Raw genomic sequence first — 68,264 nt, forward strand, 5'->3', positions numbered from 1 at the left:
ATCTTCCTAGGGAGGTCGTTTTTCCTCTCATTCAGTATATGATTCTTTCAGTATTGGTTTCTGTTGTACAACAAAGTGAATCAGCCATATGCATACATATATCCCCATATCCCCTCCCTGTTGAGCCTCCCTCCCACCCCTCTAGGTGGTCACAAAGCACCGAGCTGATCTCCCTGTGCTGTGCTGCTGCTTCCCACTAGCTGTTTTACATTCGGTGGTGGATATATATCGACGCCACTCTCACTTTGTCCCGGCGTCCCACTCCCCCGCCACGTCCTCAAGTCCGTTCTCTGTGGCAGGGCAGGAGTATATGACTCTTGACTGCCTACTACTGTGCGTCAGGTGCTGTTCTAGGTCCAGCAGTTACAGCTCTGGGCCTCAGCTTGTTCCTCTGAATGTGGGGAGTTGACCTCTTCAACTTGAGAGGGCATCAGACTCAACAGGAGGGCTCATTAAAACACAGACTGCTGGTCCCCACCCCCCAGATTCAGTGGGTTTAGGTGCGCCTCAAGAGTCAGCATTTGCAACAAGTTCCCAGGTGATGTTATATGCTGCTGGCCTGGGAACCACACTTTGGGAGCTCCCCTCTGACTTCCTAGGGTTCCCTACTTTCTAGGGTTCTTTATAAATAAACTACATTCCCAGTTCAGAAAATATGAACAAATAAAGAATAGATTCCTGTAACTCAGAACACAAAGGAATCTCTCTTACCCTGCAGTTTGGGAACACAACAAAGCAGACAGGTCAACAGAAGTAAAGTTATCTAGCTTCCATTCCCCCCACAGGGGCATGATGGAGGAACGCAGAATCAGATCATCATCAGGGTTTGATGAGTTTCAACAAGTAATTCTTCCTGGGGGAAGTGACTTGGTGCAAAGCTTTCGAGGAAGGTTAAGTGGCGAGGTTTAAGCCAGGCAGCCTGGCCTCATACCCACAGGATAACACTACTGGACATCATTTTAAGGCCTCACAATTATCCCTGACCATACAAATTCAGCCTGATCATCAGTGAGTTCCTGACAAGGACATGGTCCCCAGCATGGACCCCTGCACCTGACTCCATGCCTTAGTGCATGCTGTTCCCTCAGCCGAAATACCCTTCCTGGTCCCCTCACCTCTGTAAACCCTATTTGTCCATCAGGATCCAGGTAAAATCAAACTATTCTTCATGAGAATTTAATATCTGCTCAGCCTACACTTAATATCTTTTTCTGTATATCAGTTCATTGGGACGCTTGATCATTATTTTTTTTTTCATTTATTGATTCATTCATTCAACAATATTACCATTCCACCAACAAATTCTTATCAAAGGGCCTATCATATACTGGGAATTATGGTAGATTTGGAGAATTACGGTAGATTTGGAGAATAGAATCATAGGTCAAAACAGACTTGGTCCCTGCCCTAATGAGAGAAAGATCATTAATCAAATAATTGCACTGGTGGAAGTACAATTACAGGCTGAGAAGAGTGGTCTGAAGGAAAGAAATATGGTTTTATGAGAACATAAAAGAAATGACCCTGATGTAGCCTTGGGGGTGGGTGTCAGGATAGACTTTCCAAGAAAGTATAGTTTGGCCCAAGAGCTGAAGGTTGCCCAAGACTTGGCTGGATGAGTAATTGGAGTGGGGAAGGGGAACGCTCTCCAAATTGGGGGACCAGCATGTGCAAAGGTCCTGTTGTAGGAGGCAGCTTGGCAGGTTCAAGGAACTGAGAGACCACAGTGGCTGGGGGGTGGGGATGGGGAGGTGTTGGAGAACAAGGAGAAGAGGGGTACATCGTGACGCTGGGAACAAACCCCGCGGAGCCCTGTCGGCCTTGTTAATGATTTTGGTCTTTAACCTAAGGTTGCTAAGATGCCATGGAAGGGTTTTAAACAGTGGGTTGATGGAGGCAGAGTTATGTTTGGAAAAGTTTATTCTGCTGCTGCTGTCTCGAGAATGAACACGACTGAAATCAGGGAGACCAATCAGAAGGCTGTTGGAAGAGTGCAGAAGGTAGATATGGTGTCTTGGACTAGGGTTATAGTAGTGGAACCAGAGAAAAATGGGTGCAGTTAACATTAGGAAGTAAATTGCTGGGTTGTGGTGGTTGGTTAAGAGAGAAGGAAGAGTCAAGGGCAAGACTTTGGAGGAGCATCCATTTGGGGGGATGTGATAATGAGTTTGCTTTGAACCTGAAAGTGGAATTGTGGAGTAGGCAGCTGACCAGGAGCTCAGACCCTCTGAGCTGGGAGTGGTCACTGGGAGTCCTCAAGGCTCACCGCATCACCTCACCTTCAGGATCTGCTCCAGCCATCTTTGGCCAACCTTTGTCCCATACCACTGCTTCCCTTGTTCCAGCATTCATTCCACCAAACCAAACCCCCCGTCTTGAACGTCCATCTCCTTTTCTTGTCATTCCGAAAGGGACAGAGACCAACTCAGGCTTGCTCCCAGTTGGAGGAGGCCTACTGCAGTGGTCTTCAAACTTTCTGCTTAAAATCCCCCGTAAAAGGATTTTGTAAAACCATTTACCCTCTCACACATTTTTAAGTTTACATCTACATTTTTTATTATACGTCTGCCAAAGATGCAATTTCCAGTATATTGTAAACACTGAGATTTTTAAGTAAAACGATTGCATCACTGTTTTAAATGTATCCAGTGGAATCTAAACACCATAGGAATTTGACACCCACCATCATCCATTTTAAAAATGCATGAACACGCTCTTCGTTAATAGTCAGTGTTCCCTTTTCTCCTTGAAATTTTACTTCTGTTTCACTTCCCCTGTGGAATTTTACCCTAATGTAATATATGTAATATGTTTTTGTGCTTAAAACTCTGTCGTTTGTTTCCCGGTCACATTTCGCTGTAACAATTTCATATGAAGTTAAAACTTTTTAAATTTCCTGAAATCAGGAAGTTCTAAATACTAAAATTTTCTTTGTGTTTGAGGTATAATTATGATTATTAATACTGTGCAGGCAATCAAAACAACATAAAATATATTCTAATTTGGATAAATAATAAACATAAAAACTAAAATTACATTGCAAATGTACGTTAGGTGGTGATGCTGGAGACTTTTCAAAGTAATTTTTTTTCATGTAAATACATTGTTCTTTTGTTTGCTTTTGGGAGTTTTTTGGGTTGTTTGTTTGTTTGTTTGAAGTATAGTTGATTCAATTACAGTGTTTTGCCAATCTCTGCTGTACAGCAGTGACTGTTTTAAACACATATACATTCTTTTAAAAATATTCTTTTCCATTATGGTTTATCCCAGGAGATTGGATATAGTTCCCTGGGCTATACAGTAGGACCTTGCTGTTTATCCACTCTCAATGTAATAGTTTGCATCTACCAACCCCAAATTCCCAGTCCATCCCTCTCTCTCCCCACCTCCCCCCTTGGCAACCACAAGTCTGATCTCTATGTCTGTGAGTCTGTTTCTGTTTTGTAGATAGGTTCATTTGTGCCATATTTTAGATTCCACATATAATGGATATCGTATGGTGTTTGTCTTTCTCTTTCTGACTTCCTTCACTAAGTATGATAATCTCTAGTTGTATCCATGTTGCTGCAAATGGCATTATGGTGTGCTTTTTTATGGCTGAGTAGTATTCCATTGTATATATGTACCACATCTTCTTTATCCATTCATCTGTTGATGGGCATTTAGGCTGTTTCCATGTTTTGGCTAAGTAATTTTTTTATTGACGTATAACATACATGCATGTATGTGACGAGGTCTGAGTGTACAGCCCAGTTTATTACAGAGTGAGCACACCATGCAGTTAGCACACAGGTCCAGAGATAAAATCTTGCTTGTGCCAGGTTATCTCTTCTGTTTTTTAATTTATCCATCGAAGAATACTATCTGTTGCATGAGATATGAGACAAGGATCAGTGTCGATTGTATTTCCATTTTTCATTTATATAGATGTAAACACTGAAAAACCCTCATTCACATAAGCTAATAGATAAAAATACAAGTTTTATTAAAGCAGGGTCAACTCAGTTCTTCATCTGCTTCTGAGTTATGTACCAAAAATCACATAGTGATCTATGGCTAACAATTATATTTTAATTACTTCTATTAGGCCTTCCTAATGAAAAAAAGAATTGGAAACCACCCAGCTTGCAAAGAAGATTTACTACTTATTTATTAGTGTTGCTCACTTTCAATGTTCTGTGCCCTCTCGTGTGGCGGCTGGGGGAGTTATCCCTGGGGCATAAGCCCAGTTAAGATTTGGGATGGAATGAGTAAGTTTGTCTTTCTTTTGTAAAGGAGGAGGGCTGTTGTGAAAGAGCAGGTGTAAAAGGACAACTTGCACCTCTGTCACTGGTTAGCAGACATCTGGTCCTGTCCAAAACCATTTGACATGGACCAAATATGCTTTATGGACATTTTGGATAAGACCAAATTTCAGGGACCTTTTGACGTGGACCAAATATCTTACAGACCCAATGTCTCTTGGATGTTTTGGACAGGACCAAATGTCCTGCAATTCTGTCACCCATCAGTTCTAGAAAAGGGTTATTATGGAAGTTGAGGATCTGGAAATTGATTCTCTTAAAGCTTTGAATGTGTGTGTATAGTGCTTGGAAAGTCTTCGTGTACTCCCTGGGGTTGACATACCCCAGTTTGAAGTTCACAGAGGAACCTGTATGGCTTCAGATCAGACTAGACCAGTCACTCAAAATTTCCTAGTTCATGTTTCTAAGAGAGGGGATCTGATCGGCCCAGCCTATTTTTTTGAGTCAGGCCACATCATAGGCTTCCGACCAGGTGGTTAGCACTGTGCACAGATGTTTCCCTGAGCAGGGACCCCAAGGAGGCAGGTAGCTGTGTACTGACACATGTACTGCTTTTCCTTGAAACTGTCTCCGGTTCTGTTCTTCTGCTAGAAATACGCTCTCCAGACTATGAGTTCCTTATCTGTTATTTTTTACCTTTTTATTACATGCATCTCTTTCCTCCTTGTACTGTAGTTATTCATGTGGCCAATTGCCTTTTCTAGCTGTAAGCTCCTTGAGAGATGGCCCATGTCTTAATGACTTCCTAGCATTGTGTCTTGCACTTAGTAGATGTCTATGTCTAGTAAGTATTTTTTGACCAGATGAATTGATTCATGAATGTCTTAAGCTTCTTTATATCCCCTACAGGACCTAGAATAGTGCTGGGCTTTCAATAGCAGGGTTCCAGAAGAATGGATGAATTAATCAGTGAGCAAAACAATGAATTAACGAATCAATGAACTAATGAGCCATGGAGCGATGGCTTGGAAGTAAGAGAGTTCATATCTCACGTGGGGGGTCAGGATCTGCAGAATCAGTGTAAAGGAGTGACATGTATGAAACTGGCTATTTCTAACCCAGGCTCCTGTTTTGTGTTTATTTCCATAATGGGTTGTGGTAGATACAGTAGCTCATTGCAAAACATCCAAGTAAATCCTTTCCTGTCCTTTGCATCTTGTCTTGCAGTTGTGAGCAGCATCTCTTCACCACCGTGGTGTTTGGTCCGTACCTCAGCCCGGGTGAGGATGTAAATCCCCCGGCCCTGCACATGCGTGGTAGAGGCCAACAGGAACACCTGGCTCCAGCCACAGTCATGGACATGTCAGCCGTGGAGTAGTGTGGACGCTTTCTCTCTGCTTCTCAGGGTTTCAGTCCTTTCGGGTTTGTGTCATTGATCATTTTTTATGGTTTTGTGGCTGGACGTTCACGATCAAGGCAGGCACCATGGGGGATCAGCAACTGTACAAGACCAATCACGTGGCCCACGGTGGTGAGAACCTTTTCTACCAACAGCCACCACTTGGCGTCCACGGTGGGCTGAACCACAACTATGGGAATACAGTCCCCGGGGCTGGAATGGATGCCCCTCAGGCATCACCCATCTCCCCCCACTTCCCTCAAGACACTCGGGATGGTCTGGGCTTGCCTGTTGGCTCCAAAACGCTTGGCCAAGTGGACACCTCAAGGCAGGGAGGGTGGGCAGGCCATGCAGGGCCTGGAAACCATGTCCAGCTACGTGGCAACCTGACCAACTCGAACATGATGTGGGGATCTCCAGCCCAGGCGGAGCCCACCGATGGCTACCAGTACACCTACTCCCAGGCCAGCGAGATCCGGACCCAGAAGCTCACCAGCGGTGTCCTGCACAAGCTAGACTCTTTCACCCAGGTGTTTGCCAACCAGAACCTGCGAATTCAGGTCAACAATATGGCCCAGGTGCTGCACACCCAGTCAGCGGTGATGGACGGAGCCCCTGAAAGCGCCCTCCGCCAGTTGCTGTCCCAGAAGCCCATGGAGCCCCCAGCACCGGCTCTCCCTTCCCGCTACCAGCAGGTGCCCCAGCAGCCTCACCCTGGTTTCACTGGCGGGCTGTCCAAACCAGCCCTTCAGGTTGGGCCGCACCCAGGCCAAGGGCACCCGTATTATGACTACCAGCAGCCACTGGCCCAGATGCCAGTGCAGGGAGGACAGTCACTGCAGGCCCCCCAGATGCTGTCCCAGCACATGCAGCAGCTGCAGCAGCACCAGTATTACCCGCAGCAGCAGCAGCAGCAAGCCGGGCAGCCGCGGATGTCAGCGCAAGAAATGCAGCCGCCGCCGCAGCAGATTTGCCCAGCGCAGCCCCAGCAGCTGCAGCAGCGGCAGGGTTCGATGCAGATACCTCAGTATTACCAGTCCTCACCCATGATGCAGCATTTGCCAGAGTCGCGGCAGCCACAGATGCACCTGCAGCCCCCTTCTTATCACAGGGACCCCCACCAGTACACCCCGGAGCAGGCGCACGCTGTCCAGCTGATTCAGCTGGGCTCCGTGCCCCAGTACTACTACCAGGAGCCCCAGCAGCCCTACGGCCACCCCATGTACCAGCAGAGCCACCTGCCCCAGCACCAGCAGCCTGAGGACGGTCAGCCCAAGACTTATCCAAGCGACAGGCAGGCCCAGGCCATGCTGAGCTCCCATGGGGACCTGGGGCCTCCAGATACAGGATTGGGTGACCCGGCAAGCTCGGACCTGAACCGGGTCAGCAGTGTGCTCCCCCACCGGCCGCTCCTGTCCCCCAGCGGCATCCACCTCAACAACATGGGGCCTCAGCACCAGCAGCCGTCTCCCAGTGCCGTGTGGCCCCAGGTATTCTCACAGTGGCTGTTTCTCCTGGTGTCTCAGTGTGCCCATGGGCCAGCCAGAGCTGCGTCTATGCAGTGCCCAGTCCGCTCTCCAAACCCCTCCAACACTTCTGTTCTTTATTTATTCCACAAACGTTAGCCAGACGCTGTGGAATACAAAAGCAATTTTGACTCAGTCCTTTGCCCATAGAGCTTACAATCTCACTAAGGAGATGGCCAATACACCGTATCAGGTCCTGAATGATGCATGTAATGGTCAAGGCCTGATCAGGTGCCCAGGGACCACCACCGTGTCTGGTGCCCCTTAAGTCTGTATCCTTAGGGAATTTCCTATGAAATCGTTCCCCTTTTGGGAGGGAGACCACATTATGATAGCCTATCTCAAAGTCTAATGCCCAGAATAGGAGTTCCGTAGAACGTTGAATGGGTATTGCTGGGAGGAGGGGAATGGGTTCTCTGGATAAACAAATTTGGGGTTTCTTAAAGTGAAACAGGCTGCAGTGCTGCTGGGCTTCTCAGAGCCTTTAATAAGCTCAAGTGCACTGCACATCTCCCCAAGGGGATACCTTGTGTAGTTGCAGAGGTGAAAACCTTAGCTGCCCACAGGATCCAGGCAGGTAAAGTCAGTAAGCAAAACGGCCTGGTATGAGATGATAAGGACTGTGTGGACTAGAGAGCAGACGTCCCATCTAATGACATTCTTAGGATTTTTTAAAACAGTCCAGCCAAGCAAACCATGTCTGCAGGCCAGATTCAGCCTGAGGGTGACGGTTATTAACCCTTGATTATTTCCAAAGTGTATTTGATCACAAAACTGCCTACTGTGTCCTGGGCACCGTTCAGACCTTGGCATGTCCCAAGTGCTACACTTAAGTGACAACAAGGTCGGGGGAGGAGGGCACCTTGAATAGGACTGGGGTAGATGGAGAGAGGGCTCCGATGAAGGTTGAAGACCAGGCATAAAGTCCCCTTGACCCTGTTTTGTTTAAGACTCAGGCCTGTAGTAACTGAGAGACTTAGTGAATATAAGAATAAGATGACGTGGCCAAAGCTGAGGTCTCCCAGCGTGAGGCTGTGTCGTCCAGCCCTCCATTCAGGAATGGAGCCTGTCTGTGTACAGAGTAGGTGGACAGGGAGAACAGGAAGGAAGGAGGTAGGGGATTGAGTCCCAGTGGGCTTGTGGCTGGTGGGGCTCCGTGAGGGGCCGTGGCCCCAAGCCAGGGAGCATCAGGGGAAATTACTCTGGAAGCCTCAGATGTGGAAGGGCAAGGGCGTGTGTATCTGTGAGCCCGGTCAGCGTGAGGCAGAAAGCGGAAAGAATCCTAGAAGTGTGCAGGCCCTGGGGTTCCCGCCGCTCAAGGACTCCTCCCATCAGAAACACATTTGTTTTTTTTTTCTTCTTTCTTCTGGTGTCCTGCATGGCTCAAAATAGATGCACCTACCTGATGGCAGAGCCCAGCCAGGGTCCCCTGACTCAAGGTAGGATGGATGCATGGAGGCTTGTTGGCATTTGGGGAGACTGGAAGGTTTCCCTGAACTGTCTCATGATTCATTTCCAAATTCAAAGTCAATTCCTCAAAGAAATTTATAAGAATAATAAGAGCAGCTATTGTTTTTGAGCGCTTATTATTACTCTATATCATATGTAATAAAAGTCGCTCCAAGAGGGTTGGTGTGATTACCATGTGCCTAGCACACAGTAAGCACTCAACCACTGTTAACTATTATTATCATTATTATTTTACAAATGAGAAAACTGAGGCTCAGAGAGCTTAAGGTTGCACATCAAGAAAGTAGGGATGCTGGGATAGACTCCAAAGCCCATGTTCTGCCCTCTGTCCATTCAGTGAGTATTTATTTAGTACCTACTGTGTGCTAGGCATGGCACTAAGCTATGAGGATGCCCCAGTGAATAGTACAGTCTTGTTTCCTCCCCTCATGGGTTTGGTAAATAAAGACTTAGCCAGAACCTTACAAACTAAGACATGCAACCTGGAGGCTGAACCAGAAGACTGAGACCCATGTGTCTAAGGGAAGACTTCTGGAAGAGGGGAGCCGAAGCTGATTCTAGAAGGGTCATAAGCCAGAGGTGGGAAAAAACACAGCACCTGAAGGCCTGGAATGAAGAAAGACGTTTGGTTCAACTCTTGCATGATCTTGAGCACGCCCTTTCCTACTCTTGAGCCTCAGTTTTCCATCTGCAAATTGGGCTTAGTTCTCTGAAGGGAATTGGGGTAATACAGGTAGGGCCATGGCCATGGGAGCTCTGGATGAATGAAATGGGTTCATTGTAGGGTGTGAGGTCTTGTGATGAGTCACTGTTTCCCGTCATCAATGTGTGTGTCCTCTCCACTTGGTCCTACCCTTGAGCAGTGGCCAACCAAAAGGAGTGTTTGGGGAGCAGTTTGATGCCAAGAACAAGCTGACATGCTCCATCTGCCTGAAGGAGTTCAAGAGTCTGCCTGCCCTGAACGGCCACATGCGGTCCCACGGGGGGATGAGGGCCTCCCCCAGCCTCAAACAGGTGAGGAGGAGTCAGCCCCCGGTCCTTCCCAGGCCATGTGCTGCTTGCTTTGCTTTGCTGCCATCAGAGAGTGATGTGAGCCCCACTCGGGGAACCTGAGGAGGCATAGCCCTTCCCTAACGAAAGTACTCAAGCTTTGACGCTGGGAGCCAGCCAGGTCACACAGTCTCCACTTCCACTGGCTTCATGAACAAGAGTCCAGAACTGAGGTGGTAGAAATCCTTTTAGGGGATCCCAGCCTCTCCAGCTCCTGGAGAAGACAGCAAAGAAAACATGTTGATGCACTGTTGTTTTCAACTTCCGCTTCTTCAAGTACTCAAGACCAGGGTCCCTTGGGCCTTCCAGATCCATAGTCAATGGCCAGGGAAAGCTAGTGTGACCATCGGGCTCCCAGCCAGCATTTTCTGTTCACCAGGGCACTAGTGGTAGACTCTAGCGTCCGAAGACCTTTAAATGCCCTTAGGATTATCCAAGTAGGATACCCTTGTGGTGAACTACCCATGCAGTTTTAGAGTTAGATTAAAATTCAAAGAACTTTCTCAATTCTTTGAATGCTGTTAATCTTAATTTAAGTCTATGGGATTAACTCTGTTCACCAAAAACTTTGATGTGACCCAGGTCACTCCGTCTCCCGACCATGCCAGTTAAAAGAGCTTTTCCTCCATTTGACAGATGAGTAAACTGAGGCCCATAGAATTAAAAGGTCCTGCACAAGAGCTTGTGTTTTTTTTTTTTTTTTGGTCTGATTCTAAGTCCATGTCCTTTTCTTTAAAAGCAATGACAGCCACACAAAAATTTTTCTTCACTATTTGTTTTAATATACAAGTGATACGCGGTCAAGATTTTTTAATGTAGAAAATCAAGTGCCTTGTCCATTGCCGACGGGCATCACTGGAGCCGAGGGACTCAGGCTGGCAGGAAGGAAACCACCCTGCAGCGGTTCTCTGTCACCCACGCGTGATGTCCAGGAACGTTTCAGGAAGAGCAAAGTGCATCCCCCCCATGAGAGCTGCTCTCAGCCCAGGATCAAAGCCTTTATTGTCTGTGTAGGAGGAAGGAGAGAAGGCCTCGGCGCCTCCGCCTCAGCCGCCACTGCCGCCTCCGCCTCCGCCGCCACCGCAGCTCCCACCCGAGGCGGAAAGCCTCACGCCTATGGTCATGCCCGTGTCTGTCCCTGTCAAGCTTCTCCCGCCCAAGCCCAGCTCTCAGGGCTTCGCCAACAGCGTCGCTGCCGCCCCCTCAGCCAGAGACAAGCCAGCCAGCTCGATGTCGGACGACGAGATGCCCGTGCTCGTGAGGATGACCCTCTCTCCCCCACACTCACCCCAAGGGGCTGCCCCCCACCCGCCTGCTGTGAGTTGCTGCTCTGCCCTGCCTGCCTGGGGTGGGGACATCCCTTTGCTTTCTTGGAGATGGGGACAGCTCTGCCAGGGCCACTGGCCTGAGCTCAGACGTGGCTTGGCCTCTCCGGGCTGAGCCCCCCGCGGCCACCTTGGGAATCCCATCCGTGTCCGCACTGCGTGCCACCCAGTAAACACTTGGCACTCTACCAGGCTAATGGTCTGGGTTAGATTCTGAGAGACCCGAAGATGTTCCTAGATTAAACAGAGGTGATAACTCAGCTGGTGATCACAGTTATTAAAATATGGAAGTACTGTCCCAGATAATAAATAGCTACTGCCCGGGGTCCTGGCCCCTCCCCCAGGATCTCCAGACCTCCCCAGATCCAGCAACCAAAGAGGCAACCCCTGGCACAGCAGGTCCTCCAGGCAGTAGCGCTGGCATCCATTCTGATGGTCAGTCAGCCTTACCACATGCTTAATATTTTCAGTATCACCCCTGTGTAAATAAATACCCTCAGAGGACCGGATTCATTAAGATTCCCAAAGTCATTCCCCTGAGACACCCACCCCCCAATCTCAAGAAAGCAAAGGGATTTGTGTTTCTTATTCACCGTTCTTCTCTTTCTCAAGTTCCGAGCACATCACCCAAGCAGCTTAGCTTGGCTCTGGGACAGAGAGCTCTCTCCCTCTCCTTCCCTCTCTCTGTCCCTCTCTCTCTCTCTCTCTCTGTCCCTCTCTCTCTCTCTGTCCCTCTCCCCCTCTCTCCCTCCCTCCGCCCCTCCCCTGGGGAGTCTGTAACCCATTCACTACATCAGATTTGTCCCCTCCCCACAGAGTAGCTGCTGAGTCACATTTGTCCTCACAGAATAGGCAGCTGCTGGGATTCCAGGAGACACGAGTGGGGTTGGGCCAGAATAGGGATAAGGAGGATAATTAAGAGAACTAGAAAAATCCAGAAAGAGCCTTTTTGGTTTTCTATGTAATATCAGGGCTCAAAAGAGGAAAGACAGGTGGAGAACCTCTGGAGGCGAGGATTCTCATCAGCTGGCAGGTCTTGGGGGCCAGCAACAGGCAGAGAGATGAAACGACACGGCCAAGCCCCCTCTTTGCCCAGGGAAGTTCCTCATTTGGTGGGAGGGATGCTGTTTCTACCCTTTGGAAACTCTCAGCCTGAAGCTGGAGAAAGTAAGGATCGTAGTCACACAGGGGTCAGAGCCCCAGGCAGCAGCCCCGCCCCAGTTCAAGACAGAGCAAGGCAGCAATGCCCTGCGTGTGGCTGGTGGGGGACATACCTGGGGAGCTAAGGTCATTAGGGACTGGGATGAGGCAAGGGAAGTTTGATGTGAGTTTGCTCAGAAGATCGTCATGAGGGGAGTTCCAAGGCAGAGGTGAACTTGGTTTTGTGGGAAGGGTGAGAGACATACCGTGAGGAGATAAGCCGATATGGAAGCGTGCAGGTAGGGCTTGAGTAAGTGTGAGCAAGGTCCTGACACTTAATACAAAGAAATCAAAATGTCCAGGTAGGAGCCCTGTGTTTTAATCCCCACTCTGCTCCTAGCCATCTGGGATGCAGCCAGCCGAGACCCTTCCCTTCCCAGAACTTCAGTTTCTCCCTGATCTGGGTTTGGGGGGCGGGGGTGGTGTTGGCCTCCTCAGTGACTGTCACCTCTCTGGGGAGCTTTTAAAACCCCTCAGCGCTTGGCCCTGTCTGCAGCTTGGCTGGAACTCTGTAAATGCTTCCTCCCACCTGACATCCAGGTCTGATATTCCGGGGGCCTTCCCTGGCCCAGGGTCTCAGAGCCTTGCCTGGAGGATTGGAAAGTCCCAGAATAGAGCTGTTGTAACAGAACCCAGAGGCTCAAGTAGAGAGAGCCCGAAAGGGACCTTTGGCCCTGGGGTCAGAGGTCTGGATCCCAGTGCAGGGTTGAAGTCACTCGGGGTCCTCAGGTGACCCCATCCGTTACCCAGGAACCAGATGTGAAGTGTCAGGATGGCTCCCCAAGTTGGGGGCACGTGCACCTTCTTCCCATTCCTCAGCCCCCTCTCTCCACCTCAGCCTCAGGTGGTGAGGAGCCCCCTGGTGGGGAAAGGAAGCAGGTTGGGGCTCTCTGACCTAAGGAGAGCCCCCCGGGGGCCTGGGGGTCCCCGCTGCCCCTTCCCCTTTCCTCACCTTTCTGCTTCCCTAGACTCCCCTCCTAGGGGCTGGGACGGCACCCCAGAAGATGATGAAGCTGAGGGAGAGACACGCGGGGCAGCCTGAAGTGCTGAAGGCAGCAGAGGGGGCCCTGAGGGGGAGGAGCCCAGAGCTGAGGGGTGACTGGGGCAGGTCACATGGCCTGGAGGAGGCTGGTCACGTGACCATGGCCGACCCTTCCCATCACCCCCTGCTGCCTCCTACTCAGGCGCCACCCTGGGCACAGGGATTGCCAGGGACCACAGCTGTGACGAGCACTGGCCTGCAGGGCCTGGGAGGGGACCACAGACTGCCCAGAACTTTTCTGCAGGTATCCTCACAGCCCCTCCCAACCGCACGGCTGCCTCTCCAGCCGCACCCAGCTCTCGGGTTTTCTGGGCTGATGCTGGCACACAACCAAGACTGTTTGTGTTTGGCTTTGGCATGCCCTGCTTATCTCTTTCCGTGCGTGTGTTTACTTATTAGTATATCTGTATCCATGTGGCAGATCTTCCTTCCAGAAGATGCTTGGTTCTGCTGGAATAAAATAAACTAACCCTGCTGACAGGAAACCAACCTACGAGAAGGGTTTGCCACAGATAAGCCACCAGTGCTGGGAGCAGTAATGAGGGGTGGTGAGGCGGGGAGGCTCACCAGATCCACGTCTAGGAGAGCACATGAGACGGGCCTCAGAGATCCGGGATGGCTCTCCTCAACCCTAAGGTTACCTTGAAGAAGAGCCCAGTGCGGGTCACTGGCCCTGGGAGCCTTGGCCAAGGCCTGACCCCCTCTTCCTGCCCCACAGCCTCTGCCCAGCTTCCCTGAATAGATTCTTCTGTCGCCGCCTCAGAACATGTGTTATCTGTCCCCGATGTCAGTCCCCGGGGAGCAGTGGGGAATTAAAGGGCCCTCTCAGCTGGATTCCACTCACCAGATGGGAATGCAGTGATAAGCAATAAAGAATGTGAATATATTCTTTCTTGCCCACCCACTATTCCTACCACCCCCATCCCTCTCCAGACATGAGGGATTTCCTCCAAAACCAAAGTTTTCTCCCTAGTCAAGCCGCCAGATCTCGCCTTGTCTGAAGTGGATGTGGCCGTTTCTGAAGGCGGAGGATGCTGGGGTCAGACGAGTGGAAGGGGGGAGGGGTCCCCGTTAGGACAGCAGTCCCCCTTCCCTCAGCCTGTGGAAAGGGCCTGTGGGAAAAGCCCAAGTATTTGAATCGGATCATTCTTCCCGTTGTAGGAAATTCCCAAGAAGCATCAGCCAGGCTTGGCCAAAGCTGAGGAAGCCCTCAAGACCGCGCCGGAGAAGAAAAAGTTCCGGCACCGGCCGGAGCCGCTCTTCATCCCGCCTCCGCCCTCCTACACGCCCAACCTCGCCGCCTCGCACTCTGGCGCCACCCTGTACCAGAGCCAGCTGCGCTCCCCGCGCGTCCTGGGCGACCACTTGCTCCTCGACCCCGCCCACGAGCTGCCCCCCTACACGCCCCCGCCCATGCTCAGCCCGGTGCGCCAGGGTTCGGGGCTCTTCAGCAACGTGCTCATCTCCGGCCACGGCGCCGGCGCGCATCCGCAGCTGCCCCTCACGCCCCTCACGCCCACGCCTCGCGTGCTGCTCTGCCGCCCCAGTGAGTCGCCCGTCCCCGCCTCCGCTACCTCAGGGGCGGCGCCCCGACTGTGCTGGGTGCTGCCCCAGGAGGCCTCGCGTTCTGTCGTCTCGTTTTCCACAGACCTTGGCGGTGGCTCGATTCTGTGTACCAGGCAATGTGCTAGGGGCTAGAAATAATTAGGATACTTCTCAGGGGAAACACAGTCTAGCCGCGGAGACTAACACGTAGAGCGATAATCAGTGTTTCTTTGGGATAAGGAAAAACAGTTGAAGTGTGTTGTGGATAACCGTGTAAGACACCCAAAATAAATGTACTAAGTAGGGGCTTCCCTGGTGGCACAGTGGTTGAGAGTCCGCCTGCCGATGCAGGGGACACGGGTTCGTGCCCCGGACTGGGAGGATGCCACGTGCCGCGGAGCGGCTGGGCTCGTGAGCCATGGCCGCTGGGCCTGCGCGTCCGGAGCCTGGGCTCCGCGACGAGAGAGGCCACAACAGTGAGAGGCCCCCGTACCGCAAAAAAATTAAAATAAAAAAATAAATGTACTAAGTAGATGTACAAATGGGATTATATGCAAGACCACACCTTCACATTTTGCATTCTGTGTAAAGATCAAGCAGGAGGGCTTCCCTGGTGGGGCAGGGCTTAAGAATCCGCCTGCCAATGCAGGGGACACGGGTTCGAGCCGAGGTCCGGGAAGATCCCACATGCCGCGGAGCGCCTAAGCCCATGCACTACAACTACTGAGCCTGCGAACCACAGTTGCTGAGCCCGTGTGCCACAACTACTGAAGCCCACGGGCCTAGAGCCCGTGCTCCGCAACAAGAGAAGCCACCGCCTGCGCACTTCATCAAAGAATGGCCCCCGCTCACAACGACTAGAGAAAGCCCATGCACCACAGGGAAGATCCAATGCAGCTAAAAATAAAAATAAATAAAAAATAAATTTATTTTAAAAAAAAAAAAAGATCAAGCAGGAGAGGCCTGTAGCCAGGATCTCTTTCTGGAGCAAGAATAGTTTCATAGAAATAAGACAAATTAACAGGGGAATTCCCTAGCGGCCCAGCGCTTAGGACTCCACACTTTCACTGCGGAGGGCCTGGGGTCAATCCCCGGTCGAGGAACTAGGCTCCCACAGGCCCTGCACACACAGCCAAAAATTATTTTTAAATAATTTTAAAAATAAATAAATAAAAAGCTTAGCAGACCAGAGTGGGGCAGCTGGCCACTCCTTACCCTGTGTGAGAAGTGGGGAAACGCTAAGCCATGTTGCTCCACATTCCATCCAACTCCTCGGAGACTGCTGGGGTAACTCTGGCATGGGTTGGGTAGGAGAGGGGCCCTGTCATGACTGTTTAGGTAACTGCTCATTTAGTTTCTTCAGTACCCTTCCCTGTTGACCAGTGACCCCTGGTTTTTGTGCTTCAGACAGCATCGATGGCAGCAACGTGACAGTCACCCCAGGGCCTGGAGAGCAGACCGTTGATGTCGAACCGTAAGGAAAAGCCAATTATTCTTTAGAACAGAAGCCTCAGCCTAGAAAAGGGATGGGGAGCTTTGAGAAGTGTAGCTAGTGCTTCTGGGATCAGAGTGGCCACTGGGCAAGAAGTTGTAAAAAATGTAGGATCGTGGTATTTCTCAAGTACTGTTGTTTCCCTGTAATTGCCAGTATGTCAAGGCCTTTTCTAAAGACTAAACACATTAAAAGCAAGCAGCCTTGTGTTTGGAGAACCAGGCGTCCCCATCTGTGGCTCCGTGAGCCAGTTTGGTTGGGGCCACATGCCTTCACATCCCCAGTGACATTGAAACATCTGTCTTAGGGTGCCTAGCTCTCCACGAGGCTCCATCCAAATGCCCTTGATCCCCCAGCCCCTCCCTAAGATTCTTAGCTGATCCTCCAAGTGGCCTTGTTGAGTAATTGAGTTGGGGGGTATAATGGAAGAGAAAGCTGGTTATTTTCATGGATAAGCACAGAAGAGGCCAGATGGTAGAGTGGTGAGTAGATTGAGTCAGGAATCAGGAAACCTGGTTCCAGCACCGTTTTGTTATTTGATCTTGATCAAGTTAACCTTTCTAAGCTTTAGTTAATTCATCTATTGAGTAGGAATAATTATCACTGCCTTGCTTACATCACAGGTCTTGGTGAGGTTCAGATGGGATCATTTATGTGAACGTGGTCTGAAAGGGCTAAAAAATGGAATAAGCACTTTGTATTTGTCCCATTGGGTTAAGTGGTACCCTCGGCCGTGCTCTGGGCAGCCGTTCCCTTGGAATTAGGACCCTCCCTCTCCCAGTTATAGGGAGCTTTGAAGCCCCAGGCAGGCTTCTCCCTTGCTCCCCACAGCATCTCTCCCCAATCGTAAAACTATTCCTTATCCCAGTGGAAAGGCCACGCCTGGAATCTTCAGATCACCCTGTGAGGAAGTGCCCCTGCATTCTTCTTGCAGAAGGAACCGGCTTCCTTCTTTTTCAAGTCCCTGACAGTTGCCCTTGGTCTCAAATTGAAGACCACACTGTTGCTTTTCTTCTTGTGATTAAAGACGCATCAACATTGGCTTGAGATTCCAAGCGGAGATCCCGGAACTCCAGGATGTCTCTGCCCTGGCCCAGGACACACACAAGGCCACACTGGTATGGAAGCCCTGGCCAGAGCTGGAAAACCACGACTTCCAGCAAAGAGGTATTGGCAGCAGGGGAAGAACTGGGCAGGAAGGGCTGGATCCTCTCCCGGGGGCCTCTGGCTCCGGGATCGGTTTGTCTTTCCGGTGACCCTGAGCTCTTTCTGATGCAGTGGCCTCTCTTTGTTCCCAACAGTGGAGAATCTCCTGAATTTGTGCTGTTCCAGTGCGTTGCCAGGTGGAGGGACCAATTCTGAATTTGCTTTGCACTCTCTCTTTGAGGCCAAAGGTGATGTGATGGTAAGGAACTGTGAAAAGGAGGCTTCCCAGTTCATATGCTTCATGTCGGAATTCTGAAAAGTATTTTACCAAGTTTCTGTGTTGTTTCATGCCCCTCACAACCAACTCTTAAGATGATGGCCAGTTGGTGTGCCTCCCATGTTCCTTATCTCAATGAGTAGGCCAGGATTTGAAAGCCTGCAGAAAACCTCCAGTTGGATTTCTGTTTACACATCTGTTCCTAAGTAATAATGATGGCAACATCTGTTTTGGGAAACTAGAATTTCTTTTCAGCAGTCTTGTAATTCACATCGGGGAACAGGTCTGCAGTGATGGAAGTAGAAGGCCTTCCTGAAGCAAGGCTTGGCCTAAAATAGCCTGTCATACTCTGCTTGTCATTCCTCCCTACCTGGAAATCAGCCAGAGTTTGACGTTCATAGAACCGTTTGCTCCCCTAACCAAAGTGAAATGTTCGCTGTGCACCATCTGGTGTCATTCTTCCACTTTTGGCACAGTTCTCTGGCATCCCCAAACCAGAACTTTGGTGCCCTTTTCCCAGAATCAGAGCTGACCATTTGCCTGCTCAACCTGGACCCCTGGCTGGAGCACTTCGTCACTAGCCTCAGCTTCCCCTTTAGTAAATACATGATTCTTATACCAGAGCTAACCTCCTGCTTTTTTGATTTTATGAAAATGTGAAGGTAAACAAATGTCCCAATACTACCTTTTCATGAGATTACTGATACCCTTCAAGGGTTCTCTAGAATGTTGGAGAACTCTCCTTGACCTTTTAAGATCAGTGCCGCAGAGCCGTGCTTCTCAAACTGTTAACGTGCACGCACATCACCTAGGGAGTCTTATTAAAATGCAGGCTCTTATTCAGCAATTCTGGAGGTGGGGCCCAAGGTGCTGCATTTCTAACCTGCTCCCAGGGGATACCCGTGCTGCTGGTCCATGGACGACACTTGGAGTAGCAAGATTTGAGATCCCCAAACCATCCACAGCTCAACTCCACCTGCACCACTTTTTTAACAAACTCAGTGAGGCTGAGGGACTTAGATTTGAAAGGGTTATTTAGCAAGGCTCCCTGGAAGGACAGTATGTAGTACAGTTATTACTAATATAGCTGTTGATGTTCAGTTGTAATGAAACATGTGATTTTTCTGCAAAAACAGTTCCAAGTCACCCACTCATTTCCTTAGAGACTCAGCCTCCAAACAGAGGAGGCTCCACCGTATCTCTGAAGCTGGGGCCCTCACCAAGGAAGGAGTGGGTTTTGGCTGCCACCTGGGTTTTTGGGACAAGACCAGCTGGCTGCAGGCATGGGCGGAGGAGGTATTAGGATGATGAGTCCTGTTGGGTGCTGACCAGAAGGAAGACCCCAAATCGGGGAGTCTCCTGTGTTTTTCCTTCCAGCCCCCCAACCCCGGGCCCTGCAATGCTGGCTTGTTTTCCCCATTAGGCAGATGGTCTTCTGAGGACACAAGCCCCGTGACTGACTCTCGCCTTTTCTCTCCCACGGGTCTGCAGGCTGCTCTGGAAATGCTGCTGCTGCGGAAGCCAGTCAGGTTAAAATGTCACCCTTTAGCAAATTACCACTATGCCGGTAGGTTGCCCGGAGCCCTGTGCCCCCTTGCTTCCCGAGAGCGGGCTGTCTGCGTGTTGGTCGTGTCCCCTTTTAATAACAGATAGCACCCATTCTGTCCTCAGCGCCGCTTGTGCTCTCAAGGCCTCTGGGGCGTAGGTGGTGGGGCAGCTGTGTCGGCTGGCTGGTCGCTGTTGGGCGTTTGTCTGTCTGGGCCTGCCCCTCATGGGTGTGCCAAGAGCTGGACGAGGGGACAAGGCCCGCACGTGCAGCAGTGAGATCGGTGCACCCGGAGGAAGAGCCACAGGGGGTAGACCACAGGGGCAACAGCACGCAGCGGCCCCTGGGCTTTGGGATCAGTAGATGTGGGTTCACATCTTGCCTGCACCCCGTGGCCTTCTGCAGCCTTGGTTTCCTCACCTGTAAAGTGGGGCTCATACTCCATCCCTTGCAGGACTTTGTGAAGATTTGAGAGAGTATATGGAGCCCACTGCCTGGCACAGTCTAGTAGCTTTATTATTCATTGGTTGAACAATTAATGAGCACTTCCTATGTACAGGAAACTGTGCCTAGCACTAAGAGGGGGAAGTGACGGTGACAGATGTAGACAGAGTCCTGTCCTGTGTAGTTTGGAGTCTGAGGGGTAGGCAGTTATTAAATGACGGATCACTAATGGCAGGAGAAAGACGTGTACATGCACATGTATATGTGTGCACGCACAGATACATGTACACGTGCACACACACGTACATATACATACGAGTCTCTCTTAGGAGGGGGTTGATTAACGATGGCATCACCAGTACGAGGGAAAGAGGACACACCTTGGAGAGTTGAATGGAGTTAGAGTCGTGCAGAGAGAGTGAAACAGGCTGGGGAACCTGCGGTGACAATGAAGTTGGAGTCAACATTTGTATTTCCGTTAACCAGTAGCCCTGTCCATTCTGGGGGTCTCCACGCACCTGCCTGGGTTCTCTGTTTCAGAGAGGGCTGGGTCCTCCAATGCCCCTTGGTTGTTAATCATTTGAAGGTGTCTCTGGTGCCTGGGGGGACCGTGCGTAGATGGGTGCTAAGTACTTCAGTGGCCTTGGGGACCCAGTAAACACCTTTTCCAGTCCTCAGTCCAGGCGGCCAGATGTGGCCTCAGGTGAGGGCTGTTCTGCAGATTCCGGCGTGTTCTTAGGGGGCTCCCTGTGACCCCCACCACCGTCTGCCTTGCAGAACGGGCTCCTCTCCCGAGTTGGCCCTCTTGCCTGTCATCACAGGGTGGAAAGGCCTCAGAAGCCACTCACCTGAGCACAGCAAGCCCGGGATGCCTGCCTGTGGATCGCTCCCGGCACACAGGCTGCTGCTGGCACTAGGCAAGCACAGAATGGACACATTGGATAAGAAATCCATCATGTAACCCCATGGCCTCAAGGAGCCAGTTTCTTAATACTGTCTCCATCATTTCCTGCTTGGTGTCTGCCCCAAGTGTGGGTAGAAGATGTGGGAGTTCTCTCTAATCTGCCATGGAAACAATTCAATCCTCTTAATTCCCAGCGTCATCTGCTGCCCATTAAACCCTGACGGGCCGTCCAGCCTCCTGGAGCCTGGGTCAGGCTTCTCTGCTTAGCGAGGAGACTTCCCTAGCATCTGCTGTGGCTGCCCTCGGCCCCTGGGGTGACTGGGGTGGGCGGCGCCTCTGGGCTGCTCATCTCCAGCTGTGAGCAGCCTTGTCTGGGCCCCAAATTCCCTCCAGTTCTTCCCAGCATGCCAAGCAGGTATTGTGATCTTTTTAGTGTGTGTCATGACATAAAAGAGACGGGAAAGCTATGGGCTAGAGACCACCTCCACCCCAAACAACACCAAACAACAACCTTAAAATAGTACTAAAAGCTTTGAAACTAGAAGGCCCTAAACTCTGCTAAAATTCAGTGATCTTCGGGAGTTGGGGGTTCCTGGGAAATCCTTTGCCCATCCCTTGCGCCCTTTCCCTATAAGCAGACCAGGAAGCACTCTTGTTGCTTCCAGAATCCTTTTGACCCTTGGAGACAAGAGAGGTGGAGCTGTCCGGTGTGAAGGGTTGGTGTCCCATTAGCTGTGTGTCCCCAAGAAAAGGGTGCTCACCTAGGTCTGCCAGTAATCTCTCTTCTCCAGGAACTGATCACAGACTGGGTCCCAGAGAATCTTCTAGAATTATGAGCACAAAGGACAAAGGTCACAGATCTCTGAAGTCTGGCCTGACTCCATCCCCTTGGCGGTTCCCTTCCAGAACACAGAGGAGGCCACAGAGTCTACCCCCGTCACGTGCCCCAGCTAACAGCCGCGACCGCCTTCCGCCCTTTTAACCACCCCACCCTCTGACTGGTTCCGGGTGTCAGTGAATCCCACCCCTGTGGCCCCGTCCTGCCTTGGCCTTCGTGCCAAGCCCTGTTTGGGTTGCTCTCCAGCAGGACTGTCAGCTCAGGTCCAGCCTTGCTGGGACACTGTCTTCTGAAATCTCCTTTGCTTCCAACTCTGCGGCTGTGGCCAGTGTCACTCCCGCCCGACTCCGGCCCTGGAATTGCACCCCAGGCTTCCAGTTGTCTAGAGAGAGGTCAGACCTCCCCAGCCTGTGCCCTGGAGGGAAGGTGGCAAGACTGGTTTCAGGGGTGCAGACTGTGAATTGGGGGAGACAGTGACAGGAGCCTGTGAAAAATCACTTCCCTCCTGACCTGCCCTTCCACCCCATCCCATCCCATCCCAAGCAGTTCAGTGAGAAAAGGAAAGAGCGACCAGTGCTGGGGCCCAGGAGAGACATCACTGTAGGTGGGCAGCTTGGCAAGCCCGGAAGAGTCCTGTTAAGATCCTCAGAGGAAGGGGGCTGTCACAGTGGCCCCCAGGCTCTCTAATTCACACCCGGTCCAGACCTCTCTCCACACCCTCCGCCCATAAGTGGCAGCGGTTGTTTGCAGTGGCTCCCAGTCAGCGGTTGGGTTGGGTGGGGAAGGCTTGAGTGTGGGTCTGTCAGGGTGACAAGGATGCCTGGTTGTGATTAGAGAGCTTCCGGCGTCTTTGGTTTTTCCGTTGAGCCGGTAGTTCCTGCAGATGGGCACGGAGTGGAGGGTGTCAGACCTGGCCCTGGGAGTCTTGGCAAGGGTTCAGCAGAGGCTACTGTGGGCCCCCACCATAGCCCAAGTGCTCACTGGGTCCTGAGCCCTGACCTGACTCCGGAGATGGGAGAGACCTGGAGGAAATATACCCGTTCAGTCGGGGGGAGGCCTGGTCTCTGTCTCGGAAGCTGCCCCAGTTTGGTGAAGAGACAGAATTACGTTCTCCAGAGAATACTTTGTAAGAAGCGCAGCTGTGAAGTCATCTCACAGGCATCCTTAGCCCATGTTGCTAGCTGGAGAGTGATCCCCTGAAGGGCAGGAACGGAGTTAATACTCACTCTGCTGCTTTGCCTGACGTGGCACTTGTGGAGAAGAGGCTAGTGGACAAGCTCAGGTTCTGGATTCAGATCAAGGCCTCCCTGCCTTTGGCCTCCAGAGGGAACTTTGGTATTACCCGATTCACCTACACCCCTAAAAAAATTACTCAGTCTTCACCCATCATGGAAAACCTTTCACGGAAATGAAGATCTGGTGTAGAAACAGGTCCTCCTTTTTCTACAATGAACGTGTCTTTCTTATGTAACTGCTATAACAACAGCATCGAGAACAGTTTTTAAAAGCTTGAAAGGAAGACAGAAAGCCCCTCTTTAAAACATACTGTGCCCAAACTTTCTCTCACCCCTCCACGTCTCTTTTTAATTGCCTGCATTCGCTATAGATTGCCCCAAATTTCGCCACCATCCGGAGCCTGTTTCCCAGCAACCGAAGCTCAGAACATTTTTCCTCTGGATACTGTTCCAGCACCAGTTTCCTCCAGTTAATTAGGCTCTTTGTAATTAGCCTTAATCGTCTTGTTAGGGACCCCTGCTCATAATAGCCCACTAGCCAGGAATCCCCAGGGAGAATGGATGGGGGTGGGGAGGGAGGGTGTGTCATCAGCCCATCAACCCCAGGGACATGCTGAGTGGACAGCAGGGATCTCAAAGGGGGAGGGCAGGTGAGGAGTTGGAGCAGCCCCCTGCCTCGCTTTTGCATTTTATCCTGGACTTTGTTCAAGAAATAGAATCCAAGAAGGGCTGGCTTAGAAAACCTTGTCCAAGAATGAGGAAAATGCTCCTGCCAGACAGACCCCAGGAGGAGAGACGCTGAGCCTTGTCTGGATTACAGGAGGATTTCGGGGCAGGGAGGAGAAGGCTGCAAGTTACAGGTAGCCCAGAGTAAGGCTGTGGGTGAGCCCACACACGACAGGGAATGCTGCAGGGACCGGCAGGCTTCATGAGTGCCCACAGATGTCAGCAGGGGACAGCGTGTGTCCCACGGCTGCAGGCTGATTTGGGATCTGCCGTCCGAGTGGCCAGATCTGAAGCATTCTCTGTGCACATACTTCGGACTAAACACTGCCAGTCACAGCATGACCGTCAGGATCCCCGAGTCACAAAAGAGGAAACTGAGACTCAGAGAAATAAACTTGCACGGGCCCCAGAAGGAGTGAGTGGCAGAACCAGATTCGCAGCCTGTGGTCTCCTGCGTAAAGTCACCCCTTTTATCACAGCACAGTGACTTTATTATTTGGGGCAAGCGCATCCAGATATTATGTCTATATACCCGGCTTCAGCCTGGGAATCCAGCCCAAGAGCCCAGGAGTGGATTCTCAGTCCTGTGGGCAATCCCATGATCAGGGTGCAGTGAAGATGGAGCGTGAGAACCAATGGACTTGTCTGGCCCCGCCTCTGCCTCTCAGTTTGTGGACACCCTTGTTGGACAGACACGCACGCACAGCACAGTCGCGTGTGCTAAAGCGCAGACCCTAGGACTACGTAGAGGAGCCATCTCTCAGCGTCTGAGCACCTCAGGTCGGGGGCAGCACAGAGAGGAAATTGCGAGGGTGTAGCCCACTTCCAATCCAGGACTGGTGGTGTCGAGTGGACACTCTGGGATTGGGAAGACTAAAGACCCCATCACAGAGCAGCAGCCCTAAACACCACCAAAGAGTTGATGGAGAGAAGGCCTCCTTCCCCCATGAGGCTTGAGGATCCCCCATAACAGATGGTCCAGGAGGTCACTTCACCTTCTGTGGGGTTACAGCTGGAAGGCCATCTGGGGATGTGTAGGGACATACCTCTCACAAGTAAACAGACCTGGGGACTTAACACTGCGGTTTGGACAGTAATCAGATGACAAGCTTGGCGTGGGGTGGAAGAAAGTGTGTCCACCATAGAGGCTGGGTGCTGGCCTGAGAAGGCTGCGTGGCCCTGTGAGTGTCTCACGGGGGTTTCGAGCTGCTCTCTGACTTGGGAAACATAGGATCTGGCTGAGGGTGGAAAGGATTCTCATTCATCTAATTGGGGGTTTTCATCAGCAAAATATTCCCTAACTTCCTATGTGAGGTGCAACCCAGAGCTGCACAGACTGGACCTGTATCAGGGCAGCACAGCAACCTCCCTATATGCTTGTCCAGGGGCTCAGCTAGTGTGACATGTCCCCATCATGGTCCTCTTACACCATTGCCTCTCTGATCTCTCTTTGCTGTTTCAATGGATACCTAAAAGGAGCCATGACTCTTCTTTGGCCTTTCAGTTGTTGGTTCAGCCTTTCTGTTTTGCTCTTTCTGTCTCTGCCTCTGGGCAAGGGGAGCAAACGGGAGCTGGGACCCGAAGCCCTTGAGCGTTAGACAGAAGTTGAGGAATGGTGATGCCGGTGCTCCAGAGCTCCAAACCCCACCGACATGCTCTGCTCACATCCACTCTAGCAAAGCCCCTCCGAACCTCTGGCCCCACTTCTCCCTGTTATGGTGGTTTGCGCAACCAGAGATGTCCTGGTCTCCAGAACCCGTGGAAGAGGCTTCCTTCTTCCGAGGGTTAATCAGAAAGCTGCTTTCCTTCTAGAATTAAAGAGAGAAACAAACCAAAGAAATCAGGTGGTGGCCCTACTTTTATAGGGGCCTGAAGCAGCCCAGCTGTGGAGAGCATATCCTACATCTGGAGCCAGAGCTCTTGGCTTAAGGACCCATCAGGGAGTCGCACAGAGAAGGTGTTTATTTCAGAAATCTGAGCTGACATCACTGAGTCACATATTTTCTCAAGGACCCGAGGCTGTCTGTCTCCTGCCTGCCTGCCAGGCGTGGTTTCACTTGTTTGAATGATTTGGGCTCAACCTTTCGAGGGAAGAAGCAATTCAGGTTTTCTTACTTGAGCCCCTCCGTCAAGCATAGCAAAATGGAAAACTTGGGCTTGTTCTGGTTGGAAGGAAAAATACTATAGTTTGGGGGATTACAGCTCTGAAAAGTAGAGGCTTATCAAAAGCCCAGCCATGTACCATCCAAAGAATCAGAGATACAGGGAATTCAAAAAATCAGAATGAGGCCGAGTCTCTGCAAACCAGCCACAGTGACTGAGCCCCCAGAAGTAGGACTTGCCTTGTAAATAGGCCAGTACCATTCTCTGTAAACATCTGCATATCCTGCTTTGACGAGAATGTCAAGTTCAGCCAGCAAGGCAAGATGCACCAGCCCGGCACTGCAAGGCCTCTTCTTCACTGGTCTGCAGATTCGTCAGGAACCGGTCCCTCTCACCTCCCAGCCTCATCTACTTTCCCTCTGCTGGAACCCTGTAGTCGAGCTGTACTGGATTACTGCTTCTTTCTTGAACACCTCCATTTCCTCATCTGTAAAATGGGTAGCAGTAATACCAATCTTACAGATTGTCTGTCGAACCAAATGACTACTCTCTGTGAAGTACTTTAGAGCCTGGCACATAGTAAGCACTTATAAGTATTAGTTTTTTTCCCCCTTGTGTCTTGCATGTAGTAAACTCCTAAGAAGTATCTGCCCAATGGATGAATGAATGAATGTGTCCTCTCACTGCTTGCCTCTGACTTTGCACATGCCACTTTCTCTCCCCAGAATTCCCTTCCATCTCCTTCTTGCCTGACTTGCTTCTGTGTCTTTTTAAACCCCGCTCAGGTGTTCTCTCCACCTGGAAGCCTTCCCGGCTGCCCTAACCTGCGTGTGGTGTCCCTCCTTTGCGCCCTATCGGCACCCGACCCCTCCCTTCATCCTCGCAATCATCACCTTGAATGCAGGGCCTCCTGGTTTTCTCCCCACTAGATTGTGAACATCTTGAGGGTGAAGACTGCTGAATCCAGCACATGTGAGGATCACTTGCTCCGTGAATGCTTGCCCTCATCCTAATTACATTAAAAAAACTGTAGCTAAACTCCGTTAAGCATTCATGGTTTTCCAGTTACTAAGCTAGACACTTTTTGGGCATTACCTTCTTTAACCTTCACAGAAATCTTAAGAGGTGGAGACGATCAGAATTATTCCCATTTGTAGGTAATAAAACTGAGTCTTAGGCTCAATAACTTGCCAAGGTCAAGGCCACGGCTGAGATCTGAACCCAGGTGTCAGGGCTCCTAACCATTACACTGCACTTCCTGTTCAGAAAGGAGTGTGATATGTATTCTATCACATGCTGAACAGTTGTAGTTTGTAACTTAACTAAGTGAACCAGCAACCACAAGTGAGGAGAACTGAGCTGTTTTTTTATGAAATGTGTGTTTTGTTGTAGGTTCGGACAAGTGGACCTCCCTAGAAAGAAAACTGTTTAATAAAGCACTAGCCACTTACAACAAAGACTTTATTTTTGTACAGAAGATGGTAAGTATTCTTTTTCCCATTGCTTACGTGAAACCAAATTTGGGAAGTTGTACACCTAAAGATATATAGAACTATTTGGTTACTGGCTTAAGACTCTCAACAAAAGAATGTCTTCCATCTCTTGCTGGTAAAGGATGGTATTTGTTATGGATGGCTTGGCTCTGGTGTTAGGGATGTGGGGGGAGGAGAATATAGATTATTTGGATGTGGCAGTGGGGGGGGAGGGGTATTCTTATCTTGATTAAAATGTGTAATTCATGCATTCTGTCAGAATAAATAGACCTGAGGCTTCTGGTTCACAATTTATATAAACTATTTCACGTGTATTTGACAGATCTATAGTGTTTCTGACAGAATTGGGGGAGGGGGGATTGGAGAAGGGAGAATATGAGCCGTCCCCCTAGCAGAGTTTCTGGTGTTGGGCCCCTGATCATAAGGACAGTGTTAATAAAAATAATATGTTACAGGGACTTCCCTGGCGGTCCAGTGGTTAAGACTCCGAGCTTCCACTGCAGGGGGCACAGGTTCGATCCCTGGTCAGGGAACTAAGATCCCGAAAGCTGTGCGGTGCAGCCACATAATAATAATAACAACAACAATAACATGTTACATATATAGCATTTCACAGCAAAGTAGAGCTCTTTAACAAAGATGAAATAGCGCTTTATCCAGCACATAATAAACGTAATAGGCCTTAATTGGCTGAGAGATGGTTTAGGCCAAAAGTTACAATGATTCAAGAGTATTTCAGCAAAATGATGAATGATGGAGCCATACTGAGTTATTAAGATGCTCAGGTCCACAGAGAACAGGGTCCCAGGTGACAGCTGCCATTGGCTCTGGGCTGGGCCTCAGTGTTGTCCCGGGTTCATGTCTCCTGTCCTTAATCCTGGGCCTTGACTGGATGAGAATCAGAATAGGTGGACTTTTTCTCCAACTTGCCTCCGTCTTCAGATCGGAATTCGCACCCGACTTACTCTGCCCTGGAGGCCACTGGACTCTTTGCTGCCCTCTATCCCAGCAGCTCCCAGGCTCCCATCTCTCCTGGGTCACCTTCCCCCGGGACTGGTCTGTCCTCAGCCTCATTCCTTAAAGGCCCCGCACCTGATGGATTTATGTGTCGTGCTCACCAGGCAATGCAGGACTTAAAACAAGGGTTCTCTGGGACTCTATCCTCCCTCCCTGGGTGATTCTAATGTAGAAATTCATGATATCAGGTGGACACGAAGGGGCCACCTTTGAGGAGACCAGACTTCTGAAGGTACTCTTTTCATTCTCACTATGCAGGTGGCCATGTTCCTGCCCCCAAGGGGACAGCCAGCCTTTTTATCTACCTCCAGAAAACCCACATTATTGAACCCCACTTTGAGCTTAGAGCACTATGAACTAAACAAAGGAATGTTTTTCTCTTTAAAACACATTTATCTTTGCCCCTTTGGGGGAGAAGAGGGCAAGGCTTGTTTTCTGCAAACACTAAGCTCTTATCGTCATAACTTGTCTTATATTCCTGTTCGATTACTAAGGAACATTTTTCATAAATAGATTTTGAATGTCAACAAGTTGGAGAGCCAAATACATTCAAGCATTTGAAAAAGGATTTGCTGCTTTATGGGTTAAAAAAGGGAACGAGCTCTCTATGGACGAATGTGAAAAAAATCTCCAAGCTTTCTTGCGAAAAAAAGTCAAGATGCAAAGCAGTACATAGAGTATGCTACCTTTTGTGAGGCAGAATGGTGGGGAGGAATATATTTTCCTGTTTGTTGGTATATATGTAAAGAAATTCTGGAATGACACCCAAGATATGAATAAGAGGGGCCAGCTGTGTTGCAGGGGTATGGGGGGAACAGATGGATGGATGGATGGATGGAGAACGGGTGTGGGGAGGAGATTTTTCACCATGTATATGTTTTTATTAAACTGCATAAACCTAATACCTATTACAAACTTAAACTTGCACAAAAGCTTGCTGCTTTGCACCCTGCCCACTGCTGGAGCTGATCTTGAGGTGCCTTTCCCGGCAGGTGAAGTCCAAGACGGTGGCTCAGTGTGTGGAGTACTACTACACGTGGAAAAAAATCATGAGGCTGGGGAGGAAACACCGGACACGGCTCTCGGAAATCATCGACGATTGTGTGGTGAGTGAAGCTGCCCGGGTGCTGTTTCTTCGGGCCCTGCTCCTGCCCCATGCCCAGGTCCCTAAGTGGCTGGCACTGGTGGGTGACAGGCCAGTTCCCAGGTGAGATTCAGGCCTTGATTTCCTGGGATAATTAGGCGGAGGGAAGGCAGTTTTGAGTTTGACCCGCAGCCCAGTGATCAGTTAAGGAGATGAGGGCTGGCTCGCGTTCCAGGGCAGGTAGGCACCGGGGGAGTTAAACCGTGGTGGTTCCAGCCTTGATGTGGGTGACTTATAAGAGGCACCCCGACATTCTGGGATAGCACTTCCTGATCCTTCCACAGTCACAGATGCTCCTTACCAGAGAACTAACATGCCTTAGAAAGACCTAAGTGCACTTGGAGTTTACACAGCTTCTGTGAAGCATGCCCAAGGAGCAACGTTGACCTCTAGATGGCGCCAGGAACTCTCAGTTATTGGGGAACTAGTTAGCAGTGTGTAGATTATTCTGATCCTCACATCACCATTTATCCTTGGTACTGATTTCCTTCATTAGCAGACAATCCAAAGTTGTCTGCGTATTAAGATGAAGAACCTACTAAAGACATCACTAGGGACTTCCCTGGTGGCACAGTGGTTAAGAATCCGCCTGCCAGTGCAGGGGACATGGGTTTGAGCCCTGGTCTGGGAAGACCCCATATGCTGCAGAGCAACTACGCCCATGCGCCACAACTACTGAGCCTGCGCTCTAGAGCCCCCGAGCCACAACTACTGAGCCCACGTGCCACAGCTACTGAAGCCCGCACACTTAGAGCCCATGCTCTGCAACAAGAGAAGCCACTGCAATGAGAAGCCCCCGCACTGCAACAAAGAGTAGCCCCCGCTCGCCGCAACTAGAGAAAGCCCGCGCAGCAACAAAGGCCCAACGCAGCCAAAAATAAATGTTGCTTAATTTAAAAAAAAAAAAAAGAAAGAAAGAAGTTTTAAAAAAAGACATCACTAGATCGAAATCTTCTCTGAATGCCTCTGTGTGGCTTTGGAAATTACTACCACTTTTGTCCTTGTGGTTAACTCTCTTCTCTGCATCCACAGCCAAAGGGAAATCTTCTCACATGTTGTGGAAAACACATATGTGTGTGTAAAAATTACGTCTTACAACAGATTACTAAACTCTCGTCTGCAACCATCAGGGAATGTGTTTGGAATTCATAAACATCGTGAATATTTGTAATTATACTTTCATTCCCAATTGTGTCCCCCATGTAAGTGTTACTAGCACATATGTGGGTTAATCTCTTTCACAGACGTTTACATAGTGCTTCATACATTCCAGGCATTGTACTAGGAGGCACTTTACACATATTGACTTTTTTACTCCTTATACCAATTCTGTGAGGTAGGAAACTGAGGCACAGAGCCTAGGTAACTTAGCCATGGTCAAAAGGCTGGTGAGTGTGTTGTCTGAGCCTGATTCCCTGGTGTAACACTTAAGAGCAAGCAAATGCAAATCCTCTTAGAGAAGTGCAAAAACACTTGGACTCATTAATGTTTCAAAGCCTAAGTTCCTAACTAAGAATTGATCCTAGCTAAGAAATATATACACATATATAAATTTATATTTGGACCCAAATGTAAAAAAAAAAATAGACATCTGTAGAATAGAATGGTATCTCCATTCTTTTGATCAGAGGTGGCAGTATTCTATATTCAGGGTTTCCTATGATGAGTTTTGTTTGACTGCCTTAAGTAGTGATATCTTATATCTGAATAGCCTTTTTCTCACCTGTGGCTAACGTTTAAAAAAGCAACGTGGCCTCTTCTGGTTCAATCAACTAAAAACAATTGAGTTCCCACTATGTCTGCAGTGCTGTGGGTGACCTGGGGCTGTAAACCGGCCTCTGCCCCCTGCCCCAGGAGCATATATTATAGGTGGGAAGATGTGGCATACACAAGGAGAAAGTTTACTGTGAACCCCAAGAGTCTTTAAAAGTAGTATGAGATGAGGTCCAGAAAGTCTTAGATATGGCCTTTGGGGACTCTCTCTCATCCAGCTCTACCAGTCCTCAGGCAGAAGGTTGAGGCCCAGCGAGGGGAAGGGGCTTGCCCAAGGTCACACAGAGCATTGCTTTCTGAATGAGCAGAATAGACAGTAAATGAGGAAGCGCAAAGAATACTGGCCTGGGAGACCTAGGACCTGGCCCCTACGCTTACTGACCAGTAAAAGGGCGCCGATGGTTTAGATGATTTGGAAAGTCCCTTCCAATTCTGGAATGTTCTGGGATCTGTCAGAGTCATGTTTTGGAAGGGAGCAAAATCAGAGGATATGGTTTCCCAAATCAAGTTGATGTCTCTTCAACTTGGGTGTTACCAAGTGCCTAGGACAGTGCCTGACACGATATCAGCACTCAGTAAACGTTTGTTGAATGAATGAGTGAACGTTTTTCCCAGGTAGGAGTCGCTCTGGGTCATGGCAACAATTCCTCTATGAACTCCCTGGGAAGAGAGGGGGTGAACCAGGAGATTCTGAGTGGAGGAGGGCTACTAAGGAAGGTGTGACCACGTTAGGCACAGGCGCCATCTTGGACCAGCGGTGTCTTGCAGGTGGGTGGAAAGGCCCGAGCCAGCGTGTAGCCTCAGACTGAGGAGGAAAGGTTAAGACGTCACCCCAGGCACCACACCTCCTTGGGCTTATTTGCCAGGAGCCGATATTAGGCTGGGTCAGGTGCAACCACACCTTGTGACCTGTGAGCTGAATGTGCAGAGATGACTCAGGCCCCCCCAAAAACAAGGAAATCTTGATTCAAGGCCACTGTGGTAGCTCACAACTCCCTTTAGGGCACTGTGAAGACACAGTCAACCTTCTGAGGATAGTTTGCCAAGTGGACATGAAAAACTGGGACCATGCAAGGACAGGGAAGGTGCAGGAGGCACAGTCCTAGGAGGGGGTCCTGCTCTTGTCCTCTGGGCCTGCCTGGGACACTTGGTAGCTCTCCTCAATATTTTATTAAAGGGAGTATATTCCCCCCATATGGAGCACAGTCGGGTAGCTCAGGGACTTTTCAAGGGAGACGGGGGGGAAGAAAGGAGGGTGAGGAGTGACTGCTCTTTAGGGGCCAGGAGGTCAGCATAGCACAAGCTCATCCAGCAGGTGACCTGACTTCTGGCCTGAGACCGTCACAGGCCCTTCCACCCTTGCAGGCCGAAGAGGAGGCCAAGGTGGGCTCTGCTGAGGAGGCGAGAGGGAAGTGCTGGCCATAGCTTCCTGTTCCCTGCCCAGGCTCCTGCTTCCACTCAAGGCGAACCTGTGGGTCTGGCTGTGAGCAAAATTCAGCACAGTTCAAGAAACCAGCGGAGGGCTTCCCTGGTGGTGCAGTGGTTGAGAGTCCGCCTGCCGATGCGGGGAACACGGGTCTGTGCCCCGGTCTGGGAAGATCCCACGTGCCGCGGAGTGGCTGGGCCCGTGAGCCATGGCCGCTGAGCCTGCGCATCCGGAGCCTGTGCTCCGCAACAGGAGAGGCCACAACAGTGAGAGGCCCGCGTACCGCAAAAAAAAAAAAAGAAAGAAAGAAAGAAAAAGAAACCAGCTGAGGCAGTTACCTGACTTTGGAAGACAGCGGTCAAGGCTCCGAGGGCACAGCTCCCCCATGGTCCCAGGCCTGAATTGCCTGCAGTGCGATCCACTGACAAGGGGCCTGGGGAACATCCTCCTTCCCTCTGACACGGAAAGGCGGTTGGTTCTCAATGGTTTTGAGAGGTTTAGCTCTGTGTTTGAGCTGAAAACCTAAGCCGTGTCCAGATGGACAGATGTGCATCTGTGGACCTGTGCAGGCAGGCAAGGAGCTAAGGCTGAGGCTTTAGAAGCAGATGGTGCAGGGTTTAAATCTCGATTCAATTTCTTTACCAGCTATGTGCTCTGGGGAAAATTCATTCTCTGACCAATTTCTCATTTGTTTAAAAAATAAAAATTTGTAGGGAATTCCCTGGTGGTCCAGTGGTTAGGACTCCATGCTTTCACTGCTGAGGTTCTGAGGGCCCAGGTTCAATCCCTGGCCAGGGAACTAAGATCCAGCAAGCTGCATGGTGTGGCCTAAATAAATAAATTTTTTTTAATGAAAAAAAAATATTGTGCAGGATTTTTGTGAAAACTAGCAGTGTGTGTGTGTGTGTGTGTGTGTGTGTGTAGTCCCTGATTCACAGCAGGCCTTCAGTATGTTGTCATCACCATCATCATTCATCAGTGACTGTAACACTCAAATTTGTGTCGTTGAAGAAATTTGGGTTGTTGAGCATTTGTGTTTTAACTTATAAATTTCTCATAATACAAATGCCATTTGCAGGCCTGAGAAATAAAAATCTCCTCAAGAAACTCTTATTTGGACCCAGGGTTTTGAGCACTTTGTGTAATACATAACCATCTCCCTGCTCTGTACTTGCCCACTTTTCTGCCAATTTTGGAATAATACCAAATGTTTCCTTTCATGATGCATCACGAAATGGCCAACTTGTTGATACAGAGTTCTACACGTTAGGGTTTTGTCCTCTGTCTTTGCATCTCTCGTCACATCAGTGAGCACTTTCACTTGATGATAAATCATTTTGTGAACATGCGTAGATTGCTGTTCGAAGTAAACCTGTCTACGTTCATGAGACGTATATAATCACAGGACAGTATAATTTGATCTGTAATTTAATGGCTCTATGGAACTTTTAAGAGCTATCAAACAATAGCATGGTGAGAAAATTGTATACATTTGTATAACAACTTGAAAATTGTATAACAGCTGCTGTGGAATAAGTGCCATTGCCATTGAAAGTTACATGTAATTTACTTTAAATGGTGAGCTGTGGGCCTCCGTCCGCTTAATATCCTGGTACCTGAGACCAGAGTTCCAGTTCTGTAAAGGAATGGAGCGAACCCGTGGAGTTAGACGTAACATGATTTTACCTGAAATTCTCTGAGGTTGGAAGGTGGTTGATTCATATGAGAATAAGGCCATTTAAGTGATATCCACCTGTATATTCTATACTAGTAAGAGATCTGTAAGCTTGTATCATAAATCACTCTGTAAAATGTATTAAGCCTACATCTGTATTCGTTGAAGTCTTTCAGCAAATGTAATCATTACTGATTAATCCTAATTTACCCACTGGAAACTGGGACCATTTCTTAAGTATACCCTGTTAATACATGGTCTCAAATATGCATATATACCATATTAAATAAGGATAATACTGAAACAGTGAGCAGTGTGCTAAATGCCCGTATTTACTGGGATTATCTTTCTCTCCCATCCCCAATCCAAACTGGAGAGAGAAAGCTGGTGGTTTCTGGATCACAGGGTACTGCTACTCTCAGAAATCTTTGTTCTTGGAAATTCTGGCTTCCAGGTTCTAAGAATTGTAGGCTTACCCAGAGTTACATTACTGTCTGGGGTAAACCAAACTGCAGACCATGTGCATGTTTTGTTTTTTTTTTTTTTTTTGGCTGCGTAGGATCTTCGTTGCTGCGCGGGCTTTCTCTAGTTGCGGCGAGCAGGGGCCACCCCTCGCCATGGTGCACGGGCCCCTTATGGCGGTGGCCTCTCTCGTTGCGGACCATGGGCTCTAGGCGTGCGGGTTTCAGTAGTTGTGGCACACAGACTCTAGTTGTGGCTCGTGGGCTCTAGAACCCAGGCTCAGTAGTTGTGACGCACAGGCTTTGCCACTCCGCAGCATGTGGAATCTTCCCAGACCAGGGATCGAACCCGTGCCCCCTGCATTGGCAGGCAGACTCTTAACCACTGTGCCACCAGGGAAGTCCCCCGGCCCACATGCTTTAAGCAGTGGGTATGCAGAGAGCCCAGCAGAGACAGATGACCCATCAGGGTGGAAGGCAGCGGGACATCCCTTTTGTTTCTTCATTTGTAAACTAGGAGGACTGTTTACAGCCTATTCAGTGACACAGCAAACACACTTTGTACACCACGAAGTGCTGTAAAATAGACGCTAAGATGAGGTTGACGTAACACGGAATTCCCATCCCTGGTCCTCAGTCCTTCTAGGCCCGGAGGAGCAAGCATCCCTTACACACACACCCTCCCCCCACCCCACCCCCGTGAGGACTGAGATTGCAGAGTAAGGTAGTTAGTTCACTAAAAGGGCCTCCTAGATCCCTGGCCCCCATCCCCACCCAGCCCAGGTACCTCCTCCAGGCTATTCCATTAACTGTCTTGTTAACCTTGACGAAGGTCAGGACCTTCTGCTTAATTCTGCACCTTGTTGCTGTTCTGAAGCAGAGGGAGGGGACACAGTCACAAAGAGGATAATTATTCATAGAAATATTTTTCTTATTCTTTTTTATAGCGGGCCCATGATCAGAGACCATTATCAGAGACCAAAATATATATATATATATATAGCACATGATAAATAAAAGGGAATATCCCCTTCCATTTCTGCTCCTTTTCAGAGTCACTGTGGTTCAGTCTCTGATCCTGTTTTCTGACAAGAACAGAGAAGAAGTGCATCAGAATGCCATGGGTCATGTGCCTTCCACAGGTCAAATCAATATCTCGGGCATCTTGCAAGGAAGTGTGTTAGAAGACCTTTAAAAACAAATCCTGATAGGTCTTTAGTCTCTGTCCAGAGGGGCTCCACAGTGTCATTACTGCTTGAAAACCCTCCTCACTGCTCTGGGGAGGCAGAGCTGCTGCAAGTGGGGTATCCTGCCTGTGTTTTAGTCAGTGGGACTAAAGGGGGAGAAACTCTACATACAGAAATCTGTATATCCTCTGCCTTAGGATATGTTTTTATAAGTGATAAGGGAACCCAAAGTGGGCTGGGGGGACTTTCTTGCCCTCAGAATTCCAAGTGTCCAATGACCAACCTTGTAGAAACCGTATCGCTCCCCAGAGGCCTCTGCCAGCCCTTCCTTATGCACAAAGAAGCCGATGCAGCCCCAGCGTCCAGCCCTTCTCTCCTCTCCTAGCTCCTGGGTTCTGTTCATCACTAAACATGCCATTTGGGGATTTTCCCCCTTTTGCTTTTATTGCCGTAACACCAGACGAGTGAAGAAGATGAAGAGGTACAGGAGGAGGAGGAAGACCCAGAAGAAGACAGGAAATCCATGAGAGAAGAGGAGAGTGAATTGCCCAAGTCTCCAGAGCCACCACCAGGCCCGGTCCTGGCTTCCGCAGAGGGGCCGCCCCTGCAAGCCCTGGGCCAGCCCTCAGGCTCCTTCATCTGTGAAATGCCCAACTGTGGAGCTGTAAGTGTCTCTGCGCCCTCCAGGGATCTGGGACTCCTGAGAGCCGTACATACAGCTGTGCCCGGCTTTAAGAGATGATGCACTTTGCAAAAGGTGTACTTTCAGCAGTGAAAGTTTGGCAGAGGGAAGTCCATGTGGCCATGCTTTTCTTTCTCTCATCCATTTACTTATTCATTCAGCCAGTAGATATTTCTGGAGTGTGTGTTCTCTGTTGAGCACTGTGCATGTGCTTGGAGGACACAGGTCCGTCCCTGCCCTCAGGGAAAATGTGATTCAGGCTCTACAATGGACCTTGACCTCCAGAACTTACACTCCTCGTTACTTGGTGCCCCCCTACTCCTCCTGGGCTGTGTCACACAGGTCATGTCCTGGAGACATGCATTTAAATGCAGTGAGAGAGCCCACAGAGAAGGAGTGTCTTTTTATGGCATAATTACAAAGATTTAGCTAAAGTTTATCTTTGTACTTTTGGGGGGAAGCAAACAAGATTTACTAAGCAAATTATTCATGTAAACAGGCTAAAAAGGTGTCTGTGTAATTACCTAACCCAGTACTTTTCAAGTACATTAGAAGCATCATTTAGCTAAAATAAAACCAGTTCACCATTTGATCACTAAAGGATGGCCTTACAGAATCTGTACTGGCCTGATCTAAGGCTCCCTGTGTATTTTAATGGATATGTTTTTTTAATTGTTAACTTTGGACTCTCAGTCCCCCGGGTACCCCACTCATCTGAATTGTTGAGCTTTTCCCAAATCAAGTTTCTAAAAGCTGGGCACACCTGTGCAGGCAAGCTCTAGAGGTATTATGCAAAAACTTAGAATGTTGCTCCTTTCATATGAAGCCCTGTTTTCCCCAAGTTAGTGCTTATCCTTGCTTGTGTGTTACACAGGATAATACTGTTTTCCAGAGTGCATTGAATGCTGCTTATTGAGTCTGTCACTTAGATGAAGAAAGCAACAGTCTTTAAAATAGTTAGATCCTAAAGCAGAAATTCACTTGACTTACATTTAAGAAAAAATGAAAAACTCCTTTTAAATGATACATACATTTTGCATTAGCTCTGAAGAGAACCTAAGATATTGCTAGCTTGTTTCTATCTTTGATGTTTAATGAGCTGGACGCTTCACTCCATCATTGCCGTATTGTATACAGCGCTCCCTTTAGGGGATGATTAAGATGTGACTTTTTATTTATGTTTTACACATCTTTATTGGAGTAGAATTGCTTTACAATGATGTGCTAGTTTCTGCTTTATAACAAAGTGAATCAGCTATACGTATACATATATCCCCATATCTCCTCCCTCTTGCATCTCCCTCCCACCCTCCCTATCCCACCCCTCTAGGTGGTCACAAAGCACCGAGCTGATCTCCCTGTGTTATGTGGCTGCTTCCCACTAGCTATGAGATGTGACTTTAAATGACAGTGTCTTTGGTGAATTTGTTTAGAAATTGGATGCTTCCTCAATTCATAGTTTGGGTGTACAGTAAATTCTTTCCTGAGCGGGAAATCATCTTTTACTTTACCCAATCAAAAATGCTCAGCAAGGTGAATATTTTTTCGTGACTTTAAAAAACAACAGGGAAAAACCATGTTAGTTTTATTCGGTGCCTAACCATGGAGGTTTCGGTTGCTAAATCAGCGAAAGATTTTTTTTTTTTCCCTGCAAGACTATAAACAGAACTCATGAACTTAACACAGAGTGACCATCTGTGTCTGGACAGTTCAGTGGGTACTCCCACTAGCTGATGCACTTAGCAATCTGGAAGTCAGAGCTCTTGGAATTCAGGGGTGTGGATTACATCCCTTTACAGCAGTGGATCTCTGCCGGGAATGATTTTGTTCCCCATGAACATTTGGCAACGTCCGGAGACATTTTTATCACATCTAGGGAGGTGCTCCTGGCATCTGGTGGGTAGAGAGGCCAGGGTTGCTGCTGAAGATCCTGTGATGCCCAGGACAGCCCCACAGCAAGGAATCATCCAGTCCCAAATGTCAGTAATACTGAGGTTGGGAAACCGTGCATTATGGCAGCCTTCAAAAGACCAGGTCGTTCCCCTTTTTTTCATCCTGCAGTACAATGTCGGGGTCGGAAACGTTGCTTCAACACTGGGCTACTGATTGGGGCTTAGAAATAACATATAGAATATATCAGAGCAGCTAGTCAGTGTCTTCCAAGCTGTGTCTCTTGGGGTTCGAGGGCTTCCTAGGGGGGAAATAGAGCTGAGCAAATAGATTCAATTTTGGGGGGCTGTCTATTTCAGCCAGAGTACCTCTGCTTTGAGCTTTTGAATAAGACCTGATTTTTTTTAAGTAAAGAAAAGAAAGGAAAGGAAAAAAGAAAGAAAAGAAAAAAGGGGTGGAAGGTAGCTTCTGGCTGTTAAAAAGTTTGAAAGCTGGTCCAAACCCTCTCATTTTACAGATGGAAAAAATAAGGTGTTCAGAGGGGAAACGGCCCCATGGCCTCCCTGTGAGATGGAGGCGGTGGATTGAGCCTAGTCTTTGGTTATAACAGTGATGGGTTTCTTACTGGTACAGCGCTTGTGGTTGTGGTGTTCGATCTCTACTTTCTGTGGCATTTGCCCAGAGTTTGCTTATGTAAAACCCCTATGCCTTGTCATTAGACACTGTTTCAAGTATCACATGTTCTACCAATGAGTAACTAATAACCCTAATTTCCTTTTCAGGACTGTAGATGTCATGTCACTCCCTTTCTTCCCCAGGTGTTCAGCTCCCGACAGGCACTGAACGGCCATGCCCGCATCCACGGTGGCACCAACCAGGTGACCAAAGCTCGGGGTGCTGTTCCCTCTGGAAAGCAGAAGCCTGGCAGTGCCCAGAGCGGGTACTGCTCAGTGAAGAGCTCACCCTCTCACAGCACCACCAGCGGCGAGACAGACCCCACCACCATCTTCCCCTGCAAGGAGTGTGGCAAGTAGGTAGAACTGGGCCAGGGACTGAATCTAAGTGTGTGATGAATAATGCCTCTGTAGGGGCTGGGCCAAGGTGGTCGGAGGTGTCTCCAGGTAGAAAAAGAACCCAGACTCTCCAGTTTTTCCTCATTTCATCCTTGGGGTCTACACGGTGCCTCATGGTGAGTGGACCTTGTCTCTGACTCAGAATATGGTCATTCTGATGTCCTAAAGCCTAATAAGGATGGACATCATCAGAGAGCAAATCTCTAGTGACAAAACTTCACTCTTTTCCAGAAATGATGGATGGAACTCTGATTCCCACCTCTTCCCTTCACACCCAAACCATATTCACTAGTACTGACTGCTCTCTTTGCATCCCTGCCGAGTGATTTGAGAATGGCTCTAAAACATCTAATCAGGAACTCTGTGGCAGAGATGGCTTTCCTACCAGTACTGCTCATTCCTGCACCCAGGGCAGACATCACTAATCCATTGCTATACTTTTTGCTACCACATTAAGATAAGACTCAAATCCTTTAAATCCTAATGCTTCAAGCTGGCACAACCAATTGATCAGAGTTGACTCACGAGGTAAAGTCTATTTGTCATCTCTGCCGTTTTAAGTGTAATTTAAAACAATGAAAAGGGGAAACTGAGAGTAGGTGGTAATAACAGCATTAAATAACGTTTACTAAGCACTTAATTTTGTTACATACTTCATGTAGATGAGATCATTTAATCCCCACACAGAAACTCCATGTGGCGCAGATACTGTTTTATCCTTGTTTTTACAAATAAGGACTGAACATCAGGTAAATTTACTTGTCCCAGGTCATACCCCCAGTAAAAGCAGAACTGAGATTTGAACCCCTATGTGTTCAAGTACAGAGCCTGGGCTTCTGACCACTGTTCCAGCCTAGTGGTTTGCTTTGTTTGCTTATTTATTTATCACTGATGGTGAGATGCACACAGTTCCCTCCCACAGCATCTAGTATAGAATTCCAGTTTACTTCTCGGCGAGGCTGCCTCCAAGAAGGGTTGTCATAAGTGACTTCTTTTAGGAGCCTTGCCGAGTTTCTCCTCCTGTAACCTCCAGTGTCTCAAACGTGCAGTGTTACCTGGAGAGATGCCCACGAAGTAGCTGCTGAAACTCTACCAAGGGAACATCCCTAGTTGTATGAATGAGGCCAACTGGGACCTCTGTTTATAATATTCATCCTCATGGAATATTTCAGGTGTATTTCAGGCATCTTAATAATTCTGTTATTTATCAGTTACTCAGTATTTGCCTGGCACTGTTTTAAAGGATGTTTACGTGTATTGATTAATTTAATCTTAAGCCCGATGAGGTAGGTGCTCTTAGCCGTAGGTCAGTGGCACCTGCCAAAGTGAGTTGGAACTAGCAACTCTCTTCCTGCAGAGATGGGGAGAGAGACTTAGGCGTGGGTCCCCTCCTCTGGACTCTAATGTCCTTCAGAGCCAGGACATGATATCATCTTCATGTCAGCAAGGAATAAATGAGCCCCTGGATTGATCATCGGGCTTACTTACTTGAAATAGGGAAACCTCCTCAGTAGGACTCCCCCCTACTTGCCCTGGGGTGGGAGAGGCAGGGAAGGAGGGTCTCAACCAGTTTCTTCCCAGAGGAACCAGCATCTTTCCTCCACTCACTCCCCTCTAACAGGCGACAACTCCTTATTCCACTAGGTGGCGACAAAGGACATTTTAACAACCAGAAATAAGTATTTCAAGCTCTGGTTGTCTTTCAGTGACGCCCATAAAATGTTTTTCTTGTCTTGTTTTTATGTTGCTTGGGACCTTTTTCTACCATAACTCCAGTTAAGATTTTTATGGCAGAAATATTTTGTATGGTTTTCCAGATGAGGAATAACATCAGGCACATGTTTGCAGAATCCTTTTTTTAGCTGCTGAAATTATGTTCATTACGTTAGACAGTTTTCAGTCTGTCCAGTGGTGATTCATCAACTCTGTTCTAAGACAGGGGTCTTAGAAATCAGGGGGTTTTTTTCCCTTTATGAGCTCAGGAATAAATATTTATGCCACCCTCCCTCTCTAAAAACAGGCCATCTCACATCTGGACAAACTTGCTCTGAAAAAGGTCCAGATAGAAATATTTTAGGCTGGGTTTCCCTGGCGGCACAGTGGTTAAGAATCTGCCTGCCAATGCAGGGGACACAGGTTCGATCCCTGGTCTGGGAAGATCCCACATGCGTAGAGCAACTAAGCCCGTGCGCCACAACTACTGAGCCTGCACTCTAGAGCCCGCCAGCCACAACAAGAGAAGCCATTGCAGTGAGAAGCCTGCTCACCGCATCGAAGAGTAGCCCCTGCTCGCCACAACTAGAGAAAGCCCACGTGCAGCAACGAAGGCCCAACGCAGCCGAAACAACAACAACAACAACAAAACATAATTCTCAACTTTAAAAAAAAAGAAATACTTTAGGCTTTGCAGGTCATTCTGTCTCTGTCACAACTACTCAGATGTGCCATGTTAGTGCAAAAGCAGCCATGGACGATACATAAACAAATAAACGTGGCTGCGTTCTGGTAAAACTTTATTTACAAAAGCAGGCAGTGGGCAGGATTTGGCCCACTGACCATAGTTGGCAGACCCCTTTTCCCAGGATTTCTCAGCCTTGGCACTGATATTTTGGGTCTGATGATTCCTTATTTGGGGAAGAGGGCCTGCCCTCTGTATTGTAGGGTATTCAGCAACATCCCTGGCATCTACCCACTCGATGCCAGAAGTACCACTACCACCACCCAGCTGTGACCATCAAAAATGTCTCCAGACGTTGCCAGATATTGCCTGTGGAGGCAGAATCCCCCCTAGCTGAGAACCACTATTTCATTCTAAAGCAAGCAGGAGGGAACTATGATATATGATGGCCAAAACGAGACGGGATCTTGGGCGAAGAGGAATGGTCAGTGCAGCTCAGAAGTCCAGTACAATGAAGACAGAAGAGGGGCTGTTGGATTTGGCCACACGGTCACTAGCGAACTCAAGCACTTGGACTGAAGTGGAGGAGATGACAGTCCAGTTGGAGAGTGTGGAGGCAAGAGGCACTGTACGTGTGTGCAGGCAGACCCTCTAGAATTTTGATGGGAATGACAGGGACAGGAGGCCAGAGGCAAAGGATGGGTTGTTTTATGGTGGGAACCAAGAGAGCTTGGCAGCATGATTTGGGGATTCTCAGGTTGGTCGAGAGGGCTTGGTCAGTGTTGGAGAGAGAAACGGGGAAGATAAGGAGGAAAGAAACGCTTGTGCCCCTGGCCATAGATGGACAGGAAAGCTTTGAGGATTCATCCTCCGTTGTCACAGAGAGAAAGCCCAACACACCGTAAATGTGTTCCTGTCCCTATCCCCTTTCCTTGGAACGCTTGGAGAGAAGAGAGGTCACAGGTCACCAGGGGAGGAGGTCTTGGGAGCTAAGGAGATGGGAACTCTGTCAGAGCCACCCCAAACCAGACAGCAGACCATGCACCTGCTGTTGCCTATAGGATCCCTTGGATTTCCAAGAACTCAGATCTTCTAAATTTCACATGCTTCTTTTTCTTCATTTTTATAGAGTCTTCTTCAAGATCAAAAGCCGAAATGCACACATGAAAACTCACAGGCAGCAGGAGGAACAGCAGAGGCAGAAAGCCCAGAAGGCGGCTTTTGCGGCCGAAATGGCAGCCACGATTGAGAGGACTACGGGGCCGGTGGGGCCGCCGGGGCTGCTGCCCCTGGACCAGCTGAGTCTGATCAAACCCATCAAGGACGTGGACATCCTCGACGACGACGTCGTCCAGCAGTTAGGAGGCGTCATGGAAGAGGCCGAGGTCGTGGACACCGGTCTCCTCTTGGATGATCAAGATTCAGTTTTGCTTCAGGGTGACACAGAACTCTAAAGCCCTGTGTGTCGCTTGGAGACGGCGAAAACCCATGGTCTCCATCCTCATTCATCAGGAAAGCTGAACTGCCTGCTTGTTTTGTAACCATTTTAAACTACCTGTTTAAAAAGTGGTCGTTTTTTTCAGGTTTAGAAAAAAATCGGGGTTTTTTCCTTTTATTTAAAAACAATTGTTTTGTGGGAGGTTGGGGGGGGAATAAATAATTGGCACAATCCTACTTTAAGATGTGTTTCATCTGGGCTACATTCCCATGAACTCATCCCTGGTTGGGAATGAACCTGACGTTCATGTTCTTTTGCTTTCAGATGCCAACCATCCTGGTAGCCTTTTATCCCAAAGCTTGCATGAGTGAGCGAGTGAGAGAGTCTGTGTGTGTGTGTGTGTGTGTGTGTGTGTGTGTGTGTGTGTGAAGCAGGCTACTTTCTTTGTGCTGGGGTCTTGGGCCATCCTTTCCCACCAAGAGTCATTTTTATGCTGACCTCATTCCGCAGTTTGCAGTGAACTTGGCGTCTTTGCCGGGAGACCATACTAGGAAGTAGCTTTCCAGTGAGCAAAGGCCGCCCTGTGTTCCACAGCTTTCTTCTAGCACACACGTCATTTGAAGAGTTGACCAAACGTGAAAGTCATTTTTCTTCCTGCCCTGCCTGTCACTCGGCCTGTTTCTGAAAACTGAGTGCTGTGTCATTTCAGGCTTTTCCTCCCTGGCCGTGATTTACTATGAAGGTGATTCCTGGAGCAAGTGCGTCCTCTTCCCAGTTCCGTGAAGACCGGTTGACTCCAATTCATGGGTTAGCAGGATCCCTTGGATTTCCAAGAACTCAGATCTTCTAAATTTCACATGCTTCTTTTCGAGTTGGCCTGAGCCGACTAGAAATCCGTCTGGAGGAAAATAACCGCAACTATTAAGTTGCCAGGGCTGTTTTCAGGGAGGATGGTGGAAGAGCACAGATTAAAGTCCCTGGAATGCCAAGAGGCCCAAAAACTAGATCAGAAGAGCTGATTCTTTTTTGCCACACTGTTAATGGTCAGTGGAGTTCTGAAATTACGCTGTGCCACTTGGAAGTACTGTGAAACCTCATTCACTAGGATTCTGCTGTCATTCGCCTGTGCTGGCCCGAAGTTTACCTTGACGCTAACTCTGAGGAAAAGGTTGTCTAACAAATCTGATGGCAAATACAAGGGAAATAGCATTAAAGGCCAACAAAAATGGTTTCAGATACTACTTCAGCTACAGTGTTTACATTCAAACATGAATGAATTCATTAAAGTCATTTACCAAAGCCCTTCTAGAATTCTCCAAGCTACATACCCCTGCTATGTCTCCTCCTGTCCCTGCCGGCAGGGTTGCTGTTTGTACTTGAAGGTAATAAACCTGTAATCCTTCAAAAATGGCATCGAGCTCAGGCTTTTGAGCTGAGTCAGACTCCTCTGTGGCCTCCATCAGGGCAAATGAGTGCGCGCGCCTTCAGGCTGGGATGCGGCCCCGGCACAGAGCTGACGCTTCTGACGCCCCAGCTCCTGCAGGTGTGGCAGTCCTACCAGGGCACTTTGCTGGCACAGTAATAGTTTGATGTTAAAGAGGATGTCAGCGGAAGCATGAGGATAGGACTGGAGCATCTTTAAGTTGTCTCAGCAAAAGCTTCTAGCACACACTGAAGACCCCCAGCAGCCCCACGCAGGCAGTGTCCTCTGAATCTCAGGAAAGCCATGGACAGAAGATCAATACAAAGGTTCTTTTCATTGCCACCATTCGGTTTTCAGAAAAAGAGGTCTTGAAGATTTCCTTTGTCTTTTTTTAGGGGGAAAAAAAAGTCTTTCATTTGCTGCCATTTCTGACAAATTATTCTATGTTCTGAGTTCAGAACTGCCTGGGGAGGGCATCAGCTTTGTGGCAGAGCTATTCCAGAACCATTCCAACTGTAATATCGGCTGATCCCATCTGTCCCAGTGACTACTTCCCTCCACTTGTGGGTGTCTGAGAGGGATTCTGGAATGGTTTTGCTATTGGGTCTATGAAAGCTTATCTAGCAAAGGAGCAAACACCCGGAAAAATGTTTATAAAGCAAATGTACTCATTCTGTTTGGAGACTTGCCCGGCTGTTCCAGTTTAAAACATTAAAATAAACTGAGTTGCCAAGGCAAAAATATAATGCACAATTTAATTTTGATTTTCCATGCAGTATAGCATTTGGATTTTTGACTTGAAATAACCAAAGAACTCCTCCTTGATGAGACAGTTCACTTTCCTGAATTAGTATTTTTCTTCACAATATCAACTTAAAGAATTGACTTCATAGTAAAATATTGCACTTATTTTTTTCCTGAAGTGATTCTGCCTGCATGTATGTGTTGTGTTTTAGCTCCTCAGCGCCCCATCTCTCCCCACCCTAAAGAAATTTCCTTCCCAATGGTTTGTCTTCAACACAGTTACTGTTTACTATCAGATAGTTTTTCATTAGTGAATTTAGACCTCTTTGAGAAAGCTTGTATATAAAAAGTTAAAAGATATATTTTATGGAAAAACCCATCTTATTTTCAAATATATTTAACTGCTGTTCTATTTTATTAGAGGAAGGTTGTAAATATTTTCTAGGAGTTCTATTGTAAAGAAAAGTATTTTTGAAAAAAATTAATGTAATAAAAAGGAAAACATTTTTAAATAGTGGTTGTGATTGCTTCCTGTTCTGGCTTCATTGTGTTCTATTCGTAGGAAATGACTTGCATGCCTTCCCATTTTAGGATGTAATTTATTCTGGTTTGCACTATTTTAAGTTGACATCATAATATCTAATGTGCTTCCCTGTATTTTCCCCAGAATGCAGGTCCCTTGGTCCATATCAAAAGCACTATGTATAGCATATTCATACTTTTTTCTTTTGTAACGTGTGTATTTTTAATAAGGATTTTATGTAACATTTTGGCAAAAGAGGACAGTATTTTCTAGTGAATTTTATAATACATTTTGCTAAAAGTGTTTCTTCCTAGGTCAGTTTTTGTTAAGGCGAACCAAAAGTCTTATTTTCCCAGGGGTTTAAAAAAAAAGTTTGAAGCTTGAAAGCAAAGTTATATTTAAACATCATATGTAACAAATAAATAAAGATGTTTTATAGACTTGTCCTCAAAAGGTTCATTCCTTAAAAACAAAAACAACTGGGGCATTCTAGATTGGTTTTCCCCGAGTGATGAGCATTTTATTTTAATTGCCACAATACTTTTTTTCAGAAGCAAGACAGGAGAATTTTACTTAAAAGGTTCCGGTCATTAACCTCCTCAGAAATTTATTACAGTTCTTACAGATAGGCATTCATCAAACAGAGATGTAACCAAGTAGACACTGTCATATTTATTTGTGAAAACCTGATTCAATATTGCATCAGCTGCTCTGAAAATAAAATGTTATCTTTTTGAGTTTCATTTGGCTTAAACATTCCTTCTTTCTAGCTGCTGAAATGACTTCTCAATGCTAATTTACCGTTAGTTTGTTTCTGGAGACCGGTTTAGAGGGCTGCTGATTAGATTTTTTGTATATTTATTTATTTATTTATTTTTGGCGCATTGGGTCTTCGTTGCTGTGCGCGGGCTTTCTCTAGTTGTAGCGAGGAGGGGGCTACTCTTCGTTGCATTGCACGGGCTTCTCATTGTGGAGGCTTCTCTTGTTGCAGAGCACAGGCTCTAGGTGCACGGGCTTCAGTAGTTGTGGCACGAGGGCTTCAGTAGTTGTGGCACACGGGCTCTAGAGCTCAGGCTCAGTAGTTGTGGCACACAGGCTTAGTTGCCCCGTGGCATGTGGGATCTTCCCCGTCCAGGGCTCGAACCTGTGTCCCCTGAATTGGCAGGCAGATTCTTAACCAGTGCGCCACCAGGGAAGCCCATGCTGATCAGATTTAATGCTCATATAAATGCCCTCACCTCTACCCTGGAGGCCAAGATGAATATTTCTGCTTCTCAAGCTGTGGATGAGCCACTTGAAGGGTTGATGGCCTCTAACCCGTACTACTCACAATGCAGTTTGAGGGAGCTCAGTATTACACACAGGTTGTCTCACAGGGAACCACCAACAAAATCCAGTCCACGCTGGATTTTTTTGTTTGTTTGTTTTGTTTTGCGGTACGTGGGCCTCTCACTGTTGTGGCCTCTCCCGTCGCGGAGCGCAGGCTCTGTGGCCATGGCTCACGGGCCCAGCCGCTCCGTGGCATGTGGGATCTTCCCGGACCGGGCACGAACCCATGTCCCCTGCATCGGCAGGCAGACTCTCAACCACTGCGCCACCAGGGAAGCCCCACCCTGGTTTATAGGCATTGCTAATCTGGATTTCCAAATTCTACAAAGTGTGTTTATTTTTTAATGGTCAACAGCAAAGTTCAGGAGAAATCTGAAATTCTGGATTTCATACAGAATTTGATTTAAGTAGGGCATACCTGTTCAAGACCTTGATCTTCTTTGTTCTTTTGGGGTTTTATACTTTTAATTTGGGCAGTGTTAGTCATGTGCCAAAGAAAATAGCTCTTCCTTTACAAACACTACATTTAGCCAGTGTTGGAAATTTAAATGCTGCTTCCAGGGCCTCAGGTGTCCAATCTGAAGACTTTTTTCCTACTGTCTTAGTCTCATTCATTACTCACGTACCAGGCACTATTCCACGCTGTATTATACACAGGGCAGTTGAGTAGCTAAAGATGACTGTAACATCATTCCTGCCTGCCTGCCAAGGAATTTAATACTTAGAAAAAACATATAGGGGCCTGGGAACAGATCCAGTTCCATCCCTGGGAAGAGCAAAGGTCATGCTTTATTATTATTACTGAACCATCTCACCATCACCCACATATTCACAGCAATTTATAACAGGTGCTCAGCAACTATTTGTTAATTATCTCTCTAATCTTCCAGGTATGCTTATCCGTGTGTGTGTGTGTGTGTGTGTGTGTGTGTGTGTGTGTGTGTAAATAAAGCCTCTTTTGACTTTACCTAAAGTCAATTCTGAATTCCACAGACTCCCAGTCTACCTTCCTCAGCTACAGCCAGCCAGCTGTGGACTGAGGCTGAGTTTTAATGTTGGTATAAACAAAACATAATTAGGAAGGCATGTTAAGAAATTGAATAATATATTCCTAAGTGAACCATAGTGATCTTTGGGTCTCAGATATCCCTGTATAAAAGAGCCAAAGGGCTGATTATTTCTTTATATGAGAGAGAATCTTTTGAAAAGAGCTGTCCTCCTCCCACACCCCCCCGCAAGGGAAGTGTTTAATGTTTCTGTTTGAGTCGTAAAGGCCAAGCAGCCATACATGCTTCCAAATTTGCATTCCAGCACACATAACATACAACATGGATCTCTGGGCTGTTTGGGGTCATTACTTCCTTACTTCCTCTGCTTATGTAATTTTATTTTTGGCAGTCTTGCTATTTCTTTTTTTTTTCCCCAACCACTTTATTAAGGTATGATTGACACATAAAAAGCTATACATATTTATTGTATACAATTTGATGAGTTTGGAGATAAGTGTATAACCATGAAATCATCACAATCAAGTGAGAAGATCTGTCTTTTAAAACAGAACAACTGGGGGCTTCTCTGGTGGCGCAGTGGTTGAGAGTCTGCCTGCCGATGCAGGGGACACGGATTCGTGCCCCGGTCCAGGAGGATCCCACATGCCGCGGAGCGGCTGGGCCCGTGAGCCATGGCCGCAGAGCCTGCGCGTCCGGAGCCTCTGCTCCGCAGCGGGAGAGGCCACAACGGTGAGAGGCCCGTGTACCGCAAAAAACAAACAAAAAACAAACAAAAAAAACAGAACAACCGGTGCAATCAAAGTATGATATAACTCAGGAATGTTTGATGCACACACTTTTATTTTTCCTGGATATAAAGCAAGGTGGACTTGCATCAACTTGATCTCGGCTCATTTACACTAGTTCAGAGGTTTGAAGGCTTAGTTCGTAGGGAAAAGACCCATAATGGACTGGCCAAGCTTTAAAACACTGTCCAGGCTAATAAACTAAGAACGTTTACATGTCAAAAAAAACCTCCACACTGTCCATGCCCACACACCATACCAAAGGGCTCTGTCCACAGCCCCACTGTTGGCAAAACCCGAGTTTGCCCCTCACAATGACTCCCACCTTACCCCCAGCTAATTGGACCAGGGCCAGCACCTGACCCCAAGCTATTAGGCCCATAGTCCATTTGATGACACATGACATGATTTAGCCCCGGAAAATGAGGGGACCAAATCCAATTCCCACATTTGAGAGTATGAATGGAGAAACTTGGTGAGCCAAAGGCAGCATGCAGAATTCTGAGGGAGCACCAACTATTTGTAAGCAGAGAAAGCCCATCAATAAAGAGACCATGTTTGGCCTTAGGGGTGGAGAGGGCATCCAGTCCCTAAGGCTGCTTTGAGCCCACTTTTCCAATTGCAGGAGCAGTTCAGGCCATACATGTCTTTAAAAATAAAAAACAAACTCCTTTTCTTGCAGGAGCGTGGGGAAATGGGGACCCCTATGCCTCACATCCAAAAGAGACTACTAAGAGTTCTACTTAGTAGAACTGGACCTTATTACAAAGTCAGCACCAGGGGTGCTGCAGGGGTGGAAAAGTCACTGAACTAGGATTTTGAAGATGGTTATTGGTTCAGCTGTAACTAACTCACCCATATGACTTTGAATGAGTCATTTCATCTCTGAGCCTCAGTATCCTCACCTATTAAATTAGGACAAGATACACGTCTTCTTGTGAGGATCAGATTAGGTGACATAGGGAAAAGTTGTTTGCAAGCTGTTAAGGTCACCATCACTGGCAGCTGCAGAACCCTCACCCAGATAAGGCTGCTCAAGGGGGCAGAGGCAGGCTGAGGAGCCATCCCAGAGGAGAGACTGATGCTTCAAAGCAGCAACGGAGTTGGAGAGCTATAGGAAAACTCCACTGGCTAAGAGAGACCAGCCAACTCTGAATGTCACAATTGACAGAGGGAGCCTGATTCTGAAAAGGACATGGGCAGCCTGCCAAGGCTATTGCTGTTATAGCTATCACCATTCAAGTACAAACTCAGGTTGTTTCTCCAGGGCAAGATGAGGTAACAGATCCCGAGTCATGGACCACCTGGCCAGGGAATCCTAAAACAGAGACACTGTGACTTCCAAAACTACAATTCAGAAATGTCACAAGGTGATTAATCCCAGTCTCTTTGATCTTCTCCTTTAAAAAACAAACAAAAAACCCCTAACTCAAATACCAAGTTGGAGTGGATCTGAGGCTTGTCTCCTACTCCCTTGCTTGGCGCCCTGTAATAAATCCTTACTCGGATACGAACTCCCGCTGTCAGTTTGGCTTTCTGCGAGCCACAGGCACACAAGCCCTTTGCTCCGTTATAATAGGAAAAAGCATCAACCATTCATCCACTACTCAGATAACCAGTGTCAATATATTACTCATATTTTTTCCAAGCATGTGTTTGTTGTGTTTGCATCCAACAAAACAGGAACCGCAAAGGACAAACACGATTTGAAAAGGAAAGCGCTGACAGAACTCGGTAACTAGATACGAGGTGAAACTATTACAAGACGGCGTACAGGTCAGGTTGCGACCGGAAGGAAGCCGGCTACATTCACAGTCCCACCCTCGGAGCGCGTGGAATCGCGTCTCTATGGTTGTTCCGGTGCCGGAACACAAGGGTACACTCTCTCCTTTTGCAGAACTCTATGGTCGGACTCCTCTGTGACCCCGGAAGCGATCCGGGGAAGCGGAATCGGCAAGATGGCGGCGCGGACGGCGTTTGGGCCCCTTGGACGGCGTCTCTGGCAGGTATGAGGTGCGCTGGGGGGACGCGCTGGGGGGACTAGGCGGTCCTTGGGTAACTGGCCCAAGGACAGTTACCATTACGTCTGGCTGCCACCTGTCATTCTTAACATCTGGAGCTTTCCGCGATATTTATTCCGCACGGCCCGTTGTTTGCAGGAAGGTGGCGAGAAAAGGGCTGATTTTATCTCGAATTCTCTCATAGGATAAAACGTAAGTTAATGAGTCAGGGCAAAGACAGGAACTAGAAAAATCGTAGACTGTCAGGGCTGGAAAGGATATTGAATAGCGAATGTTCCAGACCCTGCCTTTCACGTTTGCGAAATAAACTGAGGCTCAGAGAAGTCAAGAAGGTTGACCTCGCGAAAATTAGGTGGCACGAGATTTTAGACGCTTCGCACGGAACCAGATTGAGATACTTTACGGATACCCGGGTTTCTGAGATTTAGATGAGAATCGCTGAAGTCAGAGGAGTGGGTTAGATATCCTCTGCTCGGTTCTTTGGAGAAAAAGCAAAAATTTAAGCGGCGGTTCTTAAGTTATTTGGCCTCAGCACCCCTTTCTTTACACTCTAAAAATGGTTGAGGACTCCGAAGAGCTTTGGTTTTTGTGGGGTTTAGCTATCAATTTTTAGCTTATTAGAAAATACAACCGAGAATCTTAAAAGTGCTTGTTCACTTAAAAATAACACTAATAAACTCATTACTTGTTAACATAATTAACGTTTTTATGGGAAACAACCATATTTTCCCAAACAAATTGAGAGAGAAGTGTAGCAATATTTTACGTTTTTGCAAATCTCTTTAATGTCTGGCTTAATAGAAGACAGTTTGGCTCTCATAGCTGCTTCTGCAATCTGTTTTTATATCACACGTCCTGCAGCCTCTGGAAAACTTCACTGTACACTGGTGAGAGAATAGAGTGGGAAAGTTGCAAATTACACCTTACTGTTATTATGAAAATAAGTTTAGTCTCCCGGGCCCCTTCTGAAGGTGTCTCAGGAGCCCCTCAGAAGTCCTTAGACCACACTTTGAGAACCACCGTTATTAAATCAGGCGCTGTTAGTGGTTGAAATTTTGAACTATTTTAAGACGCACTTACCCAGAACAGGCTCCACACCCTCAAAAAAAAGAAAGCAAAAATAAGGAAGGAAAACTTAAGAACTTCTTAAGGTTAGTTTGTGGGTGTAATAGCACTTTAGGCTCCAACTTTTTAAAAGCAGGGGGTTTATACTGGGAGAAGATGCCTGGGAAGTGTCATATTCCTTAGACCTGTGGGCCTTCTACACAACTGGATTGTGGGCTTAGGGGTATAAATGTGGGGAGGGAATTTCCTCTGTGATTATGTGTGGAAAATGGCACATACCTCTTACTACCTTGTATTGTGCTTGATTTCCTTTCTTCTTTTTGCTTTTCTCCCTTGATCCAAGAGAGACTGTGAAAGTTTTGATTTGCTTCCATCTTGGGTGAAGAGTAGAAGAAGGATAATTAGCTAAGAATAGTTTTTTTTTTTTAAAACATAGGTGACCCTCTGTTGTTCTAATTAAGTTTCATTTGTACTAAACTGTTATTCTCATCTTTAAAGTATTTTTCAGGATCCTGTTGAGCTTCCAGTTTCTCAGTTTACACTTTTAAATCTTGGGAAAGCTTAAGAAAAAAACGGGTGGCAAATGTGTATTACATACAGTACCGTAGGTTTCCTACAACTAGAAATTTTGTTCCACCGGGGGGAGCTGACAGTAAGGATTTGGAAACGCTGTATTGTTGCAGTATGAGGCACAGTAGTGGTATATAAGATGGGTGTAAATTCCAATGTGTATTTCAACTTACTTATAAAATTAGACGTTTATAAGCTAGTTGTCTCACCCAAGCCAAGAAATAAATATGCTGGAAAAGGTGTATGAAAGCTTCAAAGAAGGGTACTTTAGAATTCTTATTCCAGCTCCATAAATTAAATTATAAAGACGCTTTTTTTTAATGCTTGAAAATATTTAAGTAAAAGAAGTATTATGTTGAAATATATTTAATCTGTAAAAAAAAATGGGAAAATGAAGCCACATGTTTTCTTCCTTGATGTCTGCATGTTTAATTCATAGCTGTTAATGTGAGAATTGTTTTTTTAAAAAAGTTCTTGTTCCTGGGCTTCCGTGGTGGTGCAGTGGTTAAGAATCTGCCTGCCAGTGCAGGGGACACGAGTTCGAGCCCTGGTCTGGGAAGATCCCACATGCCGCGGAGCAACTAAGCCCATGTGCCACAACTACTGAGCCTGCGCTGTAGAGCCCGCGAGCCACAACTACTGACTCCGCATGCCTAGAGCCCGTGCTCCGCAACAAGAGGAGCCACCACAATGAGAAGCCCGCCACCACAACGAAGAGTAGCCCTCGCTTGCCACAACTAGAGAAAGCCAGTGTGCAGCAACAAAGACCCAACGCAGCCAAAAATAAATAAATTAATTTAAAAAAAGAAAGTTCTTGCTCCTGAGCTTTAAAAAATATAGTATCTAGTATTTTGAGAGTCCTTTCTGATTATCAACTCTACCACTGTTCTCTTTTTTTTAAATGAAATCTAACTTGGCAATTTAGTTACCCCAATATCTTCATCTAAAATAATGAGATAGCCTGTTATTTGAAGCATCCTGCATCTTTTGGGTTTTCATGGAAACTGTGAATGGTTTGGGAATTGATTTTAATTCTAACACACATCCCCCTGTTTTTAAGGGTTCAAGGAATTTTTCTGTATGCAGTTCTAGGAGCAGTACAGCCAAAAATGGTGGCCTTCTTCTGTAAGTATATAATTGGATGTGCTAAATTGAATAAGAAAATGGGCACTTGTGCTGTTTTACTTAGGTTTCTCTTTGTTTCCGCACATAGCAGCACCGATATGAAGTGGGTACAGTTTTCAAACCTACATGTTGATGTTCCCAAGGATTTGACCAAGCCTACGGTATGCACTCCCTATTTCTTGGCATAAGAAGCTACATTAGCAATAAATTTTCCTCATTATTTCATTTGGGGCTGTTTCCCAAACACTTTATGAATAAAAGAATTTGTTCTGGAATACTGGCAGGTGCACAGTGCACCTGAGGAAAGTATTCACTGATGTCCCTGAGTGCTCATGGTCGCTTTCAGGCTATTAAGGTAAGAGCTAATCGAATAAAGTATTTACCCCAAATAACTGTGGGGGTGAGTAGTCTTTTGCTTTTAGCTCAGCATAGTGTACAGCGTTGTCATAATTAATGATGCTGAATACTTGGTATTATATTATGGAATTTGTTGGTTGTGGTGGTAGGCTTCACGTCTTTATTGAACAGTGAACAGTGCTTTATTGTGAGAGAGAGCATTATCACAAGTAGAGAAAATCCAGGAGCAGCTGTGTAACCTTGTTTCCTTTAAGTGAAAGCCATGATTTCATCAACCCAGTTTTTGTATTATTTGTAGTTTTTTTAAATCCTAAAACTACAAACTATAATTTGTAGTTTTTTAAATTCCAAATGCTTCCAGCCCCACCCCTCAAAAATAATCCCCTTTAACAGTTTGGTACGTATCCTTCTAGACCTTTGTCTGTATATAATCATCTGTGCACACCATGAGCACCAAAGTGGAATTGTGTTATACCTAATGGCCTGCTGGTTCAGCGTTTTCACTTCATAGCATATATAAACCCCAGGTCTCCAGCTCAGATGCCTGCGTAGGCCAGGCCTGTAAGGAACGGTAACAGGGTGGGCACAGTGACAGGCTGTACCCTTTATAAGCAAGACAGCTGCTACTTACTGTAGCCAGTTGTTGCCATGTGGGAAATTAGACCTAGTGATGTCAGATTGTCTGAATTTTCCAAACTAAATGAAATTCAAATATTTGTGCAGAATCTTTTGATTTTTAATATTTGTAACAGATTCAGAATTATCTTTAAAACCCTGTAGAGACCAGTGATTATACATTTTAGGGCTATATTCCCCTTCTCTTGTCCCTCAACTTAAGAGATAGGATATCAGTGTACTCTCTTCTTCCAACAACCCTATTTGGGGTAATTGAGAGTGAATATCTAGCTTCCTGGTTAGTAAGTAGATCTCCTTTCAAGGGCAAAGTAATTTAACTCTGAAACATTGGATTAGTAATATAAATTACTGGTTTGATGGATGAATGAAGTAAAGGTAATTCACCTCTTGGAAGAAAGTCAGAAATGTCAAACCCATCATTTCTAAGATCTTTAAGTATTAGGGTGGAAGAGGTAGAAGTTATTTGTACAGTCAGTGTCATGACATTTTAGTTAGAAATGAGTAATTTTTCTATTATAGCAGGCAAAATAAACATGGACAAACCTAATAAAAAGAATATGAATAGAAATAGCTCGCCTTTGTTTAACAGTGTTTTATAACTTATAAGCACTTAAATCCATGCTCTCTTGTTTGTTCCCGACAGAAATACCATGAGCTGTAGCACAAGTATTGTCCTATTTATATGTGAGAAAACTAAAGTTCAGTGAGATTATATTACTTGCCCGTTGTTATTCAGCTTTAAGTGGCAGAGTTTAATTCTCAATCCAGGTCTTCTGACCAGGCTACTTTTATTAACAGAACCCCAAATCCTTTCCTGTTGTATGTTTGGGGTTTAATAACTATTAAGCTTGAAGGTTCCGTCGGTGATTTTGTAGGTTGCTTGAAAATCCTTTTGATTCAAACTGTATTTTAACTGATTCTTAAGAGTCATTGTGGAGTCTGAATGTGGTTGTATCTAGATATTTAAGCTGTGTTAAGATGTTACTCAGCATTTTTCTCCCCACTTATTAGTAAACTCTGAAGTTGTTCAGGTGAGGGTAATACGTTAAATTTTCCAGTTGTAAATATTAGAGGAACCATGACTGAAGCTTTTCTTTTTGATTTTAAAATTGCAGATAACCGTTTCTGATGAACCAGACACGTTATATAAGCGCCTATCAGTTTTAGTAAAAGGCCATGATAAGGCTGTATTGGACAGTTATGAGTATTTTGCGGCGCTTGCTGCTAAAGAACTTGGTATCTCTGTTAAAGTGTAAGTATGATCTTTCTTAATCTGACCTGTTAGCTGCTATAACACATCAGTCAGGAAAATGCTGCCAGTCCCAGCTAGGTCTGAGCTCTTAAAATGGGATAAAAACTCATGATGGAGAGAGATTAGGTTTGTTATATTATTCTAAGCAGGATCATCCCTTCCTGTCTACCAGAATTTTTAAATACTAGAATGAGTGAACAAGGAAAATGAAGGAATCCTTTCTCTAGAAACTGCATAGACTTAGGAGGCCCAAGAAGCCCTCGTGTCTGGGATCTCCATGGGGTGGGGAGGTGGATTAGGTGAACAAGCAATTCTTTCAGGCCTCTTGGATTTGGTATCTTTGCTATTATATTCACTGTTTCAAATCTGCCTTAAGAAACACCGTTCACCCAATACTTTCATGCATGAGCAAGGCGAGCTTCGTATGGCCTTGAAGCCACTGCAGGGTCAAGTATAACCACCTCCTATGTTTTGTCACCTGCTCTCTCTGATGTTGAACGAGGCCCATATGGAGCTTTGCCAGTCTTGCCTTCTAGCAAAACTGAAGGAACTCACACATTTCCCGTAACAGACCATGGTTTTGTGCTTTTCACTGTATCTGTAATACATGGCAGACATTACAACCATGTCCAGCCCACGGTGCTGCACCTCACAGTTCATGTGTTTAGTCAGTGTGAGACCTCAAGGGTGTGAAAGCCGGAGGCATGTGTGTGTGCACTTGCATGCCAAGGCTTGTTTTTGGGTCGCTGGCAAATGTTCCTGTTGCTGTCTGCAGGTTTATTTTAGCCGGAGCTTCATGACAGCAGTTGTTAGAGATGACAGTCTTGACAAATGGAAGTCTGTAAAATGGTAGTTAACGCCTATAATTGGGCGTGAGCCTGACCTGCAATATTGTGGAATCATGCTTTGATATCAGTGACTCAGGTTCTAACATCACTTAGCTTAAGTATGTTGCTTCGCCCATTTATTTTCCAGACATGAACCTCCAAGGAAAATAGAGCGATTTACTCTTCTCAAATCAGTGCATATTTTCAAGAAGCACAGGGTTCAGTATGAAATGAGAACACTTTACAGATGTTTAGAGGTGAGTTTATTTCAGACATTCAGGCATTTTTTTGAAATGCCCCAGATTTCACACTAGCACATCATAACTTTCCTTTAACCTTGCCCAGTAGACTTCCTTTCAGTCAGCCCATGCCGGATAGTGGTAGAGAAGGTAAGTGTTTTTTTATTTTTATAGAAGCAGCATGATAGGAAAATCAAACTCAAGTAAAGCCATCCTTCAGAGTAGTTCATACTTTAACTCAGTAGTGCACATTATGTTGACTAATTTTTATACAGTAAGCTATCATTGGAATAATTTTGCTTATATTTCAAAAATTCTAGCTACGTTTTCACACAGCTGTAATAATTCTTCTCACATGCTCACTGAATTCTCCATGTCCATGATGGGCAGAATTAAGGTTTTTCATTCGTCAATTATCATTCATTTGTGCAGCCTCCCAGGTCAGCACAGTCTTGTGGTTAAGGGAAAGCATGGGCTTTGGAGTTGGACAGCCAGGTCCAAGTACTGGCATTTACTAGCTGTGTGACCTGTGCCTCAAGTCCTTCATCTTTAAGTTGGAAATAATAACAGTACCAATTTCATACAGTTAGTGTGAGGATTAAATGAGATATTTATCTAAAGCACTTAGAATATTTCATCTCATAGTAAATGATTGGTAAATGTTACTAAAACAAGTGCTTGTGCATGTTTTATATGAGAAGCTCTGTACTAGGCATTGAGAGTTACAAATATTAAGACATAGTCCTACCCTTAAATGAAAAAGAAAAATCCAAAATTGTATCCACCTTGCCATTGAGCACACAAAATCTTATACTAACTCTATTTTATAATTTAGTCTTTTGTTTCCTTTTGTTTTGAGTTGTTTTGTGAAACTCTTACACTGTTTTGATACCATGCTTGCCAGCTGGGTTCCATGGAGCCCTGGCTTTAAGGCATTTAGGAGGAAAGGGGACATTGCGGCTGTGCTCCCCTCATTCAGTTCAACCAGAGGATCTGCACTTTTTTCCTTTTAAATTGGGATTCTGTAAGATTTTACAGATGAAGAAAAGACTGTACTGCTTTTACCAGAAAAAAAAAAAAAACCCTCAAAATTTCTGCTTTAACCAGCATAGCATGAATCAATTTCACGTTTGAAATTTTAGTTAGAACATCTCACTGGGAGTACAGCAGATGTCTACTTGGAATATATTCAGCGAAACTTACCTGAAGGAGTTGCCATGGAAGTTACAAAGGTATGACTTGAATTTCTGCCTCTTTGGAGGGAGATGTGTATTGTTGTGTTGATACATTGCTGCCTGATTCCAGCCCACTGGGTGGAGGGGAGGACCTGGAGGCAGAGTTGCCACAGTGGTTGGGGGTCTACATCTGCCGTGCAGGGCGCAGCTCAACAGAATGCTGCCCCCGCAGCCCATGTCCTCTTGGAGCCACCTCTGATGCCTCCCTCCCTCTTAGCAGTTGTCTAGACACGGGTTCCACGTTGATTGGTGGTCCCTGGAGATCACTGAGGAGCAAATAGATGATGTATGTGAGAGTGTTTATCTACTATCGAGTTTTCTTCTCTGTTTCAAAGCCCTACAACAAGATGAGAGGGTAAAAGAAAAAAGTCAAGAGGACCTGAGGGAACAGAATGAATAAATTCCATTTGTGGCTGAAGAGTTAAGTCCACATTATATTATAATTTTGCTTTTCTCTCTTTAGACAAAATTAGAACAGTTACCAGAACACATCAAGAAGCCAATCTGGGAAACAATACCAGAGGAGGAAGAAGAAAGCAAGTCATAAAGTCTCAAAGTGACCACTTGTGCTGGGATGTGAAGTGAGCATGTCAAGTGGAGGGAGTCTCCAGTGAAGACAGTTTCAAGTCACCCTGACTGCTCTCCTGAGGCCGCACGGCCTGATCAGTAGAAAGCAGGGATTGGAAGTTTACGATACACCAGACTATTGTGCAGGAACCACTTTATCTATTCTTTTATACATGTCATTGTTTCAGTTCGGATTTTAACAAATGTGAGCAAACCGTTTGGACCACTCTGTACCAAAACGGTCAGATTCATGTTTTGTTATTCCACTGTTGTTCAAGTATTAGTTTGCACTGATTGTGATTTGTATCATTTCATTCATCTAAAAGTGTTTCAAATATTCCTCACATGCATTTCTTTCTTTTGAGGAACCTAGAAGGAAACTTTGGTTAATTTAACACTGAGCAGTTAAAGTTTTTGATATTTACCTCAGTGCAGGCTGACATATGCTAGTTTGGGGGTGGTGACCTCCAGGTTTTACCTCATGTAAAGCATTACATTCTTGAAAATTGATATACTTTATAGCAGATCAAGCACATTTGTGGCATGTGCCGAATTCTTCTGTAGCCCGAACCCTTTCAGGGCCGCCTAGAAGGGTCACTATAATGGAATTTCAGCTGTCAAGAAATTACTATATCGTTTCATTCATCCTGTAATTCATTTATTCAATAAGCTTTTCTTTTGTTGACTTTGAACCCAGCACTATAGTAAATACCAAAAATTGAATAGCAATAACAGCTTTCAAAAATTGTGCAAGGCACAAATAAATACTTTTCCCTTATTAAGTTCCATGCTGATAAGACCTCTTTCTTTTGGTGAATAGCACTCTTTTTGTTTGGGGATGTCTACTTTTCCATAAAATTAAATAGTAGTTAAAAAGCTCTGAAAGAGGCAAGATGACAGTGGGCTGAGGTTGTTGGTGTATCAACCCCAAGGGAGTGATACGTTTCCTTTTTACAGCAGAATCCGGCCCATGTCTTTTGTGGTTTCCTTCATATCTTTGGGGTAGTTATGACTTCTCAGTTTTCCACCCTTAAACTAGAGTCCCTGTTCTCTTTTCCCGACCTGCTATCAGGTATGAGTGTTCTGAATGCACACTGCTCATGTATCAGACTTACATTACTGTCATTAACGTGAAAAGAATTACAGCCTTGTGCCCCATGACCTCATTCTGTTTGCAGCTCAGTTGTCTAGTGTGTCATTCACAAATGCCTAAAGCCTGTTTATCCCAGGTATAAGCCTCAGAATTAAGAACTAGTCAATAAATCAAGAGCAGTATAAAATTAACTGTATCTAGCAAAGCAGCCATTGTGACTCATTTTCATTTTGAAAGAAATAATTCTTTAAAAATGTAGACCCACATCTGATCCTTTTTTTTGTGCTTTTTTTACAGACAGTGTCAATCACTTTATTATAATAGGATGACTTCTGCGTACTCACCTCCAGTGGCTCTCTTTTAAAGGTGTACATCCACTTCCAGCTGTTTTCAGACTAAAGTAGCCTCTAAACCAGATTACTTAGCACTTCAAATTATATATTAAAATCTTGTTTTAAGATAAATACAGAGATAAACTACACACACAACAAAAATTCATGGTATTTCCTTGGCATAAGTACTTGGCATATTTGAAGCCTACTTGATATAAACTAGGTAATTTCTTTATTCTGATAGACTGAGAAGCGTCTTTTTGTTTGTTTTTTAATTGGGTCTCCTGAGTAAAATATATGTTCTGAAAATTAGAATTAATGCCCAAGTCTCAACTTTCTGTTCATGGTGGTGACGGGAGGTAGTGAGAAAAGTAGACCTGATGTCAGGATGGCAGAAGGCAGGTAGGAAGTGAGACGGTTTTTTATTGAGGTGAAGCCCTGAGTTCACTGTTATTTTCTCTGATCTGAAGTATAGTTTCTTTTCATATTAAATAAAATAGTGTAAAGGTCTGTTTTAAATTATTGGTAGACTCTACAGATTAAACTCGTTCAGTGCCTAGTTTTGATGCTTTCAAAGAGAATTATATGTCCTTTGGCCACTTAGATATGCCACAGTAAATACATAAAGCAATTATTTTAAATCAGTCTATTTTTGTAACATTTCTGTTTGTCAGCTACCCTTCTTCCTTTCTTACACTATTAAATTAGCTTTACTGCAACATTCATGAGTAGCCGAGTAGAGAAAACAGGCCTGAGTCAGATAAGAGTTCAAACCCACTAACTGCTATAAACAGGCAAGGTGTTTAACCCTCTCAGAGCCTCAGTTTACTCATTAGTAAAATGTAGGAAATAAAACTTATGAAGGTTGGAGTATTGAATTAGGTAACTTGTAAAGCACCTCACACAGTACCAGGCAGATAATAGACATTCAATAAATACTAGCTATGTGAATGAAGAACATTGCCTGCCATATCAGTAAACAAAGGATGTTGCAGCCATCAAGCCGTCACGTTACAGCCACCCTGACAGTGCACCCTGAGGAGACTCAGGATGAGAAGCACAGGATACTGCCCCCAGATAGCTGAAGTGCATATCAAAGGAATGATTTCAGTGAGCCCAAACTTGCATCTCCCCATACTTAGAAAAGTGCAGAATTCCTTAACTCGAGACACCTGGTTTTCTTTAATTAATGGTAATCTTTTGATGTTCCGAACACCTGGTCCTTATTGCAAAAACCTCTGTATATCCTGGCTCTCCCCCTTGCCTCTTCGGAGCAGTCTCTCAGAGTTATCTGAGATGCTGTGTCCCGAGCTTAAGTCCTCAGTTTTGTCCACTAAATAAAACATAACTCTCGACTTTTAGATTGTGCTTTTTTTTTTTTCAGTTGACAGTTATTACCAGATGGCAGAACAAATTTGATGATACAGCAGATGCTTGTGTGCTGTACTGTTTAAAAACCAGCTGGAAAGGACTTCAGAGTATCTCTAAGGTGAGGATAACACCTTTCAGTGTTGCAAAATTTAATTTAGATGAGAAAACATGTAGCATGCTTATTATGATAACCACCATACATTATGCCAAGCATTTACAGATATTATTTTATTTAATCTTTATAACAACCCAATAAAGTAGTTACTATTATCCCCATTTTATAGGAGAGAAAACTAAGTTTGACTTGCCCACTTAATTGCACTTTCAGTTGACAGATGAAACTGAGACGAAAAGGTGAAACTGATTTGTCTGAGTTCAGGTTAGTGAAGACAGAGCCTCAGAACCTAATTTTTTTTTTTTTTTTTTTTGTGGTATGCGGGCCTCTCACTGTCGTGGCCTCTCCCGTTGCGGAGCACAGCCTCCGGACGCGCAGGCTCAGCGGCCATGGCTCACGGGCCCAGCCGCTCCGCGGCATGCGGGATCTTCCCGGACCGGGGCACGAACCTACGTCCCCTGCATCGGCAGGCGGACTCTCAACCACTGCGCCACCAGGGAAGTCCAGAACCTAATTTTTAAAGGCTAGGATGTACTCAAATGCCCACACATTAAATGCAGACTATTCAAACCTAAAATCCAGATTTATTTCCCCTTGCACATTAGCAAAGTGTGCTACTCATTTCCCCTAAGGCTTAGAAGTAAAGAGATTGGGGGAAAATAAAGAAGAAAAGATGTAAATGTGTATGAATAAAGGCAAGAAGCGTAACCCACAGCGCGATCCCTGTGGTCTCAAGGCTGACATTGGTCCTGACTGTCTGAGGCAGCAACAGGAGAGTTTAAGCTCCAGCAAGGAGGGGCCTACTGGGTTGTAGGAACCCTGGCATGGAGACAGTTAACCCTGGGGCTTTGCGCCAGGCCCATCTCAGGCTCTGCAGACACTGGTTTGCTCACACACATTTCGTTACCCGTGGAGCCAGGCTTATGGCTGAATGCCTGCGATCCCCAGGGTCCTCTTTGCAAATCCCTGCTCAATTCCTAACCCTGTCCTCCTTAAAGCCTTACTATTGTTACTCACTTCAGGCCACCGTTCTCTGTGGGGTCCTAATCCTCTTTAAAACTGATATATTTATATCTCAACAGCTCAGCAGTATTTAAGGGCAGGTCATGGGCAACTGACCCACATGAAAAGCCAATTGAATTTTCGATTCCTCTGCCAGAGGCTAAATCAAGTTCTGTTTCATTCATACGGTCTCTTGAGCACAGGTGCCCACAGCAGTGGATTGCATATGCTGTCTTCAGGTGTGATGAGATGGGGACAAGTTCGAAAAATCACTGGAGACCTCTTCCGGTGCTAAAATCCCATTATCTTTTCCCATTGACAGATATCTGCTAGGGAATTCCCTGGTGGTCCAGCGGTTAGGACTCCGCGCTTCCACTGCAGGGGGCACAGGTTCCATCCCTGGTCGGGGAACTAAGATCCCGCATGCCGCATAACGTCGCCAAGGAACAAAAAAAAAAAAAACAGGAAAAAAAAAATCTGCTAACCCAGGCATTCTCAAAGGAATCAAGAGCTGTTGTCTTGTAAAATTAAGAGTAGCACACATCAGTTCAGCTCTGACCATGTGTCAATCATTTTGCTCAGTTACTCAACAAGTCTTGTTTCTGCCAAGAATTCCTTGTTTGTGCCAAGCACTGTTCTAGGTTTTGGAAATTCTGCAGTGTGTATGTTGAAGTCCCTCTCCTCAAGGACCTTAGATTCTAGTGAGGAAGACATGCTAGGGGAAAAAACAATAGTAAGATCATTTCATAAGCAGTTAAGCACTATGAAGCAAATAAAGTAGGATAATGTCAGAATTACTTCAGTAGCTATTTGAGGTGAGGTTGGGAAAGTTCTCTCTGAGGAGGGGAGAATGTCAAGAAGGAGGCAGCCATGTGAGGGTCTGGGGAAGAGCATTCCAAGCAGCAGGACCCATCAGTGCTAAGGCCCAGTGAGTGTGGTGTGTCTGTGGATAGGGCAGAGCAACATGAAGATGAAGTAGGAGGATCCTATAGTGCATCACGGCCATGGGAAGGAGTGTGGATTTTATCCTGAGTTTCATTGGGAAGCCATGGGAGGATTTGGAGCAGGACAGTGATAGGATCTGATTTACGCTTTAGAACACACTCCTCTGGCTGCTGGGTGTGGACTGGAAGGAGGGAGGTGATGGGAAGGTGGGGGCAGGAAGGCCAGTTAGGACTGCTGCAGTGGACCAGTGAGAGGACGTGGCCTGGACCAGAGCTGCAGAAATGGAGGGGATGGGAAGTGGTTGGATTCAGAATAAGTTTGGAGGTGGAGCTGATGGAATGACCTACTAATAGATTGAAATGAGATCTAAGAGAAAGAAAGGACTCAGGGATGACTCCTCATTTTTGGCCTAGGCAGCTAGATAAAATGGTGATGCCGTGACTGAGGTTGAGAAGGGTTGAGGAGGGGTTTGGGAAGGAAATCAGTACTTTGGCTTTGGCCTTGCTAAGTTTTGATCTGAGTTGAGCTGTCCAGTAGACAGCTGGGCTCGTGAATCTGGAATCTACAAATGGTATGTAATGTTGAGGGTGAATGAGCTTTCTCGGGAGAGCATGTGAGTAGACGGGAGAATGGTACTGAGGACAAGCCTGGGAAGCCCAAGCATGAAGAGATTTGTTTAAAAGGAGGAGGTGCTGGCAAAGGAGATGTGCAGTCAGTGAGATTGGAGTGAAATCAGACACATGTGGGTCCTTGAAACCTAAGGTGTTTGAAGGAAGAACTCACTTGGTGAGCTGTGCTGAATCTGCTGGCAGGTTGAGTAGGAAAAGTAGGTCATTGGTGACCACTGTAAAGCCTTCTCCATGGAGTGATGGGGATGAGTATCCAATTGGAGTAAGTTGAGGAGAGAATAAGAAATGGAGAGGATGCAAAACAGGTTCAGTTATCTACTGCTACCTTAAAAAATGCCCGACACTTCATGGCTTCATGACAACATCTACTTTGCATGCAGATCTGCAGTCTGGGAACACTGTCTGCTCCATTTGGTATCAGCTGGGGTGCTGGAAGGCCAGGCCTGGAGGCATCTACAGGTTCACTGACTCCCTCAGCCTGGTGGTTGAGGCTGACTGTCAGCTGGAAGCCCTGCATGTGCTGTGGGCTTCCCCACAATATGGTGGCTGCATTCCCTGGGCAAGTCCCGAGGGAGAGACAGCCACAAACCCTGTCGCCTTTGATGACCTAGTCTCGGAAGTCACATAGTGTCGCTTCTGCCCATTCTCTTCGTTGAGTACCATAAAGTCCCATCCAGCTTGAAGAGAGGGAGAAATAGACTCTTCCCCTTGATGGAAGGAACATGGAAGACCAGACCTACTGCTGTGCCAGTTTTGGAAAATAACATCTTCCACAAGGGGTTTTGTTGTCACAGGAGCCAAAGTTAGGACAGTGGCTGGAGGGGAGTAGGAGTCGGCAGGCCCAGTGGATCCAGTAGGCACAGTACCTAGGGCCCACAATATTTATTTTTCTTTATTTTCTTTTTGGCTGCGTTGGGTCTTCGTTTATCTAGTTGCAGTGAGTGGGGGCTACTCTTCGTTGCGGTGCGTGGCCTTCTCATTGCAGTGGCTTCTCTTGTGGAGCACAGGCTCTAGGTGCGTGGGCTTCAGTAGTTGTGGCACTGGGCTCAGTAGTTGTGGCTCGCAGGCTCTAGGGTGCAGGCTCAGTAGTTGTGGTGCATGGGCTTAGTTGCTCCGTGGCATGTGGGATCTTCCCGGACCAGGGCTCGAACCCATGTCCCCTGCATCGGCAGGCGGATTCTTAACCACTGCGCCACCAGGGAAGTCCCCGGGCCCACAATATTTTTAATTTCTTTTAAGTGTTTTAATTTTCAAAACCAGAAGAAAGAATATAATGCAACCTAGACTGGACTGGATTATATTCATCTTTTTACAAATGAATGATAAAATAGCACTTTTAATATTTTCTTATTTAATATTTAATTATCAATATTAATCTTGTGACCCATGAAGGCAAATGTGGGTAGGCCCAAAAAAGTCACAGTGGAATCCTGAATGTGGGATCAAGGAAGAATTTTTGTTTTGTTTAATCTTGTTTTCATAAAGGTGATATTAAAGCACATCTGCAAACGGGAATGATCCATTAGAGAAGGATAAATGGAGGGTGCAGAAGAGAAAGGGATTACTGTGGACATGAAGTGCTTGAGTAGGCAAAGGGAGGTGACATCTAGAAACCAAGTGGAGGAGCTGACGGGGAGAAGTGGGAAAGGGACGCTGCATCCATCGAACCAGGAAGAGAGGCCGGGTATGTGAGCACAGGTGCAGAGAGGTGTGTCTGCTATGGGAGGATGAGGTGGTTGTCAGATGCATCTGCTTCTCTGTGAAGTGAAGGATGTGACAAGGTCATCAGTTGAACGTGGGAGCAAGGGGAAGTTTTGAGGGCAGGAAGCGTAGTGGAAGAATCATCTCGGGGAGAAGGGACTCAAGTCAGCAGAGGAGAACGTGCAGTACAACTGTCCGGCATTATTTGAAGTGTGTGCGGCCAGTGTGATTTTCTGACTTTTTCCAGCTGTGTTCAGCCTCGGGTGCAGATGAAGTGTTAGTGCCTAATTAAGGAGATAGCTGTAGCCAGGGTCAGGTTTTGCCAAGCGAGTAGTTAGAGGGAGAGAGGGGCACAAAGGTCAAGGTCATGGCAAGGAAATGACAAGAGTTCTGGGCCGTGCGTCAGGATAAGGAAGAAAGTGAGAATGTGACAGATGTTAAAAAGCATAGTGATAGATGGGTTGGAAGTCTCAACAGTGCTGGTGAGTTGCTGGAGTGAAGCTGTTAGTGTAAGTGAGTGGAAGGAGAGGCGATGACGGTGTTTGAATGTTTCAGACCATCGGTAGAGAAATTCATGGTAGCAAGGCCTCCGGTAGACATTCTCAGACTTCACGTGCCGTGGAAGCACCTGGAGAGCTTTTTAAAACACAGACTGTGGCCCCGCAACCCCAAGTTCCAGATTCACTAGGGGAGGAAGGCCTGAGAATCTGCATTTCTAACAGACTCCCAGATGTTGCAGCTGCTGGCCCAGGGACCACAGTGAATGGGGGCCAAGGTGAGGTGGAAGAAAAGCTCTTGGGAACTGGGGAGATAAGAACCTTTGAGGCCAGAGTGGGAGGGACCAGCTGTCCACCTGATGCTTTGGGACGAATGGTGACGTCACCAGTGAATGATGACAATATGGACAAGTATGGACAAGGTGGGAGGGTCAGACGTGGCCTCGAAGGCGCTGGCATTTCTGAGGGAGAAAAGAGGAAAGAGGAAAGGTAGAGGCAACAGCTGAACAAGGAGGAGACCAGCCTTAACCTCCAGACCCAGAGACACGTGGGGTTTGGGAGAAAAACCCATCGGCACTTGAAAGGATGAAGAGGAAGCGGGGTTCCACCTTCAGGGATGGCAAGGAAATTAGAAGAACTTTGAGAGATTAGGGACGTCTGGAGCTGAGAGTGAGAGCGAGCGAGAACGAGCAAGAGAGAGAGAGAGAGAGACTGGAATGTACAAAGCAATTCAGGAATGAACATCCGGTGGGAGGCAGGCAGTGCTGCGCCTGAGATTATGAGACACACTGGAAGGACTGCCCCTAAAATCTCAAAAAAATTAGTGCTCCAGGTTTTCTGATTTCTTGGAGGTGTCATTTTTATATTCCATTAACATAAGCATGAGTATATAACTGATTCAAAAATAAATTCGCAGGACTTTCCTGGTGGTCCAGTGGTTAAGACTCCACACTTCTAACGCAGGGGATGCAGGTTCGATCCGTGGTTGGGGAGCTAGGATCCTGCATGCCTAGCGGCGCGGCCAAAATAAATAAAAATAATTTTCAAACCCAAATTCGCATGAACCTTTAATATAAAAGTAAGAGCCGGGGCTTCCCTGGTGGCGCAGTGGTTGAGAGTCCGCCTGCCGATGCAGGGGACACGGGTTCGTGCCCCGGTCCGGGAGGATCCCACATGTGGAGCGGCTGGGCTGCTGAGCCTGCACGTCCGGAGCCTGCGCGTCCGGAGCCTGTGCTCCGCAATGGGAGAGGCCACAACAGTGAGAGGCCCGCATAACGCAAAAAAAAAAAAAAAGTAAGAGCCTTCAGAGATAAGTTAAGCCACGCTCCCAGATCCTTCTCATGTGTTTATACTTTGGAGAAAAAGTGGGAAGAGCCCTGCTGATAGGTCTTGGATGAAGGGTGTAAGAGGGAAGTATTTGTACTTTAAACTGGGAGATGGAGAACTTCCAAGACTCAAGGGTGTGATCTGTAAAGGAGCTTCAGATATTGTGCTGGGCACTGAGTTAGTCTGGGGACAGAGGGGCTCACCCAGAGCCCTTCGCATCATATATCCTGCTGCTTCTCATTAGGCCAAGTGAAGGGCAAGCCCCAGCTCACCAGTGATTCTGTTTTATGGGCTAGACGTTGGCCTTGCTTCCTCTCTGGACTTCAGAGTCTCCTGTATCTCCAAGATGGGCCTCCCTGGAGCAGCATGGTGCCCA

The 68,264-nt window shown here is 46.9% G+C and overlaps 2 protein-coding genes across 9 annotated transcripts; both read left to right on the top strand.

Annotated features, from left to right (window-relative positions):
- Positions 1 to 5,729: 5,729 nt before the first annotated feature.
- Positions 5,730 to 43,376, top strand: TRERF1 (transcriptional regulating factor 1; the record flags this gene model as incomplete). Of its 6 annotated transcripts, none has more annotated exons than XM_082664404.1 (14): positions 5,730 to 7,133; positions 8,562 to 8,608; positions 9,500 to 9,653; positions 10,704 to 11,006; positions 14,418 to 14,802; positions 16,209 to 16,275; positions 17,321 to 17,460; positions 17,595 to 17,698; positions 19,208 to 19,283; positions 26,905 to 26,993; positions 29,015 to 29,128; positions 36,149 to 36,352; positions 39,079 to 39,290; positions 42,861 to 43,376. In XM_082664404.1, the coding sequence occupies 14 exons, from the start codon at positions 5,730 to 5,732 to the stop codon at positions 43,183 to 43,185; spliced, it is 3,624 nt and encodes a 1,207-aa protein (XP_082520530.1). In that variant the 3' UTR covers positions 43,186 to 43,376. The 6 variants fall into 6 exon arrangements, with proteins under 6 accessions (XP_082520530.1, XP_082520533.1, XP_082520529.1 ...); XM_082664407.1 differs by having other exon boundaries at positions 10,704 to 10,946; XM_082664403.1 differs by having other exon boundaries at positions 9,503 to 9,653.
- A 7,493-nt stretch (positions 43,377 to 50,869) lies between these two features.
- Positions 50,870 to 61,627, top strand: MRPS10 (mitochondrial ribosomal protein S10). Of its 3 annotated transcripts, none has more exons than XM_082663886.1 (7): positions 50,870 to 50,989; positions 53,700 to 53,764; positions 53,853 to 53,925; positions 55,873 to 56,009; positions 56,985 to 57,093; positions 58,218 to 58,307; positions 58,774 to 61,627. In XM_082663886.1, the coding sequence occupies exons 1-7, from the start codon at positions 50,942 to 50,944 to the stop codon at positions 58,855 to 58,857; spliced, it is 606 nt and encodes a 201-aa protein (XP_082520012.1). In that variant the 5' UTR covers positions 50,870 to 50,941; the 3' UTR covers positions 58,858 to 61,627. The 3 variants fall into 3 exon arrangements, with proteins under 3 accessions (XP_082520012.1, XP_082520013.1, XP_082520014.1); XM_082663887.1 differs by having other exon boundaries at positions 53,856 to 53,925; XM_082663888.1 differs by lacking the exon at positions 50,870 to 50,989 and adding an exon at positions 51,002 to 51,891.
- Positions 61,628 to 68,264: the final 6,637 nt, after the last annotated feature.

The sequence above is a fragment of the Grampus griseus genome (genome assembly GCF_964374135.1).
Source record: "Grampus griseus genome assembly, chromosome: 10".
In the NCBI taxonomy this organism is placed as follows: Eukaryota; Metazoa; Chordata; class Mammalia; order Artiodactyla; family Delphinidae; genus Grampus; species Grampus griseus.

Bases quoted from the DNA above. Each gene is read 5' to 3' on its own strand.
- MRPS10 (XM_082663888.1), top strand. From the start codon at position 51,790: ATGTCTGGCTTAATAGAAGACAGTTTGGCTCTCATAGCTGCTTCTGCA. The intron at 56,010-56,984 runs GTAAGTATGATC...TTTATTTTCCAG, and splicing joins CTTGGTATCTCTGTTAAAGT to ACATGAACCTCCAAGGAAAA. The intron at 57,094-58,217 runs GTGAGTTTATTT...TTGAAATTTTAG, and splicing joins CACTTTACAGATGTTTAGAG to TTAGAACATCTCACTGGGAG.